Here is a 72,089-nt window from a genome sequence, read left to right as displayed (position 1 = left end):
TTAAAGTTCGTGTTTTGAAGCTGAAGTTTAACGATTGTCACCTGTTTGTCAACAATCGACAAAAAATCAACAAAAAAGCATGGAAATTGAGCACGTGTTTAACATGTAAATTCAAATAATAGTTTATTTTAAGGACATCCATGCGTATTGTGATCACCGGATTTTTATGAGATGGGTCACACTGAGGTCACTTTGCATACGGAAAATATGTCGGGGGAATTGCTTCCTGGAAGGAAGCAATTAAAATAAAGTAAACTTATTCTAAATATGAATAAATTAAAGAATTTTCTTCAGAAAAAGTATATGTACATAAGTTTTATAATGAAAACTATCCATTGAGTTAAAAAAAACATGCATTATTTTTTTTTATTTGAGGTTTCTTATGACTTTAAGTTTTTGTTGTTTGGTCTGTTTTTCTTAAACTGTATGCAATAGGTCTAGTATATTTGGTGTATGGAATGATTGTTAGGTGTACATGTCTAGCAGGAAGGTGTTATCTGACCTTGACCTCATATCCATGGTTCAGTGGTAATAGTTCAGTTTTTGAGTTTTGGTCTTTTTCTAATACTATATGCAATAGGTCAACTATATTTGGTGAATGGAAATATTTTATGATCTATATGTCAGTCACCCAGGTTTTAATTGACCTTGACCTCATTTTAACGGTTCATTGCTCAGTGTTAAGTTGTTGTGTTTTGGTCTGTTTCTCTTAAACTATAAGCAATAGGTCAACTATATAAGTTGTATAGAACAATTTTAGCTGTACACGTCTGCCTGGCATGGTTCATCTGACCTTGACCTCATTTGCATGGTTCATTAGTCAAATTCAATGTTTAGTTTTCTTGGTTAATGTTAGGTTTATGTGACAGTTGTAATAATATACACCTATTGACTGGGTGTGAGGGTAATAGCAAGTTTGTTGTCCCTGAGGTACCAACTATTGCTTGAGGCAAAGCCGAGAGCAATAGTTGGTATGCGAAGGGACAACAAACTTGCTATTACCCGCACAACCAGTCATTAGGTGTTTTATTATACTGAACTACACAGCCATTAAGTGTTTTTATATACCAAATAACTAATTTTCTAAAAGTGTATATACCTTATCCATATGTTATCTGAAAGAAAGAAAAAATGTGACATAACTTTACATGCACATGATGAACTTTACTTTTTTTTTATAATTCGTTTTGTATTTATAGATATTTCATTGATTTCAATCAAGACTACAAATACTTGTGTTAAACTTTCCGTGCTTATTATAAATCCTAGTTAAAGTACACCAAACCCAAATTCACTTTTAATATACGGAGAGCGAACCCATATTATGAATAAGGTACTATATTTTAGATCTTTTAAAAAATTTCCATGAAGATTTTCTTTCTCTTTTATAATTGCTTCTTGTAAGTGAAATTACAATCAAAACAAACAGATTCCACCGTTTACAATATAAGAGTGAGTTTGACGTTGCAAAGCATACGTAACCAAGCAGAGTAGTCAATGACATCATTATCGTCCAATGAAAAATAAGCATGGAAAAGTACGGGAAAGATGATTATGAAACTATTAACCGGGGCAATAGTCTTTGAAACTATTAACTGGCAAATTGTCTTTAGAATGAAATAGCACAACTATTTCATTTATTTTATATAGGAAAAAAACTCTTGAAGTATAATAAAGCTTTATATTTAGGACTGTCAACATAATATCAAAATGAATAGTAAGGAAGGCAAGACATTTCAGCTTGTGAACTCACTTTATCTTGTGAAGTGTTTTATGTGTGATGATTCATGATTCAAGACTTCTGTGGATTCATTATTATTCGTTGGATACCAATTTTTGTGGGTTTCGTGGGTACATGTGAGCCACAAATTTAAATATTCAACGAAATACAAATTTCTATTAAGTAGTATCTAGACTTTTGTAGAACCACAAAATCACATATCCATGAATATGCAAGGTTTCTGCAATCCACAAAAGTTGGTACCCACAGAAATAAATGAATCCACAGTATTTAAAGTGGTGTAGGAACAGGGGTGGGCAATTTGCCTCTCTCCTTCTATTTGTACTCCTTAGCCATTGATTTGGGAGTATATAGCATTCAATTGCAAAAAACCTACAAAATGTAAAAATAGTTTCATCTGTGATTTATTTTGCAGGTCTGACAATGCTGGTAAATCTCCATTGCATGTAGCTGCCCACTGGAAGCTGAAAGATATGATCAAAATTCTTCTCAGAGCAGATACTGATGTTAACAAACTTGATAATAAGGGTCGTACCCCTCTGTATGTATGTGTCAGCTCGCTCAGTACTGGTCTTTATAAGGAAGATTTGAAATATCAAGTTCCCTGTATCAAGGTCCTGTATTCTGCTGGATGTGATATGTTAAACTTGACAGACTGGATCAAATGGAAGGGTCCAGGGATTCCTGAGGAACTGATGGCTGATGATCCAGCGTTCCTCGAATGGTACAAAAATAACATGAACTCGCCACATAGTCTGGCTAATCTTAGTCGTCTAGTCATACAAAAGAGACTTTACCAGCACCGAAAAAGAAATATTGTTCAACTGGTTCCAAAATTACCTGTTCCTTGTAAAGTAAAGACTTATTTGAGCCGAGCTATGTTTCATCTTCCCACTCCCACCACATCTATCTAGCCTACACCTAATTACAACATGTGCAATGTTTAAAACATTGTCAGGCCAGTGATCAAATCCATTTTTTTGCACACATAATGCATAAGAAAAGAAAATTTTCTGTAAGAAATGACCAGGATTAGCTTTGGCCAAAGGAAAATAGGCATTAGATACGATTATATCATGTCCTTTCATTTCAAATTTTCTTATTTGTAAATTTAACTTTACAGTTAGTTAATTAAGTGCAAAGGTTGTTATTTCCTTTTTTTCTAACCCATGATGGAAAATGAAATGCTAGTAGTTTCATTATCATGATTAACATCAAATCAAACACATTTCTGTGAGGTTTCTATTGTATTAGATTCACATAAGAATATAGGACAAAACAGTTTCCAGTGATCAGATAGAATTGCATTTTGAAAAAAATAATTCAATGGCTATTTTTAGTTGGTGATTGAAATTATATATCTGAATGTGTATTTGAATTTGAATTTACTGATTGTAAAATGAGTAAAGAAAGTGGGTGTAATGTTGGCCCTCATTTCATTAAAAAAAACATTATTATTTCAGAACCAAAGAAACAATTTTAAAGAGTAATATTGTTTGTTGATAAGAAGCCCTAGTTCCTTTTTTTTTCTAATCAAACAGGACATCTAAAATTGTTATCTGTTACAAATAAGAATTGTTTGTCGTTTAACAGCCCCATGTTCCAGTTTCCGCTTTGATCAAAAGGGACAACTAGCATATACTGCTACAAACTAGTATTGTTTGTTGATAAGCAGCCACTGTTCCAGTTTCTTCTCTGATCAAAAGGGACATCTGAACTAGCATATACTGTTACAAACTAGTATTGTTTGTTGATAAGCAGCAGGTCTGCTTTGTAAGCCAAGTTGGCGGAAAGAAGAATACTTTATTTTATTGCACAGTTTTGAATTGTTATATTATAACCAGATAAACATACAGTGGCGGATCCAGGGGTTTTCTGGGGGTTTAAACCCCCTTTTTAGGTCTATCAATGCATTGAATGGGGACATATAGTTGGACCCCCCTTCCTTTTTATCCTGGGTTAGAACCCCCACCCCCTATTTTGAATGGCTGGATCCGCCCCTGACTTATATATTTTATTTAACTAATTGATTTGACCTGATTATATATGGCCTACACAGCTGTGTAACTGATGATGTTGCTAATCAAATTTTCAAATGTTATTGTGTTTCAAATAATTAATTTTTATATCTTTGTTGTACAAAATGTATCACATATTCTCTTTATCCAATAAGACAGCATTTCACCAATACAAAACTTAGTGTATTCTCATTATTGTAAAGATGAACAAGGATATGTAAATTGATAGTTTAAAAATCTGTAAAGTTTATTTTTGCATGAAAATTTAATCAAAATCCTTTGATACTGAATTGATATTTATATCTTTCAAGGGTTTTCACTACTTTTGATATGCACAAAATATAGTGCATTGATCATAACATTCTATGAATCCTATCCATGGACATTTCCAGAAATTTATCAATGAAATATGTGATCAGATATTCATGTTACAAATGATATTATACCTTGCAAGAAAATCTCTAATATCTGTTCTCAAAATATCAATGATGTCATTGTTAGAGTAATCTTTAAAATTGGAGTTATCTTCCTTTGTCCATAATTGTAGTTGAATCAACTACAACCAATGCTTCATACAATGCAATGTTCAATTTTACTCCCACTGATAAGTTAAAGCAAGCTTTACCCATCATTGCTTACAAGCTCTATGATTTTAATGCCCCCACCCTGGCGGAGGGGCATTTAGTTTTACCCTTGTCCGTCTGTACATCTTAAAATTGGTTTCTGTTCTCTAACTTGAGTTTGCCTCAACCAAATGATATGAAACTTATAGACAATGCTTAAAACAAAAACAAAAACGGATCAAGTTGAATTCTGGTGGTGTCACTTTAACTAATAGTTTAAATGCCCCTTAAAAAATCGAAGAAAAAAAATTAAGTTGCCATTCTGAAATTTAAGTTTGCCCAAACCAAACATTATGAAACCTATACACATTACTCATTACCACAAAACTCAGATCAAGTACAAATTTGGGTAGCATCACTTTTAAAGTTCTTGAGTTATGCCCCTATATAATGTTGTATGGAAGTGGGACAACATCTCTGTCCATGGGGACACATTCTTAATTTTTTTTTATAGAATTCCTGTCAATGATGAAGTAGCTGTTTAAGCCATGTGGAATCAGGTCAATCTTATAATGTAATGTTAGAATCCATTTTCTTCCAAATGATGAACTGAATATATATTTACATGTTCTAGTGGAGAATTTGTATGTTGACCTTTATTTGACACCTCATTTCATTATCTTGTAAAGGATTTATGCCTAAGGTTAAAGTATTTTAGACATCAAAACTTTGGGGCATTAACAGAGCAACAAAGTGTTTAATTTTTACAGAAAGAAACAAAATGATGGCTTTAAATATTTAAGTCTATCATGCAAGAAACTTTTTTCGTAACACTCACCAAAATGATTTAGTCATCATATACATCTGCTCTTCAAAATGAAGATACATTGTACTTTGAAAATAAATGAAGGTCCATAGTAACTTTATAAATATATAGTACCATTTCTTCAGTATTCTTCATTTGGTTGAAAATGGAATGATATTATAGAAGATTTTCATGCTTTTAATTGATGTTTTGATTGCTGAGCACATTGATATGTTTTATGTGTGCTATGAAAATATTGACCTATGATGAGTATGTATTGTCCTTTTTAATCATATTCAGTGTACCATATGCATTTTTCTTATTGTTTATTTTCCATTCCTTATGTATACAACATATTACAAGTTGTAAATGCTGTTCCAAATATGAATTAATGGTAATTTGTATATGTTATTTAGATCTATATATATATATATCATGTTTTTGCTTAAATTTTAATTGGATTTGTATCCTTTATAAGTAATTAAATTAAATTGTTGAGCAGGTAAATACATTTACGAGAGAGTTGAACTCCATTATATTTTTTTTAACAGGCTTGTATTTTGCTTTTTATAACATTTTAGCTTAATGCGATTTTATATATTTAATGATGTGTATTGGCTTTCTCTGTTTTTTGTTCATCATTTTAATCCTTACAAATCGACTTTTTTTAAAACGTGGCCCAAAAGGTCAATATAAGCTTATGCCATCACTTGGCTTCCGCCATTGTCATGCCGTCGTAAACTATTCAAAAAATCTGAAACTACTGGGCCAAATACCTTAAAACTTTAAATGAATGTTCCTTAGAGTATTTATTTTATGAATTGTATCCGAAAGTTTTAATCCATCAACAAACTAGCCGCCATGGCTAAAAATAGAAAATAGGGATCAAACACAGTTTCAATTAAGTGGTTAAAATTATGCAGGATTATTAAATATTGTTTCATTTGAATCTCTTGCATGTTTTAATATATGAAATAATTTTATAGTGTCAAATTTATGAGGCATTTTAAGAATGAATTATTTGTGACATTGGTTTTGTTTGAAAGACAATGTTTAGTTCTAGGTACCAGTTGTAGTTATTGTTACAGGTACCAGTAATCCAGTAGTTCTGGGAACTAGACTGGCATCCTGGTCCGATCTAGCTGTGCATCATATGCTGATAAGATAAGCTAGGACCCCAGGCTAATCTGGATCAATGCAGAAATGTTCAATTTGAAGTTTTTGTGTATCCAGTTCATGCTTGAGTTTTAACATGAAAAAGCTTGTTTTTTGCAATTTCTGAATTTTTTATATGACCGCAAAATTAATTTTTGCGACATATATTGCTATCACTTTGTCATCCTCAGCGTTGTCAGCGCTGTCCTAAGACACTTGGTTTCTGGACAATAATTTTAGTATAGGTAAATAGAAATATATGAAATTTAAACACAAGGTTTATAATCACAAAAGGAGGGTTGGGTTTGATAATAGGGGTTGTGGTCCTAACGGTAAAGGAATTAGGGGCCAAAATGGGGCCCAAATAAGCATTTTTGTAGTTTCCAGGCAATATTTTATGGAACAGTGTATGGATCTCTCTGAAATGATACCACAAGGTTCCATACCAGAAATGGATGGTTATGATTGGCATTGGGGGTTATGGCTTAAACTGTTTAGGAATTAGGGGCAAAAAAGGGAAAAAAACAAGGGTGTCCTGTTTATCAGACAATTATTTTTAAGTAAAATTTGGATTACCTCCCTTACATTGCTTTTTAAAAATTATCAAATGGGTAATTATGGTTTCAAACTCCATTGGAAATTTGAATTGAGATATTGACCATATCTTGAGGGAAAGAATTGGGTTTTTTTTTTAATAGGATGTGGGGGAGTGAAAAGAAATAATTGGGAGGGGGGCAAATTTTTTCTCAAAATTTCAAAAATTTCAAAAATATTTTTTTTGCCAAAAAAAAGGATTGGGTGTGGGTAAAAAAAAAAATTTAAATTTGGGGGGGGGGGGGGGCAATTCTCAACAGCTTAATGTATTGCTCAAAATAAAAAAAAACAAAGGAGGGTTAAAAAAAATTTTTTTTAGGGGAGGTAATTCACAACAGCAAGGTGTATTGCACAATAGCAAAAAATTGAATACAAATTCAAATCATATAACGCATTCTAAGTTCTTTGACTACAGTTATTCTGTGTCAGAAACCTATTATGTGTCAAATTTTTAATTACAATCCAAATTCAGACCTGTATCAAGTGCTTATATTGTGTCCATTTTCCCCCCAACTGTTTAGGGTTTGACCTCAGGGGTCATATCCAGCTGCACTCTGCGATGCAATTTATTTAAGAATTGAATGCTTCTTTTTGTAAATTTATTGGGGTGTAAAAGCGTTGACCGAAGTACATTTTGTATGAAGAGCAGAAGCGCTTCATTCTAAAAATGTACGCACGGTCAACGCTTTTACAACCCTATAAAGTTACAAAAAGAAGCATTCCATACTTATAATTACATTTTTTTAGCTATGATCATGAAAACACGAATTTTATATATTTTATTATTTAATTCACCTGTGCACTTTATTGTTGGAGCACGTGTTATCATGAGTGAAAAGTTGTATTGAGCAATGCAACAGCTTACGGAATAACACGTGATGTGCAGTTAGCCAATCAGAATAAAATATTATAATGAAACATACATCTAATGTAATTATTGATTGATAAAATGTGCTTGTTTCATAATTTTCTTTTAAGTATTAAATATCTTTTTCTGTTGATAGATATATATATATATATATATATGTGTGTGTACTTATTCAGAAATGTTTTACGTGACTGTTTATTGTGTAAGTTTTATGTAATTATGTTTATTTCAGTTCAATTGTACACTTTGAACTTTACTTTCACGATACTTAATCAGTTCACTTGCATTATATATACATATTCATGTTAAAACTTTCAGCAGTGGAAATTTTTGAAATTACATTAAATTGTTAAAACTACTTGATTTTAGTTGTATTATTAACATGCTCACTGTTAACCCCCCTTTCCACTCTATTGGAAAAGGGGAATGCATACTTACCAGTAGCATAGCAAGGCCTTTTATACGTGTACACCCAAACCTCAGTGAGGAGTCTGAACACAGTGGGTTTGAAGGCACCCAGTGGCTCCAGAGCAGAAAACCACTGGATAGAGGGCGATACACAAGAAGCTTGCCCACATGTTAGCGTAAAAAAAGATACCGTTTCTGACATTTAAAATTATTCATTATAGCAACAGACTTGGTCGTTTAAGAGCAAAACATTATTACATAAGAGATGGTTTCAGCTTCTCAGTTGTGAATTTTCCATTGCTAGGTAGCACCATTCCAGTAGAACCTGCATATGGAGTATATATCTCAGTTGATATATTTCAGAAGTTGATTTCTGTGATTGAGGTTGCTACTTACAAGGAAGCTACTACCCATGAGTTCCATGTGGTGAAGTTGAATGTATGTATCCTTTCGAGTTGGTTGACTGTTTCACAGATGACGACAGACATGTTCCATTGTCATTATATCAAATCAAATGCGAGACATTATACCTGAATATTAAAATGTCACTGTTTATTTTTATTTTTGCTCATTATAAGCATAAAGTTACAAAAATCTAGTCTGGTCAAAGTCAAGTTGTGTATTATCTATATGCAGGAACACCTAGTTAATTGCGATGAGAACATGTTGTGAAAGCAAACATATTCACTGTTTATTTTTATTTTTGCTCATTATAAGCATAAAGTTACAAAAATCTAGTCTGGTCAAAGTCAAGTTGTGTATTATCTATATGCAGGAACATATATGTTTGCTTTCACAACATGTTCTCATCGCAATTACTACCCAGTGGTTTTCTGCCCCAAAATATTTGTAACCTCATTTCCATCCTCTTTTAGTTAAATTTGACCTACCAAATTAAATTTATCGCCAAGTTTTTCTTACATGAGTAACACAACAGCCACACGTGCCATATGTGAATCAGGATGATTATGCTTACTCTTATGAAGCACCCGAGATAAGGTCCAATTTTAGGTGGGAATCGTATTGCCTAGTCTTTAGTTTTGTCTTTTATGTACTGGTGTTTCTCTTTATTTCGTTTTTTGTCTAGCTTGCGACTTTTGTGGCAGAAAGCTCGACATAGGGATAGTGATCTGGCGGCGGTGTTAGCTAACTTCTTAAAAGCTTTATATTTTAGAAGGTGCAAGACCTAGATGCTTTATACTTTGTATATAGATGCCTCTTGTTACTAAGTTTCTGTCAGTCACATGTCCAGAAGTTCAAGCCATGAAAACTCACGACCTTGTTTCATTTCATTAGTCATGGATCCCATGACTATTGAAAAAAATAAAAGTGTCATGATTTGCCATGACTTTGGTATAAGTTTTGAAAACTAATTACTCCCTTGACCCTAAATATAGTTACAGTTCAGAGTCATGGTTTTCCATGACTGTATTTTTAATGGGTCATGGAAAATCATCACTTTCATTGGTCATGGAAAATCATCACTTTTATTGGTCATGGTTTACCATGTTATCCCTGACTGTCCAATGTCCTTGACCTCGTTTTCATGGTTCAGTGACTACTTGGAAAAAGTTAAGATCTTTTGTAATGTTAAATTCTCTCTTATATAAGCAATAAGATAAATATTTGGTATGTGCGTATCTTGCAAGGTCTTCATGTCTGTCAGACAATTTTCACTTGACGTCGACCTCATTTCATGGATCAGTGAACAAGGTTGAGTGTTGGTGGTCAAGTCTATATCTCAGATACTATAAGTAATAGGTCTAGTATATTCCGTGTATGGATGGACTGTAAGGTGTACATGTCCAACTGGTAGGTTTCATCTGACCTTGACCTCATTTTCATGGCTCATTGGTTATAGTCAAGTTTTTATACGACCGCAAAAAAATAATTTGGGATCGTATAATGGTATGATGTCATCGTCTGAAGACACATTGGTTTCCGGACAATAACTTTAGTTTAAGTGAAAAGATCTTTTTGAATTTTTTTTCAGAAGGTTCAATACCACAAAAGGAAGGTTGGAATCGATTTTGGGGATGATAGTCACAACCGTTTAGGAATTAGGGGCCCAAAACAAGCATTTTTCTAGTTTCCATACGGTAACTTGTGTATAAGTATTTCAATTGCTCTTTAATTGTACCACAATGTTTAAAACCACAAGTAGACGGTTTGGATTCATTTATGGGGTTATGGGTCCAAAGTTTAGGAATTAAGGGCCAAATAGGGGCCAAAAACAAGCATTTTTCTAGTTTCAAGACAATAACTTGTGTGTAATTGTATGGATCTCTCTAAAACTGTACCACAATAAGTTTAGGAATTAAGGGCCAAAATGGGGCCAAAAACGAGTATTTTTCTAGTTTCAAGACAATAACTTGTGTTATGCACTGGCAGGTGTCATCTACCCTTCACCTCATTTTCATGGTTCAGTGGTTATAGTTAAGTTTTTATGTTTTGGTCTGTTTTTCTTATACTATATGCAGTAGGTCTACTATATTTGGTGTATGGAATGATTGTAAGGTGTACATGTCTAGCTGACAGGTGTCATCTGACCTTGACCTCGTTTTCATGGTTCAGTGGTCAAAGATAAGTTTTTGAGTTTTGGTCTTTTTTTCTAATACGTTATGCATTACGTCAACTATATTTGGTGTATGGAAATATTTTATGATCTATATGTCTGTTACGCAGATTTTATTTTATCTTGACCTCATTTTCACGGTCCATTGCTAAGTGTTTGTGTTTTGGTCTGTTATTCTTAATTTATAAGCAATAAGTCAACTATATTTGTTGTATTGAAGAATTATTAGCTGTACATGTCTGCCTGGCATGGTTCATCTGACCTTGACCTCATTTTCATGGTTCATTGATCCATGATTCGTTTTCTTGGTTAATGTTGAGTTTATGTGACAGTTGTAATAAAGCTTTATATTTAGGTCTATCAACATAATATCAATGATTAGTAAAGAAGGCGAGACATTTCAGCGTGTGCACTCTTGTTTAACAAAATTTTTCAAATTTCGAATTTTGAAAAGTTTCAAGAAGAAATCTTCAGTTGCACAGTTTTGTACAATAGATTTGTTAGATCTTTTGACCACATTTATTTTGTGACAAAAACCTGTATTATGTCAAAAATTGGATCACAATCCAAATTCAAACAGTTTCAAGCTTGAATATTGTGACCAAATTTGCCCCAACCGTTCAGGGTTCGACCACTGCGGTCGTATAAAGCTGTGCCCTGCGAAGCACCTGGTTGTGTTTTGGTCTGTTTTTCTTATACTGTATACAATACGTCTACTATATTTGGTGTTCTATAAACTTTTATGCAAAACAACTATATTTTCTATATGAATGGACATGTGTAAAGATAGTAATTATGACAAAAGTTCTATCAAATGAGTTGTTGCAATGGTTCTTAAAGCAAGTTCACACTGCCGATCAGATCAACTCGATCAAGCTCGCTCAAGTCATATAAAGCGATCGGGAGACTGGTCTGACTCAATCGACAAGAATTTTCGGGGAAGTCTACCTTGCTCCTCATCAATCTGTCTTCATACCAGATATTATTTGACATGTCAAAAACATCTGAGTAAGAATCGAGAAGCCAGTCACTTGAGAAGAGATCGGGAATTCGTCTAGTAGCGGTTGAATTAATCGGGGAAGGATCGTGAAAACTGCTTTAGCTATGGTTTAGACCAGTCTGTATCATGGTATATTACGAGACAATCGCTCCTAACCGAGGATATAGTGGGTTGGGGAGGGGGAGGGGCAACTATAAGTCCCATTCAAATGCATTGATGGTCCAAAATAATAAGTGGGTTTCCAACCCCTAAACCCCCTTCCCCCAAAGATGCAACTGGGTGAACACGATTCTGGAATCGAAGACTTGGAATGAGTGGGAGTTAGGTTGGAGAGAATTGAGAGTGAGGCGGGAACCAGTTGACGAGAGTAGTAAAAAAGGGATAATGTATGCTTCACCCAAAAATATGGTAAGAGAGGATGGGGGAGACAAGTGTAAATCATCCCATGTTCACCCATCAATTACAGTGGTCAGTTTATTAAGTCACTTTATTATTTTATTAAGGTTTCCAGCAGGTACTTTATTCATATCTATTTTAAACGCCTGTGTTTTAAACTGGACGAATCATGGTATACCGTTTTCCACTGCATGGATGGACACGATTATGGAATCGAAGCCTGGGAATGAGTGGGAGTTAGATTAGAGGGAATTGAGAGTAGGGCGGGAACCAGTTAGGGGGGAAGGGGGCAAGTGGGAATCATCCCATGTTCACCCCTTCAATTACAGGGGCCAGTGTATTAAGTAACTTACATAATTAAAGAATTCTTTTTTCTTATGTTTCCTGCAATTACTTTCTCCGGCCAGATTAACATTTTCATGGAAAGTAGTACTTTTAAACTTTTAACTAAACATCAGACCAACTTAAAAAAATCAATGATTCAAGATTTGAGCATTATAGTGTACTGTTGTCTGACCGTCTGTATGTCGTCAACATATCGTACATTAACTACAACCTGCTTTCACGAGACGAATTATGGTATACTGTTGTCTGACAGTCTGTATGTCGTCAACACGTCGTACATTAACTACAACCTGCTTTCACGAGACGAATTATGGTATACTGTTGTCTGACCGTCTGTATGTCGTCAACATGTCGTACATTAACTACAACCTGCTTTCACGAGACGAATTATGGTAGACTGTTGTCTGACCGTCTGTATGTCGTCAACATGTCGTACATTAACTACAACCTGCGTTCACGGTTCCCATAAAACTTTGGTTTTGGATCATAAAAAGGGGGGGTACAGTTTTCAGAAAATCAATCACATGTTGTTTAAATATAAATCCAATTAATATTATTACAGAAACCGTCCTTTTGTTTTGAAGTAAAATTGAAACAGTACTTCTCTAAAAGCCCAGAAACCCCTTTAGCATTAAACCTGCAATGCCATGAATCCCTGATACATTATTAAAATATATAGTCATCTGCAATTTATTAGTGCAAAAACATTAATTACTTTGTAAACAATGAATTTAACTTAACAAAATTAACTATTCATATCTTTATATATGCTCTTAATATGCATGAAATATTTGCGACTGTACATCAAGCAAACAACCAACAAGAGTTAATGTCTGTGTTTCAAATTATTATGCTAGATATGAACCACTGACTTTGAACAAACTAATGCTAATAAAAGAGGGACGAAAGATACCAGAGGGACAGTCAAACGAAAATAAACTGACAACACTTGGCTAAAACTGAAAGAAGACAAACAGACAAACAATAGAACACATGACACAACATAGAAAACTAAAGAATAAGAAACACGAACCCCACCAAAAACTAGGGGTGATCTCGGGTGCTCCGGAAGGGCAAGCAGATCCTGCTCCACATGTGGCACCCATCGTGTTGCTTATGTTATAAAAAATCCGGTAAACAGTATAATTCGGTAGGTCACATTCATGAAAGGGAAGGGGGTAGTAGTTACGACGTAAGGAACATATCCGATATCAACTCGTGATGGCGTCCGTAAAATTTACGAAAAGATGATTTCAACTAAATAAATTACCACTTAATCAATAGTTGGAGCACTGAGATAACTTGCATTAGTCTAGTAAAAACTGGCAAGATCAAGCTAAATGTATAATATTTGTGAATTTGTGAATTGGTTCAAATGCCGTCATCTAAAATGTAACCTATAATAATGATATCGAGGACAAATTATAAGATAGCTCTTGCAATTGAAGATAATTTTTGATTGTGATATTCTTTTGTATGCCCTCGCCGTAATAGAGGAGTCACTACGTTTTAACCTTGTCCATCTGTACGTCCGTACATCCCAAAATTGGTTTCCGTTCTCTAACTTCAGTTTGACTCAACCCAATGTTATGAAACTAAAGCACAATGCTAAATTGATAAAAACACAGATCAAGTAAGAACTTGGATAGCGTCACTTTTACTATTCTACAGTTATGCTCCTTGTTAATTTCTGTCATTTGGTCTCTCATGAAGAGTTGACTGGTTTTAATCAGACTGATTGGCAATCATACCACATCATTTTTATACTAACTTCATTTCAATAGATTTGGTCAAGCAGTATTATCGTGGAAACCCATATTTTAGCAGTAACTAAGGCATATCTTGTACAAATATCAAAATATAAAATTCATACGTTACAACTGTAATGATGATTCAAATAAAAAAAGTACCCGTTTTAGATAATAGAATTGTATAATTGTGCTTGCAAATTCATATTGAATTTGTCACAATACATTTACAACACAACAAATAAATACGTAGTTATCACAGCTCTCACAATATATCACAGAAATAAATTTAAAAAAACATAATGCATAAGATATGTTATTGCATTTGAATATCCATTGACTTGTAATGCCTATTTAAAAGCATGTTGTTCTAAGCACCAGTTGGTGAAGGCAGAAGTCATGAGTAGAATTTATAGCACCATTTAAGTTATTTTATATACGTAAGGATTCCATTGAAAGTTTCTCCTTCTGTTAGTGTTTCTAGACACCCCCCACCCAAATAACATCAATAGTATGAACATTTATCCTGAATAGTTTAAAAGGTGGTTACACTTAAATAGAACTTTATTTCAAGATTCAATTTGGTCCGTTTTTGGAGTTTCTGACTGTTCTTGTTCAGAGTTTTCGGTATTTTGCTGGTCAGTTTGTTCTTCTGTATTTTCATTTTGATCTTCTGTCTTTTCTGTGATTTCTTCTGTTTTTTCAATTTGTTCCTCTGTATTCTCCGTTTGCTCTTCAGTATTTTCAGTTTGTTCCTCGGTATTTTCTGTTTGTTCCTCTGTGTTTTCTGTTTGTTCTTCAGTATTTTCATTTTGTTCTTCTGTTTGTTCTTCAGAAGTTTCGGTTATTTCTTCAGTAGTTTCGGTTACTTCTTCAGTAGTTTCGGTTTGAACTTCTTCCGTTTGTTCCTGATTTTCTTCTTCTGTTTTGACCTCCTGGCATTGTTCCGTTAGAAAGTTGGCAAATTCTAAAAAAATATATATATATCACTTTTTATAATTTGAGCAAAAGAAACAAACTTTGATTCAAAGAAAATTCTTTCAATATAATTAAAAAAAACAACAACGTTGCATATTTTCATAAGTTAAAATGGAAGTCAACCTTGCTATATGTATATTACTAGTATTAAACTTTGCATATTTTATCGCATTTTTCGCAAGGAATCACCATGTCATATTTTGCACATTCACTTGAAATCACTATATAAAAGTTTCATATACCTTCTCCATCGATGAAGCCGTCTGAGCTTGTGTCAATTATTTCCAGTTCCTTCTGAAATACTGCAGCATCTTCATCTGATAGTGGTTCTCCCCCTCGATTTTTCAACAAATCAACTAAACTTGTAATGCAGCAACGTCCATCAGAATCTTCGCTTTCAGCAGCCAAAACTTTAAATGCTTCTACAATTGCCTCGCGTGCCTGGGCTACAGGAACCCAACATTTATTGAACCACTCATCAAATTCGTCCTTTGATAACCCGGTTGTGCCTATAGAGAAAATTACCTCATTTAACAAATAATTTTAACAATGGTTGGATATTGGACATAACTGTATTTTTCCTGAAGAAGAGGGGGTTTGGGGGATAAATTTAAATTCAGTGTCTATTAAAATTATATATTTTTTCACAGAACCACTACATATTTTCTATCAATAATTGATAATTCTATGTGAATGTAATTAAAAAACGACTGTTTTTATTGTTGTTCATTTCATGCTTTCAAAATGTATCATATCCAAACGTTTGGTCTCGAGCTTGCCAGATGAAGTTTATTCCAGAAACTCGTTAATGTGCACACACATTTGTATAAAAAAATGTTTTTTACCCGAAAGGCTAGTATACAGGTGTTGTGTATCCGAATCACGGAGACTTTTTGATTAAAACTCCCCAAGCAGTAGTGTAATCTACTTATTGCTTTCAATTGTCTCAAAATGATTGAATTTAACAAATTGTGTAAAACAAGTGTTGACTAGCACCAATAAACAAATTGTGTTAATCAGTCTCCACTACCATTGTTAAGAATTAATTTGGGATTATTTTCTTTGCTCCAAAATGTTCAAATTAGGGATGTTTTTGGAAAGGAGCATCTGCTTTACCAGTATTATACATGTTATAAGCGAGATTGAACCTTTACAATCGTGTTTAACACCACTTTGTTTTCAACTTTCTGTACATCGCCAGAGGCTTTTAAGAGATAGTTATGATCAAAATATCCTTCTAGTATTTGTTTATATTTCAATGACTCTTAGTTGCCACTGTATATTTGTTATAAATTTTTATTTGTATATTTTAATTATATGTCAGTCTGTAATAAACTGACAATAAAACAATAAATAGATATACCAGAGTCCGATGCTTTTAATACTATTTTACAAGTTATATTTTCTCTACAAAATGTTGCGACATGCAGACATTAGTAAATGGTCTCCCCTTATATATAGAGCTCTGCAATTAATTCTCTTGAAACTTACCATCAGCATCGAAATTTGCGAATACTTCGTCAATGGATTCATCAGTAGGATTGTTGCCCATACATTGTAATATTGCCTTAAACCCATCTCGTATGACTACACCGTCAGTACAGTTTTCAGAGAACAACGCATCTAACCCTGAAAAAAAATTATCAGTTACCAAGATGTGTTTGTGCGAAACTTGGGTTTCAACATTAACACGAATAACTGCTTATTTCGGACACATGCGCTTGGACATTGAACCCTTGTATCATTATTCGTTTTCATTCGCACTAAAGAAGGATTGACGTGTAAATACGGACAGACATGCGATTTTTAAAAGTAACAACATTGATAAGTAAGGAATTTTAACGAAAATAGGTTTCACACCGATAAAAAGGACCTATGCCTAAGCGTCTCATTTTATCCCCTATTGACACAAACGATTGCCACAGCTTTAGGATAATATAGTTTTCATTATCAGTTTCATAGCAGTATACGTTTATCATATAAATCCCCAAATGAATCATAAAAAAATATTCTAGAAAAAGTAAACTAAAAATTCAAGCTTAGTTATGCGTATTGAAACCATATACAGAAAATGGTATGAATATTAAAATAGAACTACATGCCATTGTTTATATGAAATCTAACTGAGCTGATTGGAAAATTGATTTTCATATTTGATACGCGTTTATATTATATGATACACGAAACACATTAATTTGCATTTTCTTTAGTCAAATCATGGAAGTAATATTTAGAAGGAATAACATCGTCGTCACTTCAAAGGTTTCATCTGCGTTACCGCCCATCTTTCAATAACTCGTTAATTGGTTCAATATCTGGCATGGAAGTTTATTCTCCGCATGTGATCGATCAAATCACTGACACTTATCGGTCATTTTCGTGTTCACGGAGAACTACGAACAGACAAGTTTTTGTCGAATATACATGCGAAGTAACCCGAATAGTCCATTCGTTACATTCCGTTGATGTACGCTGCCGAAAAGAGTCATTCGCTCAATTTTTATTTTAGTCCAATTTTTCCCTATTTTTGGTTAGTTTGAACTTAATAGTTAAAACCGACAGCTATCACATACGAAATTGGAGAACAAAGTTGTGTCATTTCAATTTTAAAATTTACAGACAATTAAAAAACCATTTCCGTATAAAGTTAAGAAGATGACTGTACAAAAAATACGTTTGGACACCCTTTATTAAATACGAAAAATCTAAATCTCTCGTGTATTTATAGTCAATTAAATTATTAACAATTCTAAACGGTTCTATCCTTCAATTTAAGTTCTTGATACATAAACTAATTTGTGTAAAAATGAATTTACCGTAAGACAGATAGATGCAAGCCCATTTCGTCGGTTTGTTATATTTTTTGCTGTATAGCTTATTATATTAATACAAGCATTCCACAATAAACACTTTTTAAATATATATTTACGAAAATATTATACCCGTTTAATTAGTTGTCCAGTTTCAATAATGCAATCAATGACATTTATGACATATACATAAATTTAGAATACTTGAAAGTAAATATTATTTCATTCAATCTCGATAAACTTTGCACATTTCAACAGTAAAAAAATTTATGCCTACATTTGCCCACATTATTTTGTTAAACATCATGTGAAACCTGATCGATTCATCGGTATTTAACTGTTTAACTCGGGATCCGCTTTTAACCGGAAAATACTTTTAGAACAGTTTAAAAAAAACGGTAAAAAGCAAAAATATGCTAAATTAAATACAATTTTCCATGTTAAACTGCTGTAGTTTGAACAATTCTCGTCCGTTTTTAAAGTTTTTTTCACCATTCGATTTCTTTCTAAAGGTAGATATTCTATGTGATACAGCGCTACCTTGTTATTAATAAACTAGGGATTTCCCACAGGTGCGCTATAATAACCGGACTCGATAAAACCACGTGACTGATAAGAAATTCCAGATGCCTTTTACAACCGCGTCTTACCGCTGAGACTATAATTGGATGAAATCGTATGACTTTAGTACAGAGCTCAGCATGCTATAAATACATGCTAATTAGTCGTTGTTATTCCTTCTAAATATTACTTCCATGGTCAAATGAAGAAACTTATAAACATATCATCATATTTTTTCTTTCTTAATCGTGACCTTTTTCTATTTTCTTCCGACACCTCGTTTTAAATAAACAGAACAATACAATACAATTATGCAATTACAAATATGTTTATTATAGTGACATTGTGTATAACAAAATATGTACAATATTGAAATATTTCAATTAAATTGCACCCGGTCCAATGGACCTATAAGTCACTTTGAATAGATACTATAGTATTAATTCAGATTTACATCAGGAATTTTATATACATGTTAATTATTTAAATATAGTGTGTCTGCGTTTTGTTAATGTTCTAAGTTTCGAGCTGTTTTTCGAGGATATTCTGACAATAATAAATTTAACTTTTCACTATTATTCAAATTCAATACGGTTTTACTAAGTCCAGAGAACACCAAGTGGGTATATGCATGTGCTATTAATGGTAATGTTTACTTACTTTGTCTATCTTGTTCCTCCATTTGAGAATGTATTGATGTCTGCCTCTGAAAAAAAGAAAAACACTAATAACAGTTCAAAACTAACTTACATTTGTTTAATTGTTTAATTCTATTTTTTTTCGATTTAGGTGTTTGAAAACACATGCATAGCAAAGCATACCCAATTGCGCGTACAATGGTTCAGATAAAAGAAACGAAGCTGCTATGCTGCAATAACATTTTGATTCTATAGATCTTTATTTTTTCAATAGAAAAAGCTTATTCGTAGCATATTTCCTACGAAGAATAATGTAATCTATATACACGTAAACAATGTTGATGTCGCCATTCTTCGTAAAACAATGCGTATTAGCAATAAAAAAAACGATTACTTTAGTTTAACCTACAATATGCTTCTGAATGCATGGTTTGTGCATCTGAATGATTTTGGTTTACAAGAAAGGGTTAATTCTAATTTGATTTGTAAGTTAAAAAAAAAAACATGTTCAATTTTATAAATGCATATTAAAACAAATTTACCTTTGGTTGAACAGAGTTATCCTTAAAATTCAATTCTTACTTATCTTGTCGTAAAAATGTCGGTGCTTAACTTTCTAAATACTTCACTTTATTATAAAACTTTCAATTAATGCAATTTTAACATATACAAGTGCCTTTCAAGTTCCTTGCACGGGCGTAACATTATTATTAAATCTTACTTTGAATTTTTACCCCCGCAATGCAAATATTTATTCAAGCAATGTATATTTAAATGTTTAAGAATTTAAATACCAGTGCCTCCCCTTGCAAACAGATTTCATCGTCAATAACTACAAATGTTTGTTAATAAATTTCAAACATGGACAAATTAATAAAAGTCAATGGCTTATAAATAAATAAATTTAGAATTATCAATTTCAATTTAGAAACATAATTCTTTATCAAAAATTTGATTTTGACTTTTAATAAGATATTATTTTACTTTCTGATTAGTTTTATTGGTCTGATAGAACTTGTTACAAACAGTAGGGTGAAATAGTAAATGAGTATTTAAATATGTTCTAGCTAAGGGATACTTTAATGTGTAACACAAAAACAAGTCAGAAAACTGGTAATCTTGGGTTACCTTTTCAAATTAATAGGGGGAAGGTATGTAAAGAATATTACTTTTTAGAAGACGAATTTGACATTTGGGCCTTGGGTACTGAAAAACTTTCTTGAAAGTTGGATTGCCATAACGACACCCCTTGTTTTCCCTCCGCCAACAAGCAAGTGAATCCATGTAGTTAGTTGTCGAAAAATGTATAGAAGAAGAAGAAGAAGAAGAAGAAGATGCTTTATTTCCATAAAATGGGCTCACAAGGAGCATAATATAATATCATTGTAATATAATATTCTTTTACAAATATAATAAACAACACATAGTTACAAACACAAATAAGAAACAACAGTTATCACATATTAGTATATATATAAAACCTTTGTCTCAGGCACACCTCTGGAAAGTAACAAAAAAGAATACTGTGAGTAGGCTAAATATATCTAGCTGAACTGCAAGAGGCACCTAGGGACGGTGCTATATGGCATGGTGGGTGCATATTAAAATGTGTTTCGGGACATTAATGATATGGTAAGATATTGTAAGAAGTTGCACATAAATGGTATGTCATCCTCGTGCCTGGTGCAGAGGAGTCAGTACTATTTAAAGTGACACAACTGCAAGAGGCACCAAGGGACAATGCTAATTGACATGCCAAAGTGCACAAATTACAAAAAAGATAAAATATTACCAGTTTAATAAAAAAAAATAATAATATCGCAAACAAGAAGGTAATAGAACTTGTACGATGTGTCCTGTACCCCACCATGCCAACCTTGTGCCTAGTGCAGAAAGCCTGATTAAATATTTATCTTTAAAGTTATATTTTATCTTCATCAATTAACTCACAGACAGATATCAAAATATCAAGATTCTCTACATTAAGAAGCCATATCAGTTTTTGGCTAGGAATCAAATGCTTAAAGTTTGGGCATAGTAAGTCAATAGTGGAATTCAAATAATTTCTCTTATCTTGTGATGATGTACATGAGAATAAAAAATGTTTTTCATCATCAACTTCATTTGAGGTGCACCTGAGACATATTCTGTCTTGCCGGAGAGTACCCTGATAGCGACCTTGTTCAATTCTTAGTCTGTGAGAAGAAATACGCAATCGAGTGAAATTTCTCCTCTGCTCAGGTGATTGTAATATAGTAAGGTATCTTTCAAGACCAAAATGAGTCTTAAAAGTGCTATAGCTACAAAGCTTCCCATCAGCACAATTGTGCATTTGGTTTCTCCACTGTATTTCATAGTGCTCATACAAAAACTTTTTAATTAAAATTTTGAATCTAAAGTTGCTTGCAAAGGTTAGACTGTCAACCCCATCAATTTTTTTTTTGCAAATAGTTTAAAGATCCATACCAAGAGGGAATTTTTGATTCAAATAATAGCTTTGACTCTAAATATGCATCTTTTAGTAAGGGAAAGGATGAACCCAAATTTTCAAGCCGGTGCCAGTATCTGATCATAGATTTGGTGATATCAAAATGTAAAGGAAATCTCCCAAGTTCTGAAAGAGTGGCAAGGTTTGTTGCTCTTTTCCCCACACCTAGTAATAATTTACAAAATTTCATATGTAATCTATCTGAAAATAGTTTAGGATAAGCTTGATCAACTGTAAGTCTGAGAATTTAATTTTTTTTTAAAGGATTAAAAAAGCCCCAAATTTCCGAACTATACAAAAGAATGGGTTTAATTGTATGATCAAATACATGGAGGCTGTTTTAAATATTGGGATTCAGTGATAAAAAGTCCTTTCGTAGCTTGTAGTATGCTTTCAATGCCTTATTGTACAATTCTTTCTGAGCAAAGGAAAAAGATCCTGATGCACTAAATGTTATACCTAAATATTTACAATGTTGAACACAATCTATCAACATGTCATTAAAATAAAAATTATGTTTTATATGCATGCCTGCTTTGTTAAATACCATCACCTTATTTTTTTTTAGATTAATTTTCATACACCAATCTTTACAATAATTATTTAATTGATCAAGTTTACACTGAAGCCCCTTTTCTGAGGAAGAAAACATGACAATATCGTCAGCATTTAATAAACAATGAACTGGCTTTGAGTTAACCAAGACTGGATCAGGTGACTTTTCTAGATAATCAGGGAGATCATTTCTAAATATTTTAAACAAATTAGGACTCAAATTATCTCCCTGTTTCACTCCCACCTTAGTTGGAAAAAGGTCTGTAACTCTATTCTTTAAACGAATACAGGATTTACTCTGGGCATACATACTCTTAATTATATTATAAAAATTTGTACCCAGCCCAATGTTTAATAACTTGAGTTTTATACCTGGATGAATGACCGTGTCAAAGGCCTTCTGGAAATCAACAAAACAGGCAAACACTCTACCTTCTTTAGTATGACAGTACTTATCGATAATGGTCTTAAGTATGAACAAATGGTCAGATGGACGCGCTTTCCTTGTGAAGCCAATTTGGCTATCTTTAATGATCTGATATTTATCTAAAAATTTGCAAAGACGGGTGTCAAGAATTTTATTAAAAAGCTTCCCCAAAGCATCAGTAATAGTTATTCCTCTATAATTATTAGGATCAGATGCATCATTCCCTTTATGAATTGGGAATATGTAGCCAATAGTCCAGGGTTCTGGGTATTTTCCATAAGAGAGGCAATTATTAAATTTTTTTAGTAAACAAGGTAACAAAGAGGTTTGACCATATTTTAGCATACCGTTAGATATGTTATCCAACCCTGCTGCTTTATTAATTTTTAAAGATGACAAAGCAGTAGATATTTCGGTTTCAGAGATCCTACTATCAAGTTCATTAAAGCACTTTCTTTTTTCAAGAATATTTAGCTTTTCCTCCAAAAATTGCAGTCGTTCTTTAAACTCATCTTTTGGTTCTGTCAAATTTTTAAAATGATTCAACCAATCAAATGGTGCGACTAATGCACTTTTATCATCCTTTTCCTTACCCTGAAGTTCACGCACTAACTGTCCATCGTTAACTAGGAGTCGATAACTAGGAGTCGATAATTAGAATGTGAGCTGTGTTATAAACGATTTTATGGTATGGAATTCTTAGATGGACATCCCTGTAGAACGATAAGCTGGATAAATATAAGAACAACATGGACAATAACAGTTAAGGGTCCGCTATTTGATATTCCAGGGAATGGATTTTGATTGATTGTTGTTTAACGCAACTTTTATCACTAAGTTGGGCTATTCCGTGCACTGATTACGTGCCGTGGTTGTCAGTTTAAATTTATAGATGAAGGATGGGGAATGGATGAGGACATTATAAACTTTTTTAATCTGTCGCTAATTATGCATATTTTTCAGCTCTTACCAGCCCCAATAAATCAATAAATATCAAATGTTTTTTCTTATTATTCAACACAAGTTTGAATTGATTTATTGATTAATTGTTTGTTGCTAATTTTTAACGCCCAGTGACAATATGTCATGCGTGTTCGGGAATCGGTTCAGGAGTTTAAAAGTCAGCTAAATGGTATAAATAACGAAGAGATGTATGACTACTAATGAGGCAACTATCCACCGGCGATCAAATATGAAGTGGATGTAAGCAATTATATTTAGGCAACATATATATATATATACAAATAAAAAAAAAAAAAAATGCTGAATTTTTCGTTTTAGTTTTCTTACTTTAGTTTGCTGTGACCAAATGCAATGAAACTGAAACACAATGCTTAATACTACATATGGCAGATGAAGTTTTGAATTTTAAAGGCAAATCACTCATACTGTTTTACAGTTATGCCCTTTCCAACTGGAAAAAGGCTGAATTTTTGGTTTCCTTTCACTTACTTAAGTTTGCCTCAATCAAATGGTGTGAAATAAAATGCTTATTACCACAAAACTCAAATCAGGAACAAATTTGGGCAGTATCACTTTCATTGTTCTTGATTTTATGTTCCTTTATAACGGTTTATGCAAACAAAGGCATCCTCGATCTGTGTCCCATGGATACATTCTCCATTTATTATTAAATATTCCGTTAGCAGAGGGTACTGGTAAAATCTGTTACTATGCTCATAGATATATTTTATACAGTAACGATTATCTTTCAAGTTATTTGTCTACAAGTTACTATGATCTTCTTTTGGAGTTACGCCGATCTTCCGTAAATATTCTATGGCTATTATTTCGGTAACAAAGGCCCCAAACAAACAAACATACAACAATACCGTAAATATCAACCTAGCTGCTGATGTATTCTTGAAAACAACGCGTGTACACGGAGAAATCAGAAGAAGACGATTTTACTTGTTTTTGGCTCCGCCAAGTTGGGATCGTCGTAACTGCAATTACGATGAAAAGTTTAACACCAGTGTTTATAATATAAAAATAGATGATTATCACTTGTGAAAAATGTCCTTAGTTATATCTGGGACTTCAATATTATTATTTCATAGAGTAGACTCGGATTATATGCAACTGTGGAGATATTTAATCCTTAACCCACGGTCCATTTAAAAACATAACACGAAGATTCACTGAAGATACTTCTGATACACATGTATAAAATAACTCATAAATAAAAAGTACCAGCTTATAATACAAATATCCATAAGTAACGCTAGGACAAACAAGTCAAATGTCGTTAGAAATATATATATCAGTAACAAATCATCACGATGACGTTAAATTCCCCGTCATTTATTCATCATCCACACAGGAACTTGTCATAGAAAAAAATATATCTATGTACGTCAACCTAACTTTCAGGTATAGAGACCATCCACCAGAACTTGCGGTCATTTGATGTTCAGTTCTTCAGTACTTTGATTGTTGTATATCAAATGGGCAACATTTTTACTGCATGCGTACACTTATAAACTAGACGTATTCTTCACACCTACTCAAATCACTAAAAGAACAAAAGTCTCCGGAAATCATTGTTTAAAAGCATGTGTAGACTTGAAGCCCCAAAACTATTCATCATTTTTCGTCTGAACCCCATTTTAATCGACTTTTGTTCTGGCTGTTTGTGAAGCTGTACCTTATTTATAAACATGGTTTTTAAAGGCAACAAATATTGTATTTTTGTTGTTGTGATTGATGGAATATTAGAAAGGAATAACTGAGCATATTGTCAAATCTGCCTAATATTTTTCCAAGTGATGTAGTTAAATGCGACAACTATGAAAGCCAAAAATGTGTGGTTCTACTATCTATTTACAAAATGCTTCAAAGATCTCCAAACGTATGTAATTCAAAATGCACTGGACTGTGAGAATTCGAGCTCTTCAGCGAACTAACTCAGACTATTATGATTTAAAAGGAAACAAATATGTGAATAAAAGAAAAATTACAACTGTTCGAATATAAAAAAAGCCTCCATGGGCAAATATACTTAAATTGGATATCTTGAATTCGAAATACATTTAAGAAGCCCGATATACTATTGACATATCTTATTTTAACTGTCGTTATGTAGAATCGTAAATTTTGTCTATTTAAATTTCATTTGACCCGTTTATTAAACCATTTTTCATTGATATCTGACAGACAATTACATAAAAATACGATTGAAATAACTGCTCAGATTTCAATTTTTATGTATTTCACATATCAATTTTGCAATAATTAATGTATTATCTTATCAATCAATATTATAATTTAATAGAAAACAGTGTTTTATACAACCTACCGTGAGATGAGTTTTCCGTGGTTGGTAAGAGAGGAGAGTGTTTTGACAACAAAGAACGATAATATATTCACATTATCTACATAGTTTCGCTTAACTAATTTCTAAAGTAAACTGTGACGTGGGGTAAGATTTAAAAGGGACTAAAGGTGTCAAATCAGATAGCCCACAATTAAATTTTTAGATATTTTATTAGAAATCGGTGATTGAGTCTTATTAAAATGAAAGGTTGATTTTACTTTTAAATATCCCTTTTCGCCTCTGGTTAAGTAAAGCGTTCGTAGCAACCACATCATCCTTTCAGTGGAGAAATGTTTAAATCATTTAAACTTCTGTTCAGTTAGTATTAAATGAATCGACGTGGAACACTTTCGTTTGTAAATTAAATAATTTACAAGTTTCCACGTACTAATGTAATTTATTTCAGTTGATTGATACTGGTTTTTTTTTAATTCAGATAATTATTTTTTGTATAGACTGCATCTTTTAAATTTCAATCATTTCATAACGCAAATAATTTATTAATAAAATTTTAATTTTTAATTTTATCATGGTCACTGAAAATATTTCTTTATACACCGAACATATTTTCTTATATATTGGTAGTAATACCGACGTCATTATTAAATTGACTGACCTTACGGAAATTTCCAGGCACGGTTAACAACGTCTACGTAAAAATGAGATTCACGTTCGAAATAAGTTTTCTACAGGTACAACCAAACTTCAAAACTAAATCTGTATATCTATGGAAAAAAAATAGTAAAGGTTTTAAGTAATTTATGGTAACGAAATCCCTGGTCGAGTGGTTTAGCGCGTCGGATCATGACAAACACCAAATAAATACAGCTTTCGAAAAAATCATACGATGTATTCCTGAAGAGTGGAAAGAACTATTAACTTGCGGCCAGGGTATAGAAAATCTTAGTCAACTGGTTGTACATTGTCAAAAGTTCAAACCACTTCATGATTACCTGAAAGACATATTACACAACATTTTTATCAATTACCCACCTGATATGGGTAATTCCATTGATTATGAACAGTTATTTTACTAGGCTTGGGTTTTTGAAACGTTCACAAGTTATTGTTTACTTTCTATTTTTTTTCCTCGGTGTAGCCAAAGTTTGCATCTTCAAAACACGGAATTTAAAAGTCGTCTATTCAAGTACACAACTAAAAAATACATTGAAAACGCATACATGTAATATAAAATGACACAACATTATATTTGGTTGATTATATCACTGAAGCATGACAAGAGCGGGCCCCCTCTTAAGCAGTAAGTGGGCCCCCACTTTTGAAAATTTCTGGATCCGCCACTGGTTTATAAGATATCTTATAAAGTTTATTTAAGATATCTTATATAGTTTATAAGATATCTCATATAGTTATAATTTATGGGATACCTTATAAAGAAAATTATATAAGATATCTTACAAAGTATATGAGATATCTTATAAAGTTTTTGAGATATCTTGAAGTTGGAATAAATAGCAAAACGGCTTGCCATACAACAAAGACAATTATTCCACAAATATTTTTTACACAATAATACTTTATTAGATATTAGTTTCTTGTTGTAGTACTGGAGGAACGATTCCATTTCCTTCTTTCTTGGTTTCTGAGCCTCATTTCTATTCAGCAATCCTTGGGCGTTCTTTGCTAAAGAAATCCCAACAGCAGATATGCCTGTTTTCTTGTCTGAAAAAAAATAAATGAAATAATTAAAAAATTGTTTGTTTACACAATCACAAGCTGTTAAAAAATCTATTTAGGGAGCTACCATTTGATTTTTAGGGGGGGGGGGGGGAGGATGACAATGTAGTCCTGTACTTTTTTAAAGTAATCACTGTCTTGCCTTTTTATTTTTCACTCTTTTCGGTTCTGCCCTTATTTTCTTAGTTTATCCTGACTTTACATAAATTGTCATCCTGCCTTTTTTTGCCAAGTTGCTCATCCTGTCTTTTTTTTTTACTCAAAACTCCTGTTCTGTCTTTTTCAAATTTCATCCTAGCCCCCCCCCCCCCCCCCCCCCCCCCCCCTTAAAAATCAAATGGTAACTCCCTTACTGTTACTTGACATGGTTGTAAACTTGTGAAGCTCTGATCTGGCTGTGGTTTAACATCTAAAAACTGAGATGGTTATATTCATATTTATAGGGTCTATATGATTTATATCAACATTATTGTGTCAATTATAAAAATCATTTTATAAATTAAGTTTGCTTTTCATAGGCCCTTTGATTGGAATAAAAATATCTTATTCAAAATGAGAACATAGTTTTGTTTGTCTAGACAGTTACTTGAATTTGATTGGTTTATAGAACAAAAGATCACATTCCAATGTAAAAATTATCGATCGCACTTAGGTGTGTTCGACTTTTGAAAATATTTTTGAGTTGTCTCGCTTTTAACATATAACTCGTATTTTATATATGTAGGACTCTTAAAGTGCGATGGGGACGCTAAAGTACGATGATCACGCTAAAGTGCGATGCTTACATACGCCAAAGTCCGATGGTCCGCGAAAGTATAGATAAAACGTAGTTTGATTATGACGTTAACAGTCGTTTATACAAACCAAATAATTATGTACATGCCGGAAGATACATCATGAATATTTGATTATCAACTTTTAAACCGGAATGTGCTAAACTTAATTTCAAACCTAACCGGGCTTGGTCGGATAAAACAAATGTGTTTATTTTAGGGTGCTGGAAGAAGGACTTGTGTCTTGCGCAGCATAGTCCTTTGACAACATTTCTATATAGATACAAAATAGTATACGCAGAGGTGTCCTGTTTCCTGTATCGTGCTTCTATTCGAAACGAACAGATACTTAAAATCATTGTTTACGTTGCAGTCTACTTAGGGTCCCATTAAAATTATGTCAATTTTATTGAAATTTAACGTCGGTAAAATAGAAGTATTTGTAACTTATGTGACGACGTAAGGGGAGTGTTCATAGAAGTGATAGACTGTGTGTACGGCAAGCTACACAAATTATCACAATATCAATGCACCCAAATTGTTGAAAAATTCATTTAACAGGACATACAGTATTTTGTGACACCGAAATGACTTTTTTTTTTGTAATTATTACGTGGTTGGTCTTTTAAATTTTTAAACAATCACTGAAGTTTGTCGGTAAATTATAACCAAGCCTATCACATATGTTATACCTAAGGATATGTATACTAGCTTTTGCCAAAAAAAAAGACTATTTTTTTTTTAATCCATGCACTTTAATCCCATAACCTATGGTCCATTGCATGATAAACAATCGCGCATTAGCAAAAAACAACCGTCGCACTCTAGCGTGAGACACCATCGTAGACCATCGCACTTTAGCGTGACCATCGCACTTTAGAGTCCTACATATATGTCTGTGTTTATGATGAAACATTGTTCTATCAGTTGTAACAAATATTTACAGTATTATTACTCTCATATCACAATCACATGTAGCTAAAACCCTCAAATTTTGTATTATAAAGATATTGAGTTAGGATAGCCAATATCTCATATATTCAGATTTCTTTTATTAAAATCTAAAATCATTAAAACAAGTTGTTCAATCATATACTATTAAAAAAATTATAAGATAGAATTAGAGACACTCTTTTATTTTATAAAATTACATGTGATGATTTATCTTCCATTAAAATGGGCTTCTGGAACGTGGGTGGTCTAAAAAAAAAGATAAAACAACAAGATTCAAGACCCCCTTTTTTTGAAACATGTATATAGAAAATCTAGATCTAGTGTTCCTCACTGAAACCCACTTGGAGTATGATTCTAATATAACTTATATAGGGTCGTTGCATTGTCATCTTATTTGTAGACCTGTAACTAAATACAACAGACATTTTGGAGGACTTGCAATACTACGCATGCCCTCACTAAAGCAACATGTGAACATTCTAAATTCATCTATCCCAGATTTTCAGTGGGTGAAATTAGAAAAATAAATCTTTGGATTTGACAAAGATCTTTTTATATGTGTTGTGTATAACCCACCAGAAGGGTCATCATACTCTAAAGGACTTGACCATGATATTCTTACATGTTTAGAAAAGGATATTGCTTCCTACCAAAAACAGGGTAATATATTATTGTGTGGGGACTTTAATGTCAGAGTGGCTTCTGATACAGATGTTATCAAAGATGACAGTAGGATGATAAGAGTGCATCGGTTGCACCATTTGATGGTTGAATCATTTTAAAAATTTGACCAGACCAAAAGATGAGTTTAAAGAGCGACTGCAATTTTTAGAGGAAAAGCTAAACATTCTTGAAAAAAGAAAGAGCTTTAATGAATAAGTAGTAGGATGTGATTCTCTGAAACTGCTTTGTCATCTTTAAATGTTAATTAGATAGCATGGGTACAATATTAGTGAGCAGGCGTTAGAAATGGATTGGGCATGTGATTAGAAGAGATAGTAATTCCATCACTAGAACATCATTACATTGGACTCCAGAAGGGAGGCGTAAGCGAGGAAGACCAAAAAACACATGGGGACGTACTGTAGAAGGAGAACTGAAGACCATGAACAAAACATGGGGAACAGTAGAAAAGATGGCCAAGGACAGACAGAAATGGGGGTCCTACTTAAAAGCGCCCGGGAGCACCCGGGTGAAGAAAAAACGCCCGGGGAAAAAAAGCGCCCGGGGGAAAAAAGCGCCCGGGGACGGAAGAAAAAACAGAGCCTAGGGAAAAGAAAAGGCATCCATGGAAAATATATAGATATTTTATTGGCATGCATGAGACAACTTTGTGTCGATGAAATAAGTTATGCACATTGATTTTTTTTTAAATTTCAAACAAGTATTTTGCAAAATCAGATTATTATAGAAATTTGTTATAAAGCACAAAAACAAGTATGCATGTTTCAATTTTAACAATAGAATATGAATACTATTTCGAAAGACAGATAATAATGGATCACAGTTTATGCTAAATATTGATAAAATGTAAGACATCAAAAGACATGCTTTTCAAAAATGTAGATGTAGAATAATGAAATATTAAAACTCCATAAGCTTTATTAGTTCTATTCTATTATTCATATAATATATTACACATCTCATCTCTTGTTGTCAATATTAATAATGCTGATGTATATGTGTATTCATCTGACTGGTCATGGGAAAACACGGTCCCCGTTTGCATGAATAATTCACATTTTTGTCTGTGAGGAACATCTCAAAGTCTGTCTATTCCAGCTCTTCACATCGTAGATGATACCACGTATCAGAATTGTCAAAGCATCGTACATATCCCCATTTATATAAAGGACAAACAAGCAATGATTTTTTTTCGTCAGGAAATAAAATTGAGAATGGAAATAGGGAATGTGTCAAACAGACAACAACCCGACAATAGAAAAGACAACAGCAGGTCACAAACAGGTCTTCAATTCAGCGAGAAATTTCCGCACCCGGAGGCGTCCTTCAGCTGGCCTCAAACAAATGTATACTAGTTCAGTGATAATGAACGCCATAATGAACTCCAAATTGTACAAAAGAAACTAAAATTAAAAATAACACAAGACTAACAAAGGCCAGAGGCTCCTAACTTGGGACAGGCGCAAAAAAGCGGCGGGGTTAAACATGTTTATGAGATCTCAACCCTCCCCTATACCTCTAGCCAATGTAGAAAAGTAAACGCATAACAATACGTACATTAAAATTCAGTTCAAGAGAAGTCCGAGTCTGATGTCAGAAGATGTAACCAAAGAAAATAAACAAAATGACAACAAAACATAAATAACAAAAATGAAATTTTGTAAACTATTACTAGAACTTAGGAGATTTCCTTTACACTTTGATATTACCAAAAACTATGATCAGATACTGGGACCGGCTTGAAAATTTGGCTTCGTCCGTTCCATTACTAAAAGATGCATATTTAGAGTCAAAGCTATTATTTGAATCGAAAATTCCATCTGGGTATGGATCCTTTAACTATTTGCAAAAAAAAAATAATGTGGTTGACAGTCTAGCCTTTGCAAACAACTTTAGATTCAAAATTTTTATTAAAAAGCTTTTGTATAAGCACTATGAATTACAGTGGAGAAACTAAATGCACAATTGTGTTGATGGGAAGCTTTGGAGATATAGCACTTTTAAGACTCATTTTGGTCTTGAAAACCGGATATCTACTTTGTTACAATCATATGGGCAGAGGAGAAATTTCACTCGATTGCGTATTTCACGGCTTCTCACAAAGACTAAGAATTGAACAAGGTCGCTATCATGGTACTCACCGACAAGACAGAATATGTCTCAGGTGCACCTCAAATGAAGTTGATGATGAAAAACATTTTTTATTTTCGTGTAAATCATCTCAAGATAAGAGAAATTGTTTAAATTACACTGTTGGTTGATTCACTGCAAAGAAAATGGAGTAAACATTAATATGATTTTTTGTTCTGAGACGAGTGCCTGTGGAATGACGGTCTGGATGCACAGGCACTCGTCTCAGATCCCCACCCCAATATACATTTATATATAAAACAAATTCTGAGACGAGTGCCTGTGTCTGGATGGAATAAAAAATAAGAATCATAATGGATTTTGAAATGTAAATATTCAAGAAAAAAAGCAAAAATATAAAGAAAATGTAGAAAAATATACCCAAGATAATACAGAATAGGCACTGGCTACGGTTACATGGAAATGTAACAATAATAAAATAATTATTGTTACATTGAAGACTATTTGCCGGAATGCAGGGCTGGGTAAGGAACCGATTAATTACGAATTTAACAATAGTAATTGAGTCTACGGTTTCATTAATTGCGTTATTTTTACATGAATACACTTCAATGTACGCTGGGACTAATAATATGTATCAGTTTTTTGATGCATGTTTTAGTCCGACTTATTTTGGTGAAACCACTCTAAGCAGCCTTTACAAAAGAGTGATGCAGCAATGTGAACGTCAGTATTGCATACTGTACAATTCCATTCTGCACTATCGAATGACTATTGTGGATTATTATATGATTTTATGTTCACCTCGCTCCGATTTCAATATCCAACTTAGCATAGCTGAAAAACTTATAAAACTTAAAAGTCAATTTGAATGCAATTAATACTAACAGTTGCCAACATTCATTCGTTAATCGTTGTTCTTAATTGGCGAAAAAAATAAGCAACAAAACTAGGGAAGGCTAGTTTAAGCTTAATTAATCTACCGTACGTTGAAGTGCAGTAATGCAACAAAAACTCACTGTAACCCACGGGTGTCATTCGGTTTATCGAGAGAAATGGTCGTGAAAGAATATCTAACGGCGGTCAAGTATTGAGAGACGATCGTGAAAGTTCTGGTAACGGATCGTGAAAGACATTTAATGAAAATTTTAGGTCAGAATCTTTGAAAAAATCGCTTAATTTTCAAAACGCGGAACGAATCCGAACAAAAAAATATGTCTGTCAAAATGGTTTAACTTCCTCAACATAACTGTGAAATAAGATAAAGAATATATGCAGTACTTTATGAAAAAACACAAAAGGCGCAATGCATGTCTATGAAATTAATTACAAATAACACGCTTTTTGTACCTATAATGGTCATATTTCAGTTTATCGTGATATACTGTGGATTCATTTATTTTCGTGGGTACCAATTATCGTGGATTAAGGAAAAGTGGCATGTTCGTGGATATTTGATTTCGTGGTTTTGCAGAAATCTGCTTACTAGCCTATAGAAAATGTGATATTCGTTGAACATTTAATTTCGTGGTTTACCTGTTCCCACGAATACCACGAAAATTGATATCCAACGAATAATAATGAATCCACAGTATTTGAAATTTAATCTTTGGTGTATATGATAGTACAGCAAAATTAAGGTATGTTATTCCCTTAAAAGCATTAATTTGTATATGAAAACCTTGAATTTGTTGAATATCCATCAAACTTGATCGTGAAAGATCAGGCAACGCATTATTTTGATCGTGAAAGATAATGCGTGACCAGACTTATTACTAGTAATCAGAAATCAGTATTTTTTTTACCATTTGATAAACCTGCAACTGGTTGAAGCCTGTTACTATTTTGATAAGGAAGAAAATTAAAGCTATTATTTTTTTCTATTCAACACTTTACCTCGAAAGTTAAAAAACAAAACAACTAAAAACGTGTCTAAATAAGTTTGAAAGATTAAGCTCTGAGAATCGGTCAAGTGCAATTCAGGCAGACCGACACTATGTAGCCAATAATATGGATATGCAACGTTTTAACCAAAATGATATCCATCAAACAAAAACTTTCAGCAAAACAGCATCTTTCATGAGTAATTTGAGTAAATCTCGTCTGCTTTAGTTATGATAGTAATTTTTTTGAACGTCTATAATATCAAGGGTTTTAATAGAAATGTCAAATGCGCTTAATGTGCTTAATGTATTTTTGTCCATCTGATGAGTTAAGCCTTTTCAATTGATTTTTATAGTTCGTTCTTATGTTGTACTGTTATACCACTGTCTCAGATTAGGGGGTGGGTTGGGATCCCGCTAACATGTTTAACCCCGCCAACATGTTTAACCCCGCCACATTATTTATATACATGTATGTGCCTGTCCAAAGTCAGGAGCCTGTAATTCAGTGGTTGTCGTTTGTTTATGTGTTACATATTTGTTTTTCGTTCATTTTTTTTAGACAAATAAGGCCGTTAGTATTCTCGTTTGAATTGTTTTACATAGTCATATCGGGGCCTTTTATAGCTGACTATGCGGTATGGGCTTTGCTCATTGTTGAAGGCCGTACGGTGACCTATAGTTGTTAATGTCTGTGTCATTTTGGTCTCTTGTGGATAGTAGTCTCTTTGGCAATCATACTACATCTTCTTTTTTTTAAATTAGGATTGTAAATGGTTCATAAAAAGAGTGCAAGAACAGATGAACCATGACATACAGATCTCTACAAATATCCCGTAGACCAAATATATGTGTTCCGATCCTTACGATGCCTTAGAAAATGACAAATGTAAAAGTTATGCTTGGCCAATTGATTCGGAACATAAGGTCAAAAGTATATGAACCCTGACCGACAGCCAGACATAGACATCTTACTATCATTCAATATATCAAATACAATTGACGTCATCATGGTCATATATGGAACATTCAGACAGACATGTACACCATACACGAAATACCATGGCGCTATAGCAAACAGGTATATATCCAAAAGGCTTAACAACATAAAACGAACATTGCCGAATGATGCATGATAATGAGCTCGATGTTATATGAAACCTTGCAGAAGTCGAAATTGTACACCTTACAATCATAACAACAGACATTTATCCTAAAGCTTAACGAATCCGCGATACGGACTGAATCTTCATCCATGAAATGAGGCAAATTCGGGGTCAGGTGAATCCTGTATGACGGACATCAGGGACGGATCCAGGAATTTAGAAAGGGGATTTGTTGGACCTTTTTTGGACTATAAAAAAAAGAGGTGTAAAATGCACTTTTTAAACGGTTTCTGACGTGGGGCATGTATATTCTATAGTTGCTGTAAAGTGTGAGGGTTGGACATTTTTATGCTGTATTCTCCCTATTGATTGTCTATAATAAAATGATAATATGGATCCAAAGCTATGTACTGATATATTTGATGTGGGACTTGCATTGTCAGTAAAAAATAGACATGGAAAATTCTCGTTTGTTGTATGTTAAGTAAGCATAACCTCACAGATTTCTTGTTGTAAACAAGAAATACGCCGGGCTATTCGATGAAATTTACAATACGACCGACACGAGTTAAAAAAGTCAAACAACCAATTTTTATCTAAATGTTTGGTTGATATATTTCACTCAATAAAATCAAGGGAGGTGAGGGGTTCCAAAATCAACCAAAGGCTACGAATGAGTCTGAAATGACGACGAATTTATGAATGACCGTCGACAAATGGAGACATAAAAGCCACTCTCAGCAGTCAGGTTGCAGTCTTGTCTTGAAAAAAGTATTCAATATATCAGTTCGGCGAAACAGACATTCCGGTCAGACATGCAAACCCCCGACCTAAAATAAAAATACGCCTGTTTTTTTTATTCATCATGTTCATTTAATGCTAAATAATTCTGTGGGAAATTTTCGTTTCTAATAGCAAAAAAGTTTTAAAAATTTAATGCAAAAATCGGAGTCAGATTATTTTTCTCAGATACCTTAGACTGCCTCCTCAAATCAAATGGTTCGTACCTTAGACTTTACATCTATCTATAGAGCTGATACTGACTGGGGATCATTATTCGGCTATCGTGTTATTCTAAAATAGACTGGGGCGTTTGGGGTAAAACATGTTTTCGTAGGTAAATAATATTGCTGTGGATTTTTTTTTTCATGACAGTGTAATAGAGTATAATTTTCTGTTTGACTGAATTATGAAATAGAAGTCACTACTATACGTTTTGGCTCAATCCTGTTTTGCTTTGAAGGTACCATGGTTGTCATTCTCAGCCTAAGCAATGTGTTACTGTAATTTGAATTTCAAAATGACTGAGGGACGCACTGGTCAACTCAACCATAGCGAATCACATGACAAACAGTCCAAGCAAAGGTACGCCCTCTACGACCCCCCCCCCCCCCCCCCCTGGATCAGCCACTGGACATGTAGTTTATAGGATCTAATATACAAAATGTGGGTATCCTATAACTCGTGATAAGTGAGTACTTCAAATGACAATAAAAAGCGTTATCCTACAATCATCCAACTATTTTACATTTCAATTTTTGAAAATATTAATACTTTAAAATGCTTAAACCTATTGAGGATGTTGACCTATATAGCTTTTCTCAATACCAATAACAAATATTAATTATGATATAATTGAAGACTAATTTGAACGTCTTCGTAGCATCAGATCTTTCACGATCCTTTTCAAGATCTTGAAAAATGCGGTACGTGATCTTTCACGATCCGAAAAATCAATTTTGTGTAAATAGTTCTTTATTTACCAAGTTTCAGATTAGGTTTATACAAAATAACTTTAAGAACCATTTGATTAATTCGAATAGAATATCCTTATTCGTATTAAAGTAGTTTTTCTAGTCAAATTTGTGAAAAAATCATGTTTGTTTACATTTTTTATGTCATTGAAATGTCGAGAAGCAATCTGCCTTTTGTTGTTTTGTAATAACTATGTACTTTTAAAACTGGATATTCTCACATACTGATCATAATGTTGAACCATTTTGACAGACAGTTTTATTTTGTCGTAAATTTGTCTGTGTAATTTATTAAATTAAAATATGTATTGACCTTTCATATGTCTTCTCGATTAAATGTCTTTCACGATCCGTTACCAGAACTTTCACGATCGTCTCTCAATACTTGACCGCCGTTAGATATTCTTTCACGACCATTTATCTCGATAAACCGAATGACACCCGTGTAACCGCAGACACAAATATTATTGTTACATTCGTAATTAATCGGATCCGTACCCCAAATAATTATTTTATTATTGTTACATTTCCATGTAACCGTAGCCAGTGTCTAAAGAATATGAAGAACCCCTCATCCAGTCCACCCACACGGTGACACCTGTCACAATGATTCGTCCTAAGAAAATTGGCATAAAAAGATGAAAAATATCCAAATATATCTATAGGTCTGTTTTTTGTTCATTAATATATGACAAGGTATATATTTTTGATAAACAAAATATATGAAAAGGGTGGGGTACTTGATGTCTCAGCTGCTCACCCCTACCAAAAAAAGTTTGAAGTGGCCCCCCCGAGGGCATTGTCCCATCAGTGCCACGGTCAACAAGGATTTGTATAGTAAATCTTACTATACAAATCCTTGATGTCAATCATTATATTTTTGCACTCGAATATTTTGCATTCCCCAAATTTCAACAATCGTAATTTTCTTATTTTCATCCTGTACGTAAGTTTTGTTGTCGCCAGTAAAATTTCTGTAAATTCCCGTGTTTGTCCTATTTTCTGAAATATACTATACGCCAATCATTCATTTAGAAATAGACTATTGGATAGTCAAGGGGAATTCCCGTGTTCTAATTAAAGGATTGAGGACATTGAGAAAATGAGTGTGCAGTTGTTCATACATTTTCGTGTGTTAATACGTGTTTACATGTGATTAAAGAAGTATAATTAGAAGAGAAACTGCGTGCTATTCTGAAATTTAGTGGAAAGCGGAAATTTACGAAGACCGTAACTTAAAAAGTTGGTATCGACAGTCAGTGTTGAATAATTTGTTTATGAATGTGTTGTTATTATGAAACGACTTTTGTCAGTTTTGAGGATTAAGGTTATTATTTCAAATTGATTTTTTTTTATCTTTATTTATCAGCAATCACAATGAGCCAAAAATCTTCGTCGCCAGAATCGTCACTTATGACGCTTAGTGTTGAACAAGAACGGGATTCTTACAAAGAAAAAGTGGAGCATATGAAACTTATGATTCAAAAATATAAACAAGAGATTCAAGCACAGAAAATACGGAGAGAAGGAGTAGAAACTGTATCCAGATTGTTGCATGAATCCAGAGAAGAAAATGCCGCTTATCAGAAAAAGAATATCGCTCTTGAAACAGTTGTGAGAAATTTGCAGTCGCGGTTATCTATGAATGGAATTTCAGACGGAATGACCTTGGGGGAAGGAGACGTTTTTATTCCAGGCTCATCTAAACAAGTTTTGGACAATTTGGCTCGAGAAAATAAAAGACTGCGTTCTCTTTTGCAAGGGGCTTCTACAGATCCGGAAGAAATAAATGAACTTCAACAGGTTAGTATCTTTTATTTGATTGGCTAATGAGGACACCAATGAATAAGCATAAAAGGTATTTCCTGGTCTAGGGGTTTTCTCTCAGGTTCGGTTTTCGGTGCTTCTATGATTTAAAAGGAAGGCTTTCTGATACAGAAAAAAAATCCCTAATTTATTACATCCAATTAAAAAAGAGGAAATTCTAGAGTTTGGATTTTTAAGGCCCAAGACATTCAATATTCCATTCTAAATACTTTGAGGTAGTATTTGCATGAAACTAAATCTTTCCAAACATCATAAATGGGCCTGATGGTTTATTTCCGTTCTTCGTGATCGGCGCATTTTCGCTATCGTGATCCATTTTTCTACAGATTTTTTTTTTATATATTTTCATGATACATGATATCCCCCCCCACACACACACACACATCAGGCCCCTCATCATACTTTCCAACCACCAGTTCAGGAAGACAAAAATGAAACAAGAGAAGATGCTATTATAAAAAAAAAATATATAAAAAAAAGTGGTACATTCCCTTTAAACAGTGAGAGATATATATATATATACTCTTCTATAAATTCATAAATGTATCATTAGAAATATCTAATAACTGACACATGTGACATATAATGACATAATTATGACATGTATAAGGTTATTAGATATCTATGATTGTACATGATTTCATGAATATTTATTTAGGTATATACATATTGTAATTGAAAAAAACTAGATTTATTAATATTCTACAAAAATAAAATTATAAACTTTGAATAACATGAATATAATGCAATTTTTATCCTTAATTAAAAATGTTTATTAAAGCACAAATTACACCCATAAAAGGGCCAAAGGCATGACAATTACAGTGTAATAACAACAATATAATGATGACATTGAAATTTACATAAAAAATTAAAATGAACCAAAACATTAAACACAACAACTGACCTCAAGTGCCCCCTGTCCTCAATTCCATAGACTGTTTAATTAAGGTGCCTAAAGATCACTTGCTGACTAGTGGTTCGATATGGTATATATATTTCATTTAACTATCAGAAAAATCTTTGTATTGAGTATTTAAATCATTGAAAAAGACATGTCTTAAATAATCATTTATTTAACAAAATTTAGAAAGAAATAGGATTCATCATCCAGAACTTTGCACTTGAAAATTTACAAATACTAGTAATAATACTTTTATTTCTATTTGTTTAATTGCAGCTCATTGAAAATAAAAACATAGAGATTAAGGACTTGAGACATACCATTGTAGGACTTTCTGAAAAATTACAAAGTACAGGAAAACTAATGAAATCAAGTGATGATGAAAAACTCTTGGAAATAAAAAAGTTACAGGACAAAATCAGTTCAATGAAGAATGAGTGTGAAACTAGAGACATTTTGTGTTCATCGCTTGCAGAAGAAACAAATACACTAAAGCAACAGTTACATGATGTAGCAGTTCATTGTCAAAAGCTGGCAGTCAAACTGGAACTTAGTGAAAAAAGTAAAGTTCATGTAAGTATGCTGAACAAATTCTGTAAGGGTGCATGGCTGCCAAGTGTCACACATTAACTGTGAGACTCACTCATTTTATTGCCTATTTTGGGCATTTTCCTTTAAACCATAGGTGGATCCAGGGGGGCCCTGGCCCCCCCCCCCCCCCCCTTTTGTGGGAAAAATTTGGTTGATTATAGGTCAGTCAGCGTGTCCCCCCTTAGGAACTGTAATCTATTGTTTTTATACAACCACAAAATTTTTGTGGTAGTACATTGGTATCACGATGTTGTCGGCGTCAGTGTCATCCGAAGACAGATGGTTTCTGGATTTATAATAACTTTTATAGTATTAGTAAATTGAAATCTATGAAATTTTAACACAAGATTTATAACCACAAAAGGAATGTTGGGATTAACTAAGGTTATAGTCCCAACAGTTTAGGAATTAGGGGTAAAAAAAAAGGGTCCCATTTAAGCTTTTTTGTAGTTTCCAGACAATAACTTGTGTTTAAGTGTATGAATCTCTCTGAAATTATACCACAAGTTTCCATACATCAAAGGGATGGTAAGGATTGACTTTTGGGCGTTATGGATCTAACCAGATAGGAATGAGGGACAAAAAAGGGAAAAAAACATGGCTTTTTCTGGTAAAATGATAATTAAGACAATTTTAAAGCAGTGTAAGCCAATCCCATTTGAAGGATAATGTTTTATATGTTTGATTACCTCCCTTACACTACAGTCCTTACACTGCTTGTAAAAAGTCTATTAAGAAATGGTGTATTGTCTTGGTGATCATGGTGATAAGCTGTCAATTTATTTTTAGAAGTTACTAATAATTAATATTAATTTTAGCCATGACTTTTTTTTTTGGGGGGGGGGGGGAGGGATGGGTCAATAAGCAACATCTTAGTGTATTGCACAAAAACAAAAATTTAATATTAATTGAAATCATATAACCAATTTTAAGTTCTTTGACTACAGTTATTCTGTGTCGAAAACCTTTTATGTGTCAAATATTTAATTACAATCCAAATTCAGACCTGTATCAACATGATCAAGCGTGAATATTGGGTCGATTTTGGACCCAAACTTTCAGGGTTGGACATCTGTGGTCCTATCCAGCTGCACTCAGAGAAGCACTTTATTTCTCTTTGATCTTTACAATTTTGCATTTGCTTCATGAACTGAGGGTATTGGTTTAAGAATAAGGAATGTGATATGGTGGCAAAAGATAAGACTATTTTACCAGGATGAGCAACAATATCTCTAGATGTTAACACAGCAATTTTAAAGACATGACTTCATTGGGTGAATAAATGATATTTCAGACAATTGAACCAGTCAATCACATATTCGCAATTGTACTGAATAATACTGGAAGTTTGAAAATTAAAAACAATAGCTCTGAAATTTGATTGAAAATTGCTGCGGTCTGCCTAATAACACAGTGCTGAAATATGATAGGGCTGAATACCGCAGCACTAAATAGCCTGGGGAAAATTTTAAAAATTATTTAAATAAACAGTTATGCTCAATTCATCAGAATTGATATTTCTAACTGCCTTTAAAATTTGGTTTGCATCAACCTAATTAATTTAAATCAAATTTCAAAAATGATAAAAAAAATAATTGATGTTGTACTTATCTCATTCTGTTGCTAATAGACATACATCATATGAATTAAAAATTGCCTTTAAGGACACAAATAATTTATATTATCAAAAGTCAAATATTCTATATACACCAATAACAATATAATTTAATTCAATCCTGAATGTACATGACATATTTGCCCGTTGATATTAAGATAACAGCAATCTGACAGTCAATCATAATCAATAATTATTCACTTTTTATTCAGGGAGATAAATCACTGTGGTTCTTACACTTATACAGGGAGATAACTCATCATAAAGGGAGGTAACTCATTGTGTTTATTACTGGGAGATAATTCATCAGGTCTATTTAACTTGTCATAAAGGAAGGTAACTCATTGTGTTTATTACAAGGAGATAACTCATCATGTCTATTTAACTTATCATAAAGGGAGATAACTCATTGTGTTTATTACAGGGAGGTATCTCCTCAAGTCAAACAGATGTAGAAAAGTTACAGGAGGAGAATGCTAGTTTGAAAGACAAATTAAGTGAGGTGAGTTAACATGGTTTCATTTAAACAACAATAACAATGGTTTATATCAATATGACTTTGTCATGTTTGTTGTAGCCTGTCTTAGAAGACAATTTTTGAATATATCCAAAGAACATGTAATAGATAATTCTGAGAATACAATTTCATTACTTCTTTTGGAAAATAATAAGTCATGTTATTTAACTGATAGATATAGGAAGATGTGGTATGAGTGCCAATGAGACAACTCTTCATCCTAGTAACAATTTATAAAAGTACACCATTATAGGTCAATGTACGGCCTTTAACACTGAGCCTTAGCACACACGGAACAGCAAGATATAAAGGGCCTAAAAAATTACTAGTGTAAAACCATTCAAACAGGAAAACCAATGGTCTAATCTATATACAAATGGCATATAAATAAAGATGTAAAAGACTCCAACATTTAGATCATCAGACCTTGCATTTGCCATTAACTTTTCATCAAATGTTGGGCTTTTATCTACCATCTGTTAACATTATTTAAGTAACATTTTCTCACTTACATGTTTTTTTTTGTTTTTTTTTTTTGTGGTTTTGATTTTAGCACAGTGTTTAAATGGCTGCTGTATTTTTGACATTTTTACCTATTATGTGTGTTTGTTTTGTTCACGCAGTGTTGTCAGTGTAATTGAATTTGATGTGACTGTCATACAAGTGAGAGGTTTTGCTAGCTATAAAACATGCTGAGGTTCAATCCATCTTTTTAAAATGTTTTAAACTTAAGAAAATGCCTGAATCAAGTCAGGAATATGACATTTGTTATCCATTTATTTAATGTGTTTGAGTTTTTGATTTTGCCATTTGATTAGGAATTTGCGTTTTGAATTTTCCTTAGAGTTCAGTATTTTTATGATTTTACTTTCTACAGTTACAAAGCATATAAGAAGAATACTTTTCAGAATCCCTATGGGAACCCTGTCACTGGGTTTGTTAGATTTACATTCATAGTGATTTACCAATATAAGTCTCAGCCTTTCTGATATTTTATTCACATTTATACTTTGAAAAAGTAAACAAGATACTGATTTGAACATGTTGAAGACAAACTTAAGTGTTAAAGCATTGACTTATGCAATTTAAAAAATTACCATAGAAAATATGAAAGTTTACTAAAGTTATTGTAATTTCTCAAAAGTGAGAAAAAAAATGTTTGAAAATAAAACAATAAGACAAGTGAAGAACAGCAGCCTGGATGATCAGCTGGCTGCCTGGTGGCTGCTGTTTTTCGCTTGACTTATTGTTTTATTTTCATACAAATTGAAAATAAATTTTTCTCACTCTTGATAAATTTCAACACTCTAAATGGAGGAGTCTTACTGAAATAAGGTGCAATGATATATTTTCAGTTAGTTAAAATGAACAAGAGATGGCAAGAATATATGTCACAAAAAGAAAGATACTGGCAACAAATAGAGCAAAATCATGTTCAGCCTGATAGAATTCAGGCAATAAATGCTGCTTTGGAAGATGCTAGCAGGCGCCTACAAAAACTGGAACGTGAAAAGAAACAGGTAATCAGAGGAAGCATCAGTTCTGTCATTACTTAATAATTTAATTTTAGATGTAACACATCTTCTGATTGGCTGAAACTTTTTTTGTTTATAAGCTTTAGCTCATGGACATAATTTTGTAGTGTGACCATGTCATCAACTTTTTTTTATGATTTGCTCCATAAAAATGAAATTTAGAAATAAGTTATATTATATTTAAGTAATGACTGTAATATGTTTCTGTCTATTTGAAATAACCTCAAATTTTTTGGTTATTCAGTGTGCACCATTTTTTTAATGTTATTCCTTCATAGACAGAAAAAATATTAGTCACATATAGTGCCATTCCTTAACTAAAAGGTCATTTGCTACTTTTGAATTCTATTAACTGAAACTAATGCTATTTTAGTATTAATTTCCCAATACATGCAATAGTAATATAATATTCATTTTGTAGGCATTTAATAGGCAAACATACCAAAGAAAATATTTCAAGATGATATACTGTATCTAAGTAACAAAGATGTTGATCTCACTTACTCTGATGTAAGAGATCATTGGTTTGAACCCTGCAAGCTGATCTACTATCCATTAATAAAAATAATGATAATGGCTTTATTTGTCAAGTCTGCAAAATTTGTCACCGTGGCATTAATTTACTTCTTAAAAGCTTAATATTTCAGAAGGTAGAAGACCTGAATCCTTCATACTTTGTATATAGATGCCTTATTTTATGAAGTTTTCATTTGTCATATGTTCATTGTCCTTTACCTTATTTTCATGGTTCAGTGACTACTTGAAAAAAAAAGATTTTTAGTGTTCTTGATTTCTTTCTTATTAAATAAAATGTATGAGTAATAAGGTAGATAACTATATTTGGTATGTGCATACCTTGAAAAGTACTTGTATCTGCATATAGTTTTCACTTGACCTCAACCTCCTTTCATGGATCAGTAAACAAGGTTAAGTTTTTGTGGTTAAGTCCATATCAGATATAAGCAATATTTCGCCTATATTTGGTGTATGAAATGATTGTAAGGTGTGTATTTGTCCAGCTGGTATATGTCATCTGACCTTCACATCATTTTCATGGTTCAGTGGTTAAATTTAAGTTTGTGTGTTTTGGTCTGTTTTTCTAATACTGTATGCAATATATCAACTATGTTTCATTTTTGAAATGATTGTAAGGTGTATATGTCTGTCTGGCAATTATCATCTGACCATGACCTCATGTTCATGGTTTATTGGTCAGTCTTATGTTTTCCTAGTTTTGTTTGTTTCTTAGATACTAAATGCAAAAGGTCAACTGTATTTAAAATATGTAATGATTTTAAGGTGTACATGTCTGTCTGGCAGCGTTTATCTTACCTTGGCTTCATTTTCATGGTCCCTTGATCAATGTTAAATTTTCCTGGTTTAGTTTGTTTCTTCCATGTGCAATAGGTCATCTATATTTAAAGCATATTTTGTGTATGTACATGTATTTCCAGTGTGGTTGATCTGACCTTGACTTTACTTTCTTGGATCATGTTAAATTGTTGTGATACACATTTAGTTGTAGTAAAGAGATATAGGAAGATGTGGTGTGAGTGCCAATGAGACAACTCTCCATACAAATAACAATTTAAAAAGTAAACCATTATAGGTTAAAGTACGGCCTTCAACACGGAGCCTTGGCTCACACTGAACAACAAGCTATAAAGGGCCCCAAAATTACTAGTGTAAAACCATTCAAACGGGAAAACCAACGGTCTAATCTATATAAACAAAACGAGAAACGAGAAACACGTATATATTACATAAACAAACGACAACTACTGTACATCAGATTTATATTTAGGACTGTCAACATAATATTAATTAATGGTTAGTAAAGAAGGCAATACATTTTAACCTGTTTCATATTCAATACATCATCTTTTGAAATTAAAATGACTCAAAAACAAGATTCACAATTCACAATGTATACAAATAGGGGGGAAAATAAAATCTAAAAAAAAAAATTGAGATTTCATGGAGATATCATTTATATTTTTTCATAGTTAAGAGTCATTTATTACATTATTACAAAAAAATCTTTGACAATATTTCAGTGCCAAGAAGAACTAGATGAAAGAAATCAACAACTCATAGAAAAGTCATCTGAACTTATGAGGCTTCAAAATGATGTTGAATGTGGTAATTTAGGACATGATGATGGCCACTTACGTAGTGATGTAGAGACAATAAGTGCATTGAAGGCTCAAATTCAAATCTGTACTGAAGATTTTGAATCAGAAAGAAAAGATCGAGAGAAGGCACAAAATAGAGTGGCTGAACTGGAAGCTGAAGTCTCTCAGTATAAAAGAATGGTACATTTTTTATTCTTATTTAATAGATTTTGTTTGAAAACAAAAATATAGATGATATAGCAAGCTTGTGTTTAAATTAAAAAAAATAATATGAATACTGTTTACTAATAGTTTAATTCATAAATTTGCACAGTATTGCTGAAGGATGTACACCTCTGAGGAGCCAAAAATTTCTAGAATTAAACGTTTTTGCTTAACCTGATTTTTGGGTTTATAAGACTGTAACACAAAAATTGGTGAAGAAAAAATCATATGGTGGTGCACTTCTTTTTTTGCTACGACCCTTTGAAAATGCTCAATTTTGATGATTTTCCCATTTTCAACGTTTTTTACCTATTTTGGGGCTTTTATCGTGAAAAAAATCACAGTTCCACAATTAAACTTTTTTTCATACTTTCTATAAAGATGGAATGGACCAATCTGAATAAATTTTACTTAAAAAAACTATAGATCTGCTTTTTTGTGTAAAATTTACCATGTTGTCAATTTTGTATTTTTGTGATTTTTCTCAATTTTAAGAATAAAATGCATATTATTTCAACTTTTTTGTTATAAATTATTGAAAAAATACATATCTAAGAAATTTGAAAAGACCAAAATGATATGGGATGTACATGATTCTTGTAAAATCATTTCTTGTATCCCTAATCCATTTTCTCAAATTTTGGCTAAAAAAACTGACTTGATTGGTCGTATAATTTGAAAACTGGATTACTCAAAAACCATACATTGTAAATACACAATTATTTCACAGAGTTAGGTTTGATTATAATATTTTTAAAATGCATTCATATTTTCCACTTGTATCACATGTTTTGAAAATAATTCAAGAACGAGATTTTAACAAGACTGAATGAGAATGAAAAGTCAGAAGAATACATCCTTAAATATTGCAAGCAATCTGAAATTGCACAGTATTTAGCAATAGCAAGAAATCTTCAATTACACAGTATTGTGTAATACACGTAGCAAGAAATCTTCAATTGCATAGTATTTTGCGATACCAGTAGCAAGAAATTTTCAATTACACAGTGTTGGGCAATAGCAAGAAATCTTCAATTGCAAAGTATCGCACAATAGCAAAACCTCTTCAATTACAGTCACAGTAGTGCACAATAGCAAGAAATTTTCAATTACAGTCACAGTATTGCACAATAGCAAGAAATCATCAATTGCACAGTATTGCACAATAGCAAGAAATCTTCAAATGCACAGTAATGTGCAATAGCAAAAAATCTTCAATTGAACAGTATTGCGCAATAGCAGCAAAAACTCTTCAATTGCACAGTATTGTGCAAAAGCAAGAAATCTTCAAATGAAAATAAAAAAACAAATGTTTTATCCAATTACAGTACTATGTGGTATGGGTTTTGCTCATTGTTGAATTCCATACAGTCACAAATAATTTTTAAAATTCTACTTCATTTGGTATGTGGTTGATAGTTGTCTCATTGGCAATCGTACCACATTTTTATATGACCGCAAAAATTGAAAAATGTTTTGGTCGTATATTATTTATTTCTATAGAAGTATTTTTTATAACTCAGAGAATTTTTTTTGCGTCAAATAATGCTATCATTTTGTCTGCGTCGTCGTCCGAAGATGCATTTAGTTTCCAGACAATAACTTTAGTTTAAGTAAATGGATCTCTATAAATTTTTACAAAAGGTTCAATAAATAAATTAACACTATCAAGAAATAAGTTAACAGATGAATGCTTTAAATAGTGACTTTTATTTATTGTAGAGGCCAGATGATGGACGACTACCTCATCAAAGTTTGTTCGAACCAAGAAACCCAAGCTCACCTGAATCATATGGAGGTTTCAACCTTCAGGGACAGTATAATAGAGAAGTGAGTAGCTTTTGGATAATGTGATTCACACTATAGTGTGTGATAACATTTTGTGAGGGAATTCAATGTTTGCTATACCACTGTTCATTCCAACGCACTTAGTGACAATACCACTATATCAATCAGCAGTGGTGGATCTAGAAATTTTCATAAGAGGGGGCCCATTGACTGCCTGAGAGGGGACCTGCTGCAGTCATGCTTCAGTTATTCCCTATATAATCAACCAAATTTTTTCACAAAAGGGGGGCCCGGCCCCCTTAAAAAAAACTCTAAATCCACCTCTGATCAGAATGATCATTTTTACAGTGTTTTAAGAATTGATTTTACAGAGAAAAAAGCTTTAACATGTTTAAACGAGTAACATCAAATAAATTTGCAATTAGATTGTTTCTAAAGGCCATTTAATTAAATATGAAAGCTTTTTCTTGAAATGTGTGAAGTGTGGAAATGTAGTTTAGAGAGTAGAAAAATCATAACTGTCAACAGAATTAAAAGGACCATCAAAAGCATGTATTTGATCGAAACTTCTAAAGAATTGTATGTATATTGATGAAGCTCTTGATTTGAGAGACCACAATACTGTTTCATCTGATTATAATTCTTTATAATAGTTTGTGCATATACACACATATCTTATATAGGTGATAGTGTTTTAAATTAAAATTAAGAAAATTTAGAATTCATACTTTATATGTGTATGGTATCACTAGAAGTTTTGAATGTTATGATATACATGGAATTTACTTGTGACTTGTTGTTACATGGATCATATCATTTATATGATGTTTAAATATGGTATTGTCTGTATTTGGATCACTCCTCTATTGTGCTCTTTCCAATAAATATTGAATTAAATTGAATAGAAAAACCTGTACCTAATTTTGAGAGGGGCAAGGGGGGTTCCAATAACAGCAAAACAGTAAATTGATTTAGCTTAAAACAGATAACAAGGAATTGAAAAGGGACAATAACAGATAACAGTAATGAAATCTTGAAATAAGTCCAGTCCAGGACCAATACAGTAGATTTTATTATAATTATAACTGGTTGTATGGACCTAGCTAGTCCTTAACAGAGACATATATATATATTCATTTTAATTATGATCCTCATCAGGTTTCCTTGGTCATATGCTTTCCTTTTACATATTTTAATAATTGATTTGAATTTAATATACATGTACGCATGGGGGTACACGGAACATTAATATCCCCATATATATGTTAAATTCAAATTTGAAAAATTCTTAATATCACAAAAAAGGAAAACATATGGCTAGGATAAGAATAGGCCTAGGTCCATACAACCATATACAACCTTAACAGGAACACCTTTTATATATATTGTGTACAAGCTTATTTTGATTTTGTACAAATTATGATTTGTACCCAAAAAAATGTAAAATATATAATTTGTAATTTTACTTTGTACAAATGTAATTTGTAAAAATGCAAATGGTAACTTGTACAAAAAAATCCATGTTTGAAATTACAATTTGTACAAATTTCTACTTTTATTAAAACTGAAAAGAATCACTAGTTTCTGTTGTGTGAATATTTGAAAATAAGGGGCATTTGATAGATAATTTTTGTTGTTTTTTTTAATTATTTTTCAAAAAAATGAAGCCATGCAGTGCCACCTTATACTAATTTGATATTTAGAACACTTTTTTTCTTCTAAAAAGCAATTTTCTCGTATAGATTTTGTCATAGAATTGACGCACAACATAGAATTTTTATTCAATGACCACATAATAAACCTTATTTATAAAAAACAAATATTCCCAGAGGAAATGTAATTTGATAGTTAATTATGATAATATAATAGAAATTGGCTCAAGTGACTATTCTGATAGCATAATAGAAATTGACCTGAGTGAAAATTTTGATGACACCAAATGAAACAACAATCCTGCATCTTATGTGAAATAAATACACCTTATCGCTATTTAGTCCATTCCGAGAAAAACAGTCATTTATACAACTTCCTGTTTTGGGTCACCAGCCACAAAATGGAGGTCATCAGTAGTGAGCTGAGGGAGAAAAAACTTTAGAAAGTGATCATCAAGAAACTTTGATATAGTATGATCCACTTTTTTCGAAATTAAAATTGAAGCAAACAAATATTTTGTTTGAAGTATTTACGGTAGTTTAAACAGGTTTCATTAAAAAGTATCATGCATGGTGAATTGTTTAAACAGGGTCCCAGATAGCTTCAACTGGATGAAAAAATTGTGTAATTTTAGAACTTATCCGGAATGGAATAAATAGCGATTAGGTGTATTTGGGTACCACATTGAAACTGCTGTTGGATCCTTAAAAGGATATTTTTTAGAAAAATTAAATTGAAGCTGTTGAAATATGTCTTTATTTGCAGCAATTTCTGAGCTTCAACTTTCACTATGTGAAGCTTTTGAAAATTTTACTGTCAGGGTTCTCTTTCATGTAAATACAAAGAGGGGAGTAGCACTTGTAACAGTTCTTGTCCATTCATTTTTTATGCGTTTTGTTATTTGATTTTGCCATGTGATTATGGACATCCCGAATTGATTTTCCTCTAAGTTCAGTATTTTTATGATTTTACTTTTTAGCTCACCTGGCCCATAGGGCCAAGTGAGCTTTCTCATCACTTGGCGTCCGGCGTCGTGAACTTTTACAAAAATCTTCTCCTCTGAAACTACTGGGCCAAATTAAACCAAACTTGGGGCCACAATCATCATTGGGGTATTTAGTTTAAAAAATGTGTGGCATGACCCCGCCAACCAACCAAGATTGGCCGGCCACCATGGCTAAAAATAGAACATAGGGGTAAAATGCTGTTTTTGGCTTATAACTCAAAAACCAAAGCATTTAGAGCAAATCTGGACAAAGGGTCAAATTGTTTATCAGGTCAAGATCTATCTGCCCTGAAATTTTTAGATGAATCGGACAATCCGTTGTTGGGTTGCTGCCCCTGAATTGTTAATTTTAAGGATATTTTGCTGTTTTTGGTTATTATCTTGAATATTATTATAGATAGAGATAAACTGTAAACAGCAATAATGTTCAGAAAAGTAAGATTTACAAATAAGTCAACATGACCGAAATGGTCAATTGACCCCCTAAGGAGTTATTGTCCTTTATAGTCAATTTTTTAACCATTTTTCGAAAATCTTAGTAATCTATTACAAAAATCTTCTCCTCTGAAACTCCTTGGCCAAATTAATCCAAACTTGGCCACAATCATCTTTGGGGTATCTAGTTTTAAAAATGTATGGTGTGACCCTGCCAACCAACCAGGATGACCGCCATGGCTAAAAATAGAACATAGGGGTGAAATGTAGATTTTGGCTTATATCTCTGAAACCAAAGCATTTAGAGCAAATCTGACATGGGGTAAAATTGTTCATCAAGTGAAAATCTATCTGCTCTGAAACTTTCAAATGAATCGGACAACCGGTTGTTGGGTTGCTGCCCCGAAATAAGTAATTTGAAGGAAATTTTGCAGATTTTGGTTATTAAAATGGTCAATTGACCCCCTAAGGAGTTATTGTCCTTTATAGTCAATTTTTAACAATTTTCATAAAATTTGTAAATTTTTATTCACATTTTCCACTGAAACTACTGGGCCAAGTTCATTATAGATAGAGATAATTGTAAGCAGCAAGACTGTTGATGTACAAACACATCACCATCACCAAAACACAATTTTGTCACGAATCCATCTGCTTCCTTTGTTTAATATTCACATAGACCAAGGTGAGCGACACAGGCTCTTTAGAGCCTCTAGTTTTTTTCAATTTCTACTTAATATTGGCTGTCAAAATGCTAACATTCAAATTTTCAATAACAGTTTTAAAACAGCAAATACAATCTCAGTTAACAGATAACAATAAAAATAATAGTCCTATAACAGCTAACAAGGAATAATACAATAACAGCTAACAGCAAATATATTTTCAGAATAACAGATAACAAAGATTTGAATTACCCCATAACAGCATAACAGTTAAACCCCTTGCCCCCCCCTCTTATTTAAAGTCCTGATTTTTATACGACCGCAAAAATTAAAAAAAAATTGGTCGTATATTGGTATTACATCGTCAGCGTCGTCCAGGACAGAAGGTTTCCAGATAATAATTTAAATAAGTAAAAAGAAATCAATAAAATTTTAACACAATGTTTAAAATTATTTCCTCAAAAGGAAGCTTGGGATTGATTTTGGGGGTTATGGTCCCAAAGGGGCCAAAAACAGCATTTATCTGGTTTCAGGACAAAAAGTTGTGTATTAGTATTTCAGTTGTTTTGAAATTGTAACCCCAATATTTAACACCAATCATGAGTAGAAGGTTGGGATTTATTTTAAAGGGTTATTGGGCAAACAGTCTAGGAATTAAGGGCCAAAAAGGGGCCAAAAAAAAGCATTTTTATATGATTTTTTATAATTGGGCCTGGTTATCAAATTGGTTCACATTGAGGTCTAAAGGGTCCAAAATTGAACTTTATATGATTTCATCAAAAATTGAATTTTTAGGGTTCTTTGATATACTGTATCTAACCATGTATTTAGATTTTGGATATTGGACCATAATAGGTAAATGTCTCAAATTTAAAAAATTTAAGTTTTTAAGTTTAAGTTCTTAGACCACATTCATTCTGTGTCAGAAACCTATGTTGTGTCAATCATTTAATCACAATGGAAATTTAGAGCTGTATCAAGCTTAAATGTGTTGTTCATACTTGCCCCAACGGTTCAGGGTTCGAACTCTGCGGTCGTATAAAGCTGTGCCCTGCGGAGCATCTGGTTCTAGTTTCCTGACAATAACTTGTGTGTAACTGTATGGATCTTTCTGACATTGTACCATAAGGTTCCATATAACACAGGGAAGGTTGGGATTCAGTTTGGGGTTAATTTTCCCAAATACGTAGGAATAAGGGGCCAAAAAGAAGCATTTTCCTAGTTTACAGTCAATAACTTGTATTTAAGTGTATGGATTTCTATATAACTTTTTATCAAAAGGTTCAATACCACTAAAAGAAGGTTGGGATGGATTTTGGGGGTTATGGTGCCAATAGTTTAGGAATTAGGGGCAAAAAAGGGGCCCCAAAATAATCATTTTTGTAGTTTTCTAACAATAACTTATGTTTAAGTGTATGAATCTCTCTGAAATTAAACCACAAGTTTCCATACCATGAAGGGATGGTTAGTATTGACTTTTGGGGGTTATGGCTCAAAATGTTTCTGAATTAGGGACAAAAAAGTGGAAAAGCAAGGGGTTCGACTTCTGCCGTCGTATAAAGCTGCGCCCTGCGGAGCGCCTGTTTTTTTTAGTTCAAATGGTTTTTGTCATTTTATAATACGACCGCTAAAAAATTTTCAGTTGTATATTGGTATCATGTCGTCATCATGCGAAGACAGTTTGTTTCTGGACAATAACTTTAGTATAAGTGAATAGAAATCTTTGAAATTTTAACACAAAGTTTATAACCACAAAAGGAAGGTTGTGATTGATTTTTTTCTCATTTTAGATTTCAGAAATAAAAAAGAAAATTTCTTCAAATAATTTTTTTTGGGGGGTTCAATTTGCAACAGCATAGTGTATTGCACAAAAGCAAAAAAAAAAGAAATATAAATTCAAATCATTTAACCATTTCTATTCTTTTTACTACAGTTATTCTGTGTCAGAAACCTATTATGTGTCAAATATTTTATTACAATCCAAATTTAGACCTGTATCAAGCGTGAATATTGTGTCAATTTTTGCCCAAATTGTTCAGGGTTGGACCATTGTGCTCAGTGAAGCAATAAATTGGGTTTCATTTAAATTTTGTACATTTAATTTCAGTCTCAGCTAGCAGCTAGAGGTCCAATGAGAAGAAGGGAAGAAAATGTTTATGATATGTTCAATGTTGTTGATGCAATACAAACTGATTCTGCCCACACGTCAAAACAAGACAAAACGAACAAGGAAGGAACTAATCTAGCCACAAAATTAAAAGTTGAAAAACCGGATACAGACCCAGATAATTTATTAGATACTGTTCCTGATTTAAATGACTTCAACTCTGTGGACAGTGACACTGAATTAGCGCTTGAAATTGCTATGAGGAAAGTAGAAGATATCAATTTAACTCATTGTCCAAGGTGTGATCACAGTTTCGAACTAGGTCATGATCAGGAAACTAGAGAACATCTCGAAAAATGTTGTGATTAAAATTTTTATAATGTAACATATATGTTTTACCATTGATTTGTTATGCTTCCTCTTTCATAAATAACTTCCCTTTTATGTTTTTTTTTATTTTGTAGGTTATATTTTGTATTTAGGTATAGAAAGACTTAAAGGGAAAATTCACGATTCTTTACTAATCATCTTACTATGTTCATAATACCATAAAAAAAAAACATATTCACAAAGTTTTATCTGGATATGAACACTAATTAAGAAGACAATGGGAAATTATTAATAATTTTATTTATTTTTGAACTTCCTGACTTCTGTGACGTGGTTCAAGTCTTTTTGCATACTGGGAGGGGGGAGTGTATTAATCTCATTTTAAGTCTTGTTCGTTCATCAACTTATAAAGCGATGTAAAGCCCATTGACAACTTTTGAGGTAGCTATTTACCAACTTATAATTCAGAAAGAGAAGTGATTAACATGTATGATTTATATTTTTGAGAATTTCTGATATAGTAATAGTAATAAAAGTAAAGCATACAATAATCTGTTCATGATTTTTTTTCCCGACAGATATGTTGGACAAACATTTATAACTGATAGTTTAATAAAAATGCATGTTTGTATTTTCACCTATTACTTCAGATGAGGATTTGTCTTAGTATACAAGTCCTTGCTTCAGTCAGCTTATTCTCATTTCGCCAAAACTGTCAAAATCATTATATTAAATTAATCCCATTTGGTCTTAGTACAAATTTTCAGGTAAAAATGATTAAACTAAGGCGAAATGTGAACTTATGTAAACAATGTAATTAAGTTATTTTTATACAACCGCAAAAAATAAAGAAAAAAATTGTTGTATATTGGTAATACGTCGTTGTTGTCGATGCGTCGTCCGAAGACAGGACGGATAATAACTTTAGTATAAGTAAATTGAAATCAAATTTTGTTTATCACAATGTTTATAACTACAAAAGAAAGGTTGGGATTGATTTTGGGGGTTATGGTCCCAAACGTTTAGGAATTAGGGGCCAAAAAAAGGGACCTAGATAAGCATTTTTGTAGTTTTCAGTCAATAACTTATGTTTAAGTGTATAAATCTCTCTAAATTTATACCACAAAGGGGGGGGGGGGGGGGGGTTATGGCTCTAATCATATAGCAAATAGGGGAAAAAAAAGGGGAAAACAAGGGGTTTCCTGGTTAAATGACAATTTATACAATTTAAAAGGAGTTTAAGGGAGGTAATCCAATTCCATTTAAAGAATACTGTTATATAAATATATATTAAGAACATCAGTTGTTCTACCTGTTAGTCAAATGCGTTTTGTTTAAATATACTCTTTCACTTTTTTGGTCTTTTGGAAAATGTTGTTTGTGCTGTTTTTAGGCCCTTCTACAACGAAATTTGTTTTACATGCATACGTATAAAAATTGTGGTTTTTATCCAACGCAATCATAGGTAACAATTTACTTTGTAAACAATGAATTTAAATTAGCAAAATTAACTAATTGCAATCGTTATATTTACTCTAAATATTCATAATATATTTGCGACCGTATATCAAGCAATAACCCCCCAAGATTTAATGTATGTGTTGCAAATGATTATGTTTAATATAAACAACTGTCTTTGAACAAAATCAATGCTAATAAATTACCATTAATCAATAGTTAAAGCACTGAGAAAAATTGTGTCCTGCCTTTTTTTTTTAGTTGTAATCTCTGTCCTGCCTTTTTATTTTTCAGTCTATTCGGTCCTGCCTTTTTAGCTCACCTGTCCCGAAGGGACAAGTGAGCTTATGCCATCACTTGGCGTCCATCGTCGTCCGTCGTCGTCTGTCGTCGTAAACTTTTTCAAGAATCCTCTCCTCTGAAACTACTGGGCCAAATACTTTCAAACTTTAACTGAATGTTCCTTAGGGTATCTAATTTATAAATTGTATCCGAAGTTTTGATCTATCAACAAACATGGTCGCCATTGCTAAAAATAGAACATAGGGGTCAAATGCAGTTTTTGGCTTATAACTCAAAAACCAAAGCATTTAGAGCAAATCTGACATGGGGTAATATTGTTTATCAGGTCAAGATCTATCTGCCCTGAAATTTTCAGATGAATCAGACAACCCGTTGTTGGGTTGCTGCCCCTGAATTGGTAATTTTAAGGAAATTTTGCCGTTTTTGGTTATTATCTTGAATATTATTATAGGTAGAGATAAACTGTAAACAGCAATAATGTTCAGCAAAGTAAGATTTACAAATAAGTCAACGTGACGGAAATGGTCAGTTGACCCCTTTAGGAGTTATTGCCCTTTATAGTCAATTTTTAACCATTTTTCGTAAATCTTACTAATCTTTTACAAAAATCTTCTCCTCTGAAACTACTGGGCCAAATACTTCCAAACTTTAATTGAATGTTCCTTAGGGTATCTAGTTTGTAAATTGTATCCGAAGTTATGATCTATCAACAAACATGGTCGCCATTGCTAAAAATAGAACATAGGGGTCAAATGCAGTTTTTGGCTTATAACTCAAAAACCAAAGCATTTAGAGCAAATCTGACATGGGGTAATATTGTTTATCAGGACAAGATCTATCTGCCCTGAAATTTTCAGATGAATCAGACAACCTGTTGTTGGGTTGCTGTCACTGAATTGGTGATTTTAAGGAAATTTTGCTGTTTTTGGTTATTATCTTGAATATTATTATAGATAGAGATAAACTGTAAACAGCAATAATGTTCAGCAAAGTAAGATTAACAAATAAGTCAACATGACGGAAATGGTCAGTTGACCCCTTTAGGAGTTATTGCCCTTTATAGTCAATTTTTTACCATTTTTCGTAAATCTTAGTAATCTTTTACAAAAATCTTCTCCTCTGAAACTACTGGGCCAAATACTTCCAAACTTTAACTGAATGTTCCTTAGGGTATCTAGTTTGTAAATTGTATCCGAAGTTGTGATCTATCAACAAACATGGTCGCCATTGCTAAAAATAGAACATAGGGGTCAAATGCAGTTTTTGGCTTATAACTCAAAAACCAAAGCATTTAGAGCAAATCTGACATGGGGTAATATTGTTTATCAGGTCAAGATCTATCTGCCCTGAAATTTTCAGATGAATCAGACAACCTGTTGTTGGGTTACTGCCCCTGAATTGGTAATTTTAAAGAAATTTTGCTGTTTTTGGTTATTATCTTGAATATTATTATAGATAGAGATAAACTGTAAACAGCAATAATGTTCAGCAAAGTAAGATTTACAAATAAGTCAACATGACGGAAATGGTCAGTTGACCCCTTTAGGAGTTATTGCCCTTTATAGTCAATTTTAACCATTTTTCGTAAATCTTAGTAATCTTTTACAAAAATCTTCTCCTCTGAAACTACTGGGCCAAATACTTCCAAACTTTAACTGAATGTTCCTTAGGGTATCTAGTTTGTAAATTTTATCCGAAGTTATGATCTATCAACAAACATGGTCGCCATTGCTAAAAATAGAACATAGGGGTCAAATGCAGTTTTTGGCTTATAACTCAAAAACCAAAGCATTTAGAGCAAATCTGACATGGGATAATATTGTTTATCAGGTCAAGATCTATCTGCCCTGAAATTTTCAGATGAATCAGACAACCTGTTGTTGGGTTGCTGCCCCTGAATTGATAATTTTAAGGAAATTTTGCTGTTTTTGTTTATTATCTTGAATATAATTATAGATAGAAATAAACTGTAAACAACAATAATGTTCAGCAAAGTAAGATCTTCAATTTAGTCAATTTGACCAAAATTATCAATTGACCCCTTAAGGAGTTATTGCCCTTTAAAGACTTTTTTCACAATTTGTTCATCATGTTGACTTACTTTAAAAAATCTTCTCCTTTGAAACTGCTTTATCAATTTCAGCCAAACTTAGGCTAAATGAGTTTCAGAGTATCTAGTATAAATTTTATATTTTATTTCCTTGTATGTCAAGAAACATAGCTCCTATGGCTAAAATAGAACATAGGAGAAAATGATTATTTTTTTTGGCTTTTGAAGAAAATAGGACGATCCAAAAAACATTTAGATAAATTGAAAAGCCAAAATAATCATTGATGAGAGATTTAACCAAAAGAATTAAGGTGAGCGATTCAGGCTCTTGAGAGCCTCTTGTTTTTCTTAGCTTATCCTGACTTTTTTACAACAATTGTCATCCTGCCTTTTTTTTTTTGCCAAGTTACTCATCCTGCCTTTTTTTTTTACTCAAAATCCTGTCCTGCCTTTTTTTTCAAATTTCATCCTATGAAAATGCGTGTTTGAGATACTTAGCGAAATGCACTAATGTCTGCTGTTGTCCATTCATAAGGTATTAAGCTGGTATTGATGATTGTTGTAAAATTAGTGAACAATAATGATAATAATGATATGATAGCTGCTCATTCATTTCTATTTTTTTCTCTCGCCCTACTTAATTTATTATGTCTTTCATTTGGGATTTAACGGTTTATTCAGTGGTACATATTTAGTTGATGTCTTCTAAGTTGTTACAAATATATGCATTGAATTGTTCATTCAATGTTTCTGCTCTGTCATGTTCGTTTTCTGCTGGTTTTGGTCTTAAGTGGTGGTTTACTTTGAGAGTTCTTTTTTATCTGACCTGGCCCTACCAAGTGAGCATTTCACGTCACTTGACGTTCTTCATCCGGTTTCGTCTTTGTTGACTTTTCCAAAAATCGTCTTCTCTGAAACTACTGGACCATTGAAATATTACCATGCACATATCTTAAAGGAAGTCGTCTGACAGTTTTGGTTAAACTTTAAACATAGGAATGAAATGCAAATGCTGTCTATTGAAAACCTGATGCGAAAAAAAAATGTTTAAGAAAATTGAGTCCTACCTAATGTCCATTCACGTCAAAACGGTCAAATGATTTCTTATAGGAGTTATCGCCCTTATATGACATGTTTTACAACTTTCAATGTTTGCCTATAGCATAGAAAAATATAAAAACAGATAGAAACACCATATGCTAGTAATTTATCTTGTAAAATTTCATGAGGTAAGCAGTCAAAAGCTTTTGATAAATCCATAAAAACTGCAGCTATATATAAAGTTTTGTCTAAAGCTTTACGCCTGTCTTCCAGTAATCTGAGCAACGTAGTCTGACATCCATGTCCTCTACGGAAAGCACAAAGATAAGGATTAAAAATGGAATCAAAGAAATCGTATAACTGTATTTCAAATATCTTTTCGTAAAATTTTGAAAAATAGGTAACACACTGACTGGTCTGTAATTTGATTTCAGTAGTGAGTCGCTCTTCTTATGTAAGGGTGTCACTTGGGCTTCTTTAAGTTTGTCTGGAAATATGCCCGTGTCCACAGTCAAATTTATAAGACTGGTCAGTTGAGGTGCAACGACAGATTTACTTGCTTTAACTATTTTTGCTGGTATCCCATCTGCTCCAGTTGCTTTTTTGACATTAACTTTATTGATTATTTTTTTTCCACTTTTTCTGATGTCACCTTTTGAAATTTAAAATTTGCATCTGTTTTCAAGTGATTTTGTTCATGTATGGCATTTATGCTATGATTGTTTAATGGATCATATATAACATCATTTCCTATCTTCTCAGTAGCAAAAAAAATATTAAAAATATCTGATACATTGTTTGAATTATTTATAATTTTGTTTTCTTCAAATAAAATAGTCTTTTGCCTTTGGAATTTGCATTTTTTTTTAAAAGAAAGGTTTGACAGTATTCCAAAAATCAGCACTTTTTTATCCTCCAGAACAGCGTTCTAAAAAATATATTTTCATAGATTTCTTTTTTAACTTATTTACCAAATTTCTTTGCTGTCTGAATTTTTCCCAAGTATGATTATTCCTTTTTTCCATCTTAAGTTACGGTGTTTATATACCTCAACTTGTAAGATTCGCTCATGTATCTATGTAACAACGTTTTAGATTTTAACAAGAGAAATGTATGTATTACTGAAAAATTATTACACCAGGGTTTTCGATATCACAAACTAGTCAAAACATTAAAAAAAAAATATCGGTACAAGGACATCATTCGTAAATATAGCTCAACATGATGACTTCTTGTACGTTCTGGTATTTCACATCCAATCTTTTATGGTAATATTCTTTATAAAGCACACAAATGTCAGAAGCTGAAAAGAAGAAGGGATATAGTTACGATACTGTTGTAAGGTCATTAAGGATTCATATTTTGGTTTTAATATTGATTCACTTATAGGGTCTTTGCATCGGCACTAAACACATTTATTTAAAAACCAGTTGTTGGCATGACATGGGTTATGTTCTTCTCATATATTTTATGATGGTATGATACTAAACCCCTAACGTGAGGGATTGTGCCTAATATTCATATGATGAAGACATACTATTTCAATCAGTTTAATTGAGGCTTAGAGCTGACATGTCAGTTAACTGCTAGTAGTCTGTTATTATTTATGTATTATTGTCATTTTGTTACATCTTCTGACATCGGGCTCGGACCTCTCTTGAACTGAATTATAATGTGCGTATTGTTATGCGTTTACATTTCTATATTGGCTAGAGGTATAGGGGTTGAAATCTCATAAACATATTCAACCCCGCCGCATTTTTGCGCCTGTCCCAAGTCGGAAGTCTCTGGCATTTGTTAGTCTTGTATAATTTTTAATTTTAGTTTCTTGTGTATAATTTGGAGTTTAGAATGACGTTCATTATCACTGAACTAGTATATATATTTGTGTAGGGGCCAGCTGAAGGACACCTCCGGGTGCGGGAATTTCTCACTGAAGTGAAGACCTATTGGTGACCTTCTTCTGTTGTCTGTTCTATGGTCGGGTTGTTGTCTCTTTGGCTTATTCCCCATTTCCATTCACAATTTTATTTTTATAATGTATAATATTTGTGAAATACCTTCATCTAAAATTTTAACTTTACAAACATATTAATTTACATTTATGAAAGAGCTATCGCAAGTGAAGATCATTTTTTATTAGCTCACCTGGCCCGAAGGGCCAAGTGAGCTTTTCCCATCACTATGCGTCCGTCGTCGTCCTGCGTCGTTAACTTTTACAAAAATCGTATCCTCTGAAACTACCGGGCCAAATTAAACCAAACTTGGCCAAAATCATCATTGGGGTATCTAGTTTAAAAAATGTGTCCGGTGACCCGGCCAACTACTCAAGATGGCCGCCACGTCTAAAAATAGAACATAGGGGTAAAATGCAGTTTTTGGCTTATAACTCAAAAACCAAAGCATTTAGAGCAAATCTGACATGGGATAAATTTGTTTATCAGGTCAAGATCTAACTGCCCTGAAATTTTCAGATGAATCAGACAACCTGTTGTTGGGTTGCTGCCCCTGAATTGGTAATTTTAAGGAAATTTTGCTGTTTTTGGTTATTATCTTGAACATTATTATAGATATAGATAAACTGTAAACAGCAATAATGTTCAGCAAAATAAGATTTACAAATAAGTCAACATGACCGAAATGGTCAGTTGACCCCGTTAGGAGTTATTGCCCTTTATATTCAATTTTTAACCATTTTTCGTAAATCTTAGTAATCTTTTACAAAAATCTTCTCTTCTGAAACTACTCGGCCAAATTAATCCAAACTTGGCCACAATCATCTTTGGGGTATCTAGTTTAAAAAATTTGTCCTTTGACCTGGCCATCCAACCAAAATGGCCGCCATGGCTAAAAATAGAACATGGGGGTAAAATGCAGTTTTTGGCTTATAACTCAAAAACCAAAGCATTTGAGCAAATCTGACAGGGGTAAAATTGTTTATCAGGTCAAGATCTATCTGCCCTGAAATTTTCAGATGAATCAGACAACCCATTGTTGGGTTGCTGCACCTGAATTGGTAATTTTAAGGAAATTTTGCTGTTTTTGGTTATTATCTTGAATATTATTATAGATAGAGATAAACTGTCAACAGCAATAATGTTCAGCAAAGTCAAATTTACAAATAGGTCAACATGACCGAAATGGTCAATTGACCCCCTAAGGAGTTATTGTCCTTTATAGTCAATTTTTAACAATTTTCATAAAATTTGTAAATTTTTACTAACATTTTCCACTGAAACTACTGGGACAAGTTCATTATAAATAGAGATAATTGTAAGCAGCAAGAATGTTCAGTAAAGTAAGATGTACAAACACATCACCATCACCAAAACACAATTTTGTCATGAATCCATCTGCTTCCTTTGTTTAATATTCACATAGACCAAGGTGATCGACACAGGCTCTTTAGAGCCTCTAGTTGTGATATTTTGTTTATACACCCCCCCCCCCTTTTTCCCCTGGTCTCATCGTAAAGGAAGGGTATTTCAATTTACAATTATTCGTCTGTATGTCACAAAATTGGTTTCCGTTCTATAAAAAATAATAGGTAACTTATCACAAAGCGTATACTACAAAACACAGATAAAGTTTGATTTCGGGTAGCGTCACTTTTTTAATTCTAAGAGTTATACCCCCTTTTTAAATGGAAAAATTGCTGAACTTAGTGTCTCATTTCTCTGACTTTAGTTTGCCTCTAACAAATGTTATTAAATTTATATGCTATGCGTATGACCACAAAACATAGATCAAGAAAGAATTTTGGTGGTATGTGGTATCACGTCCCCTTTACAAACAAACAATTAATGCTTATTACCACAAAACACAGATTAAACACAAAATTGGGTAGTGTCACTTATGTTCCGCTATAATCAAGCAGGGTTATCTTATCTGGTGTCTGTTTATTCAACATTAAATGTCACAAACCTTTGTTCATAAATATTGAGGACATATTTGAGCTCAAAGTTTATCAAGTGGACAAGTTGTTGGCCAATAACAATGGTTGGACATGTTAAATTTGGAAGAGTACATTTTGTGTACATGTTGGTTAGTTTAACAGGAAACACGTTTACAATCACCTTATGCGTAATAATATTTTAACGAAAAATCAATCAGGCTTTACACGGGGGGATTCAGCGGTTAATCAATTAATTAACATTTCAAATGAGTTTGGGAAGGCTTTAGATAGCGGTAAAGAAATAAGGGTAGTATTCTGTGATATAAGTAAAGCGTTTGATCGAGTCTGGCATAAGGGACTGCTATTTAAACTTCAACAAGCGGGTATATCAGGTTCTTTACTAAGGTGGTTTGAAAATTATCTTACAAATAGAGTCCAGCGGGTGGTTATTAACGGTTCATGTTCCGAATGGTTACCTGTAAATGCTGGCGTCCCACAAGGGTCCATTCTAGGCCCTCTCCTTTTTTTGATATTTATAAATGATATTGTAGAAGACATTCAAGCTCAAATTAAGCTATTTGCAGATGACACTTCATTATATATTATGGTTGACAATCCAACAGAAACAGCTACAATTTTAAATGACGATCTAGATAAGATTTATAATTGGTCAAAAAAATGACTTGTGAATTTTAATGCCCAAAAAACTAAAAGTATGATAATTTCAAAAAAAATGAATAGACCCTTTCATCCTCCATTACATATGAATACCCAAGAGCTACAAACAGTTAGTAAACACAAACATCTAGGTGTCTTTTTTTCTAACAACGGATCCTGTAGTCCGAGATTACTCTGACGTCCAACGGCTGTTTTGCCAGACAAGCTGGGGCCATGGCTTGTCTGGCAAAACAGCCGTTGGACGTCAGAGTAATGGCCCCAGCTTGTCTGACAAAACAGCCGTTGGACGTCAGAGTAATGGCCCCAGCTTGTCTGGCAAAACAGCCGTTGGACGTCAGAGTAATCTCGGACTACGGATCCTGGAACGACCATATTGAATATATAGTTTCTAAATCTTACAAAAGAATAAATATAATGAGAAAAATAAAAAATGTTCTTGATAGATTTTCACTTGAAAAAGTTTACATATCATTTGTTCGCCCAATTCTTCAATATGCCGATGTCGTTTGGGACTCCCAAAATCAAAATTTGATTGCTAAACTTGAAAATATTCAGCTTGACGCAGCGCGTATCGTCATGGGGGTACTAAACTTACTAGCCAGTATAAACAATTTATATGTTGAAACTCGATGGGAAAATTTATCTGAAAGACGACGCAATCATAGACTAATTCATTATCACAAAATTTTGAATAATAAAACTCCAGAGTATTTGAGAGACTTATTGCCTGATTCAGTAGGAAGTAGGCATGATCATAAAGATTCATAATACAAGACAAAGAAATAATATTACCCAAGTCAACACACGGACCCGTTTATATTCTGAATATTTTATCCCTGCAACAACAAAACTATGGAACACTCTTAACTTAAACATAAGAAAATGTGAATCTGTGTCATTATTCAAAAAACAAATTAGTACCCAAAATAGTAAGGTCCCAACGTATTATTATATAGGACATCGTCTTGGTCAAATTCTTCATGCTCGCTTAAGAATGAATTCCAAGTTCTTTGAATTCTCACCTTTTCGTTCGTAATTTAGTGGACTCTCCAAATTGTCGTTGTGGTGATGTAGAAACAAATACTCACTTTCTGTTATCTTGTCCTATATACACTAATTTAAGACATGAACTATTAGATTCTATTTCAGTTCTTCCTGTCCAAGTAAACACAAAAACTTTGCTTTTTGGATCAACGGTACTCTCAGATGAGCAAAATAGTATTGTATTCAGTTTGGTGCAAAAATATATATTATAAAAAGTAAACGTTTTAACCCTTGATGTTAATGCCTCATCACTCAATAGGAACCCAAGCATTTCACACTGTATACATTACAATAATTCACGTTTATTTATTATTTTTATTTTATTTTTCTCATGAATATTTTTTTTCTTCCTTTTTCACCTTTTTCATATTCATATATTTATTACAGAGCATGCCAGTATTTATATTTATGTATTGTTCAATAAGTGTATTATGTCTGTAAAGGGAGACAGATTTGTAAAAGTAAATTGCTTGTTTCTGAATCCTTAATATTATTTCATTGTATAATATGTTTAATGTTGATTTATCTGAATAAATATTGTTTAAACTAACAGGAAACACTTAAGGGAAGTCAATGATACGTGATATGCAGTGTACTATACTGAATACAGTTGGAGTAGCATCTGCATATCTCATATTGATATAATGGGGGTCTAACACCAAAAATCATTGGTTTATTATACTGAATCTGATTAGTTCCGTTTAGGGACACCCTTAATGGTATTAAAGTCAGCAATATTTGGTATGTTGTTGTCAGAACTATAACATCTCATCCTTGGGGATTAAGTATACCATAAAAATGTTACTCGTGCTACTAGCAATATGATGCCAGATGGTTTTAAAACTATTTTTTTTAAATTTGTGTTGTCTGCTGAAGAAGACTGAGTGTAGATTATCATTGACTTAAACATATATGGGTAATGTTAGTTAGTATAATTTTTAAATCCTTTTCAGTTCAGTCCCATATCTAAAATAATTTTTAGGTAAAGATTGCATTAAATGCAATCAAAACCTAATGGGACTGACTTGATAACTAAATGTTCCAAGGCCTATCACTGCCTTTTTTATATACAAAATAAAGTGCATTGAATACAATGTATAGTGAATTTCTTATGTATGACCGGAGCGGGCCGCTCTTAGGTAGTCAGTGGATTTGAAACTACCACAATCGACTGTTTTATGAAAATTTGTCTGTAATTTGAAAGCATACACTTATCTCGAAGCTTCATACTATAATTAAGGTAAAAACAAGTACTTAGTATATAAAATGCAAACAATCCTATCTCCTAATTGATCTGAGTTAACCTCTGTTGATATGTAATTTATCACACAAATCTCTAGAAATTGTTTCAACCACATTTATGGAATTACTGTCGTTTGGAAGTGTAGAATCATCTAGTTTTCTGCAGTCAACAATTAATTGGCTTAATGTTTCCCTCGTTTGAAAATTAGTTTTTTTCGCTGATTTAATGGGGCACAGAAATGGACATCTTGAGGTTTTCTTCCTCAAGTTTTCATAGCGGGCAAATTGGGTCTGAACTTGCTATATTAAATATAGCTTAAGTTGCTTGTAAAAGGTAGGTCCACGTTAGTATTCTATCTTTTGTTGTGGCTTTCTTTGTATTCGCTGGTATTTACATGTAAAATAATAACTGTAACTTACATGTAAATCCAATTAGGAGAAAATTTTAATCGGCGCAAATGAAGAAATGAAATCGGCACAAATGAAAGAATGAAAATTTTCAAAATCGGCGCAAATGTCATACGCCCTAAACTATGCACTGCAAATGCGTTTATTTTTGCACTCCAGAATGTCAAGACGAAAGGACTACGGCATATCTAGTATGGCAGTTCTGCACAATTATATACAAGGGAATTAGCGGGTACAATTATTACTATTCCGAATTTTATGAACCAATTGTAGTTTTCTTCTTTTTCTTCTTTTTCTTCATTCCTCTAAAGTTTCTCTACTAACCTCTTATAAGACAGTCTCAGTATGTTTGAAAACAGGTAAACCTTTTACCATTCTTGAAGCTTGAAAGTTGAAGCTGTTATATAATTTAATTGAATACCCTTTTCCGCAATTGTCCCATACTTCAAATACATATTAGAAATTGGTCCAACAACTACTAGCTTTAATTTTTCCAAATGTGTTTGCTAAGTTGATATTTGAGTGTACGTACAGGTAGAACATTAAGATGTTTTTTAACACTTTTTAATTTATTTTCTACATGGTTTTTCCATTTTGCGCCACTTCTGAATGTAACCCCTAGGTGCTTATGGGATCACACAATTGTTATTTTACCTTTCATAGTAAAATTAAGATCTTTATGTCTCATTATTTGAAAAAATCATTATATTTTTTCTTTTAGATTCAAAGACCTAAGCCTATTTCTTGCTCATTCAACCAGCTATCTCATGTCACGACTAACAACAATTGTATAAGTTCTACGTGCAGTAGAGAAAATAATAGTTCAGCAATATCATTGATATATATGATAGACAATAAAGGACCAAGAACTTATCCTTGGGGTTAACAGTCGGAAACCAGGTTGAAATAGAACAAAAAAATCGAAGCTCTTTGTTAGAGAAGGCGATAAATGCTTACTGTAATGTTTACTATAGTGACAAAAATTTTAAAAGTAAATAGAAACAAACAAAATTACAATTTTCTTCTCAATTACGTAGTGTTTTGTTTTAAAAACACCATTTGCATAAGTTTTCAATTTATTTAGTACATAGTTAAGCAGAACAATTAGATATCAAGTCGACGACATGGTGGATGTAGAAAATGCATAACCTCCGATTTTTTTTTTTATTTACCACGGACGGAAAACATATATCAATCTATTAGTTCAGTAATTTTCGTGTCTGCCCTTCCGTTATGTGACTCAAGAAAAAATTCCAAAAAATGGGTTACAATTGTATCGAAAAGAGAAAATCGAGTGCACCTTTTTATGTTAGGGCGTGTTAGAGTTGAATATTTTGTCTTGATATCGTACAAAGCAAGAATATTTCATACATCGTCTCGCTTCAGATTCTATATTTTTATATATCAAAGCTACATGCAGGTTGACTTTATAACATAGAAAAATCACAGTACTAAAAGATGAAATATATGGGTCAAGTGAAATACCTATCTGATGAATCACAAAAACAGAATAGTGTTCGAATAGCTATTTTTTTACTGAAAGTACTTGAAGACAGTCTTTCAAGTTGGATGATGAAAATGCATATCTTCGAAAAATTAAATTTTTTTGTGTTTGAAAAATAGGGTTTATAGACTTCAACCACTAAAAAAATCTAGTCTGCCCTTCCACGAAATATTTAATTAGAATTTTTTTAAATGTTTATGAATTTTCGAAAATTCCACCTGGCAACCGATCAGACAATAGTTTAAAGTTGAATCAATGCAGACAAGATCATTATCTGATGCTCATTAGCTAGTTGATACATTTTTCTTTTAAAATACAACTGACATATAAGTATCGTAATGGTGCAATGTGGATAAATGTATCGGTTTCCGAGAGCAAAATTGGCAACGCGTCATCCCTACAATGTCTTCCATTTCTACGATTGTGAAAATGAACTGGCGTAATGGGGAGATAATTTTGACGAAGTAGAATCCTGACTGTTTAACCAGCCGAAACAATACAAATATTGACTGTTTTTCATAAATATGTTTGTTATTAAACAGATGAGAATATACATACTAGTATTTGAAAACAATTCGTTCAATAACTTTACCATGCAACTAATTAGAGATATAATAGGCCTGTAGTCAGATTGCGAAGATAAGTCTCCCTTTTTGGAAATAGCTATTACAATTGCTATTTCCCAGCTGGTTGAATATACTAATTGACTGTGGGACTTGTTGAATATAATTTGAAGAGATATTGCAAATTTATTCTATTAGATCAAGAGCATCATTTAGCTACCGAGACTATATTTTGATCAAGAACAATATAAGTCATATTTATAATTTCTTAAATAGCGACATGTATAAGTCACAACTTTTATTGTTTGATTTACTTTATAATTGTAGTAAGTTAATAATCTAATCTGGAAATTGAATTAAAATCCTTGCTTAAAGCTAACAAATCAGTTTTGACATCCTCATATGCAATTTAGTCTGTCTTTTCGGTAATTATACTATTTTGGAGTATGGGATGCTATTTGATCCATTGTTTGACTTGATTAATATTCAATACATTTTGTAGAATAGTGTTGGCTAACTTACTTTCGAATCTTTCTTTAGCATATTTTTCATAGTATTGATCCCATTTCTCTGTCGCTTGTATTTCAAAATATCAGATTGTGTATTGGAATTAAAAGCCTTTTGCGTAAACGATTTCTACTGCTTATTTCTCTTCTAAGCTCGCTATTGAACCATGGTTTTTCGTTTTTTTTTCCTATGGTTACTTACTAATAGGCATGCACTTCCTCACAATGTTCAAAGAAGTTACAGTAAATATTTCACATAGTTCATTAACATCTCTGTCAGCGGGAAGAAGTGCATAGTGATACAAATCCGTTTCATTCATTATTTTCAAAAAATCATCTTTATCCATCTTATCATATATCCTTACTCCTCTTTTGAAAGTGCGTGACATTGCTGATGGACTCTTGAAAGAAATATTACTGCTGCATTTTGATCACTACAAAATTATTTTCAAAGTTGATATTTAAAACATCTGAAAAATAATATTATATACAGCCACTTATTATATAGGATCTAAGATTGTATTAATTTTATCAGTAACTCTTGTTGCTTTATTAAATACATTTCTTAGACTGAATAAATCCAGAATATCAATAAGTTTGTTATTATTGACATAATAAACAAATCAGAATTAAGATCACTAGTGACCACTATATTTTCGTTTATTTGTAAGGCAGTTTGAACTTTCTATTGCATGATTTTATCGTGCACGGGCAGTCGGTGTCCGCATTCGGTGAACGATGTGAATGACCGAGAAGGAAATGCTTACCTTTAGCTCGTATTTCAACCCAAATTGTTTCATCAAAAGGATTTTCTTACGGACAATATTCTAGAATCTAAATTTGTTTCAAATACATATTAATATGGATTTATCGATCTCAATTCATCTGATACATCTAGGACTAGAAGGTGTTCTCGATGTGTTATTTTCATCCAGCAAAACGATAATTTCAATCTTGGGATTTATTGACTAGAAAAATATAGTGAAAGAACACAGTAGGAGCAATGTAAGTTAACTTTTATTATTTCTAAATATGTATAACAGTGATAAGTAAAATGCGTGCTAGCCTGCTTTTCCTCTTAAAATTTAGTGCTGACTAAAAAAAAGGATGACAATAGTATTGCGGCCTTGGGGGATAAGGAAAAGGAAGGTCACAGTGAAAGTTTTAAAGCTTGTAATGGTTTTGTAATTCTAAAATTGTTAATAAAAACAAATTTGGTCGTTGCTTCAGCTTGTTACTGTTGAAATCATTTTGATTCAAAATTAAATATCATATATATATGCAGAACTACTTGTTTGTTAACGATGTCCTTGTACTCTTTAAGGTAAACTGATAAATTAAGTCAATTAATTACGATTATGGTGTATAATTTGGTTACAGAAACAAGCCATAATAATTTATTCTTATGTTGTACTGTTACACCACTGTTCGGGGTAAGGCACCCGTTTACATGCATAACCCTGACTGCCATATTCTGTATGTGTTTGTCATTTTTCCTTTCGGGGCTATTTCAAGCTGACTATGCGGTATGGGCTTTGTTCGTTGTTGATAGGCGTACTATGACCTGTAGTTTATTTCTGTGACATTTGGTACCTTGCGGAGAGGTATCCCTTTTTATTTTATTTTTGGTGTAATATTGTAAGCGCGTAAAAGTAAATAATTGGGCTATGCTGCAATGGTCTAAGTAAAGATTGAACACACTGGCTACGGTTACATGGAAATTAAAAAAATATATATTGTTACATTGGAGACTTTAATTTCCGGAAAGCAAGGTTGGGTAAGGGAACGATTAATTACGAATATTACAATAATTATTGAGTTATTGCTTACATTGCGTTATTGTTACATTAATGTACTTCAATGTACCTAAATATGTAACATGTTTCAGTATAATGTTTTGAAATCAGAAACATGATATAATGTAATATAAAAACAATATGTTTAAAAAAAAAATAGTTTTCTGTTTCTATATTTAAACAAACTGCCGTCAACGATCATATTGCCTACTATACCGGTAGTTGATGTAGCAGCTCATTCCTTTGTAGATCTGCAAAATCAATGCACTACAAGGTTCGCTTCTGACCCAAAACGGCCTAAAATATAAACTGTCATAAAACACCAAAAAGTTCACAAATTGGTTAGTAAACGGGTCTATTTCAAAAGTCTTAATGCTCTATAAAAGCTATAACAAAACTTTTCAATTTAATACTTTCGTCTGGGTGCTACCCTACGAACTGGAACCTTTCTTTTTTGATACCGGTTCATAAAACAGGGGACAAATCAGACCCAAACAACTATAGGGGTATAGTGTTAACTAATTCCATATAGCAAAATTATTTAGTGCCATTATAAATAACAGAATAACAAATATTCTAGAAGATAAACTCAACAAATCCCAATTTGGATTTAGAGAAAAACATAGGACCACAGATAGTATTTTTATATTGAAATCTTTGATAAATAAATATATACACAAAAAGAAGCAAAAACTATATCTTTGTTTCATTGATTTAAAGAAAGCCTTCGACTCCATATGGAGAAATGGGTTATTATATAAATTAACCGGCGTTTTGCATTTGCGCCGATCTGCATTTCATTTGCGCCGATTTTTTCTTTCATTTGCGCCGATTTTTTTTTCCATTTGCGCCGATTTTTTTACAGGTAAATTACAGGTGAATAGATATAAGAAGATGTGGTATGAGTGCCAATGAGAGAACTCTCCATCCAAGTCATGTTATTTTTCATTTATCATTATAGACCTCTCCCGTTAGCCACTTGTACAAATTTAATGAATTGTCAATCATAACATGTATATAACTGTTGTCCCCTGCTCGCCATGGGGAGGTGGAAGAAGGCCTACAAGATACATCTCCAGACTTTTTCCTTTACCGTACCCATAGTTCTTTAGCCTCTGTCTTTCGGACATCTGCCACATGATTGTGCTCGTTCTGTGTTTTGACGATAGAGTCCGTGGGGACTCTGGCTTTACACGATTTTATGCTACATTTGTAGGATATGTTGTTATGTTTTAGGACACTAACCTTCCAATATATATGGCCCTCTTTGGCTCGTTTCAGTGTGCAATATGCATGATACATGTATGTCCATCGTCTTACAACGAAGTTCCAGAACAATATGAATCAAAATTAACAT

General features: G+C 32.7%; 3 protein-coding genes and 1 long non-coding RNA gene across 4 annotated transcripts in view; 2 read left to right on the top strand and 2 right to left on the bottom strand.

Annotated features, from left to right (window-relative positions):
• Window positions 1-4,556, top strand: part of LOC139521896 (serine/threonine-protein phosphatase 6 regulatory ankyrin repeat subunit B-like) — a 20,414-nt gene extending 15,858 nt beyond the window's left edge. Inside the window, exon 5 of the mRNA XM_071315605.1 lies at window positions 2,157-4,556. Within this exon, the coding sequence (XP_071171706.1) occupies window positions 2,157-2,655 (499 nt within the window). The 3' untranslated portion in view covers window positions 2,656-4,556. The remainder of the gene's footprint in view (window positions 1-2,156) is intronic.
• A 9,825-nt stretch (window positions 4,557-14,381) lies between these two features.
• On the bottom strand, window positions 14,382-26,058 carry LOC139521895 (uncharacterized). Its single transcript, XM_071315604.1, has 5 exons — window positions 25,972-26,058; window positions 19,226-19,271; window positions 16,686-16,823; window positions 15,437-15,703; window positions 14,382-15,183 (listed from the first exon to the last, which is right to left on the bottom strand). The coding sequence occupies exons 2-5, from the start codon at window positions 19,245-19,247 to the stop codon at window positions 14,786-14,788; spliced, it is 825 nt and encodes a 274-aa protein (XP_071171705.1). The 5' UTR covers window positions 19,248-19,271; window positions 25,972-26,058; the 3' UTR covers window positions 14,382-14,785.
• Window positions 26,059-27,508: 1,450 nt separating this feature from the next.
• On the bottom strand, window positions 27,509-45,381 carry LOC139519932 (uncharacterized). The gene is made up of 2 exons (XR_011663762.1): window positions 45,254-45,381; window positions 27,509-27,672 (listed from the first exon to the last, which is right to left on the bottom strand). It is a non-coding gene; the product is annotated as an uncharacterized lncRNA (long non-coding RNA).
• LOC139519931 (TNFAIP3-interacting protein 2-like) lies at window positions 37,891-54,792 on the top strand. Its single transcript, XM_071312251.1, has 7 exons — window positions 37,891-38,735; window positions 39,940-40,236; window positions 42,294-42,371; window positions 43,742-43,906; window positions 45,979-46,236; window positions 47,983-48,090; window positions 53,915-54,792. The coding sequence occupies exons 1-7, from the start codon at window positions 38,310-38,312 to the stop codon at window positions 54,281-54,283; spliced, it is 1,701 nt and encodes a 566-aa protein (XP_071168352.1). The 5' UTR covers window positions 37,891-38,309; the 3' UTR covers window positions 54,284-54,792.
• Window positions 54,793-72,089: the final 17,297 nt, after the last annotated feature.

Source organism: Mytilus edulis, chromosome 4, assembly GCF_963676685.1.
Source record: "Mytilus edulis chromosome 4, xbMytEdul2.2, whole genome shotgun sequence".
In the NCBI taxonomy this organism is placed as follows: Eukaryota; Metazoa; Mollusca; class Bivalvia; order Mytilida; family Mytilidae; genus Mytilus; species Mytilus edulis.
Note: the sequence above shows the minus strand (reverse complement) of the source record. Positions and strands in the feature narration are given on the sequence as shown.

Bases quoted from the DNA above. Each gene is read 5' to 3' on its own strand.
- LOC139521895 (XM_071315604.1), bottom strand. From the start codon at position 19,247: ATGGAGGAACAAGATAGACAAA. The intron at 16,824-19,225 runs GTAAGTAAACAT...ATTTTTTTTCAG, and splicing joins GGAGGAACAAGATAGACAAA to GGTTAGATGCGTTGTTCTCT. The intron at 15,704-16,685 runs GTAAGTTTCAAG...TTTTCTCTATAG, and splicing joins CGCAAATTTCGATGCTGATG to GCACAACCGGGTTATCAAAG.
- LOC139519931 (XM_071312251.1), top strand. From the start codon at position 38,310: ATGAGCCAAAAATCTTCGTCGCCAGAATCGTCACTTATGACGCTTAGT. The intron at 38,736-39,939 runs GTTAGTATCTTT...GTTTAATTGCAG, and splicing joins AAATAAATGAACTTCAACAG to CTCATTGAAAATAAAAACAT. The intron at 40,237-42,293 runs GTAAGTATGCTG...TGTTTATTACAG, and splicing joins GTGAAAAAAGTAAAGTTCAT to GGAGGTATCTCCTCAAGTCA.